The sequence below is a fragment of the Lacerta agilis genome, chromosome 3, assembly GCF_009819535.1.
Source record: "Lacerta agilis isolate rLacAgi1 chromosome 3, rLacAgi1.pri, whole genome shotgun sequence".
Lineage (NCBI taxonomy): Eukaryota > Metazoa > Chordata > Lepidosauria > Squamata > Lacertidae > Lacerta > Lacerta agilis.
The window spans coordinates 104237773-104304589 of NC_046314.1; the positions used below are offsets into that span (position 1 = coordinate 104237773).

General features: G+C 45.9%; 1 protein-coding gene across 2 annotated transcripts; it reads left to right on the forward strand.

Moving 5' to 3' along the window:
* The first annotated feature begins 14215 nt into the window (after positions 1-14215).
* Positions 14216-58516, forward strand: FOXN2 (forkhead box N2). 2 transcript variants are annotated; one of them, XM_033145063.1, is made up of 6 exons: positions 14216-14433; positions 37575-38125; positions 48349-48470; positions 52404-52468; positions 54809-54877; positions 56640-58516. In XM_033145063.1, the coding sequence occupies exons 2-6, from the start codon at positions 37589-37591 to the stop codon at positions 57188-57190; spliced, it is 1344 nt and encodes a 447-aa protein (XP_033000954.1). In that variant the 5' UTR covers positions 14216-14433; positions 37575-37588; the 3' UTR covers positions 57191-58516. The 2 variants fall into 2 exon arrangements, with proteins under 2 accessions (XP_033000954.1, XP_033000955.1); XM_033145064.1 differs by lacking the exon at positions 14216-14433 and adding an exon at positions 14840-14901.
* The last annotated feature ends 8301 nt before the right edge of the window (positions 58517-66817 follow it).

The window sequence follows — 66817 nt, forward strand, 5'->3', positions numbered from 1 at the left end:
CAATTTCAATTGGAAATGAGAAGATTGGAAGTGACTGCAATAAAAAAGCAGAATAACAGTAACAATACCAATGGGCAAACACTTGTGAAAATAGAGTTAACACGTTTCCCAGAATATAAAGATAGATACCCCACAAGCATTGCAGTAGCTCCACGGTTAGGAGATGAAATTAATAAAATCCGAGACTATGTGTATGATGGACCCATATATGGGGGGAGGAATTGGGAGAACAATAAAAATAAAACTGAACAAAATCGAGGAAAATTTACCTCAGACTCCACTAAGGGAAATTACTCCTCAGAGAAGGGGCCCAATGAAAAGACATCCCTACAATCAGGGAGTGCTGAGGGAAAAGTTAATGAACCCAACAAGACAGATCCTCCTGAAATCTTTTGTGGGAAATGTGGGGAAAAGGGACATCGGAGGGATGAATGTTGGCAAGGAAAAGAGAAAATAAAAAGTCCCACAACTACAAAGAAGACATTTTGTGTCCAGGCTGTAGAGCAGGGCCCAACTGACTCGGTTGTCGTGGCAACCAACTGGAATACAGTTGAGCAGGGGCCTAAGGAGGTAGCTGAGGCCAAGAGGCTACATTGTAATACCATCCTATATGATGGGCACCTATTACAAAGTGCTGGAGAAAACAGTTGGGTAGAGGGGAAGGATACGGGGTCACAAATCACAATCCTTCACCCTGATATAGTAAAATCGGAGGCCATCATTCCCGGGAAGACTATAAGAATAAAGGGAATTTTCAAACATCCTGAGGTACTATCGATGGCAAAAGTTAATATTGGGTATCAGAGTTGGTCAGGACAGTGGGAAGTAGCGATCTCTGAAGAGATTCCCACTGCAGTTCTTATTGGCTGGGATATAGTAGAACATGTGCAAAGTGCTTTTATAGTCACCAGGGCACAAGGGAAGTTATTGTTGCCCAGGCCTGAACAAAGTGATACAGTTGCTGTAACCACTAAGGAAGGAGAGCAGCTGGGGGGAAGGGTGTCTATGGAAACAAGAGACGCTTCTTTATTTCCCCTGACTAATAGTCAAGCCTCAAACTTTGTGGAAAAACAAAAGGAGGATTTAGAGTTAAAACCCTATTTTGAGGCGGCAGAGATAAATAAAACCTTAACTCCTGAGAATCCAGAACAATTTAAGTTGGACCAAGGTTTATTATATAGAGAAATTCTTATCAACCCAGCAAGGGGTGGTGGTGAGATACAACCACGATTGGTGGTTCCAACTGAATATAGGGGCAAGATCCTGCAAAACACACACAGCAGTGTGTTTAGCGCACCCATGGGGATTAATAGCACAAAATACCTGACATTCAGGATGGACGATGAAATCCGTAGTGTCCAACTGAATGCCTCAAAGCCAGTTAAGTCACTAAACCATGAACCCAATCTAGACTACAGTAGGCACGTTGTTGAAAAAGCCCGTGAAGTTGGTAAAGAAGGGTATACCTGGAATGTGATCAGTGACCTATCTGTGAGATCAGTTAGAACAACTAGTCATATTTATGCTAAACCATTCCACAGTTGGAAATATAGAAAGAAAAACGTCCTGGAAGTTATAGCTGGCATGGTGTCCCATCAACTTGCTATGAAAGTGAAAGAGTTTCATACACTAGAGATTGTGTGGTGGGAAGATGGGTACCCTGCTGCTTATGCAAAACAAATAAATGTCCAAGAGAAACGTGGTTACACAGCGTTAATGTGGCCACCACAGCAAAGACATAAAAAAGTAGTCTTCAAATTGCTCAAAGTGGGAACTGTTAAATCAATACAGACCAAAGGTGGACTGACAGCAAAGGAGATTGCTATGAGCAATAAGCAATCGGAGCTTTTTAGCCTACTTTCATTAAGTGATCACACTTGTATAGAAAGCTTCAGCAAGCTGACTAAAAAAGAGGCTATCCATAAACTTATGAAAACAGTTCCCAGTACATTTAAAAGCCAGACAACCAGTTCGTATGCAGCTGTTGAGGACATGGAGATGTGTGTACAAGGCCTCGAGCTTGAACCCTTAACAGAGATCCTGAAGGAGGGAGAAGTTGGTCCAAGAGAGCTTTTGATCCTGAGAAACAAGGATTTTACACAGCTTGGAATCCACAATCGTAACAGATGCATCGAGTGCAGAGATCGGAGGTGGACTGTGTCATACGGCAGAGAAAAGACTGGTGCCAGAGAAAGATTCTTCTTACAGCGTTTAAGGACACTAAGGAGTGTGAAAGTTCCCTTAACATCGTCGCCGATGCCCTATCCAGGAGACCGGAAATGGAAGAAGAAGAGTGAACTACTGAAAATAACCGTAGTAAAATTGTATATATGTTGTTTTGGGGGGGGGGGGTGGACATCCATGAATAATGAGGTATGTTTATGTGTAGCAACTGACAGTTGATCAGGAGGTCACTTGGCAAAGTGAACCCTCCTGAATCAAACTTTCTAAAGGGGGGAGGTATGTGGCGTTCACCCAAACTTCGGATTGGCATAGAAGGTGTTAAAAGGGGATAACCAGTAAGAACCTTGAGGGGGCGGAGTTATGTGGGCTATATAAACCCCTCCCGGGGAAGGAAGGGGGTTCTTAGTTCTTTAGGTCTTGGGTTCTTTGGGTCTGGGGTTCGTTAGTCTTTGGTTCTTTAGCCTTTAGGCTTGTCGTTGGTCTTTAGCTAGGGGGCTTGTTGTGGGTATTGAGAGCCTGGTAGAAGGGTGGCAAGGGAAGGAGTAGGAGCAGGGGTGGGAGAATTTGTTGGGCACTGTTGTTAACAAGAACACAACCAAGAAAGTACTGTTTATTCAGAAACCACATGCTTATGTACTAAACTTCAAATAAAACAGTTTTGTTCCAATATTCTCCTTGCCTGAACTGAGTGAAGTAAATACCAGACAAACTGGTTGGTGGCAGCGGTTAATTAATAAAGTGGTGAGTGCAGGTATCAACGGACCGTTAAACGTCTGGGGGACCTGTGCAGGTTGAGCGGACCGCCACAGGAGTCTCTTACTATTATATAGTTTAAGTCATACAGCCCACCTGACACACAAGGGTGGGAGCGAGACTCCCTCATTGATCCTGTGCTTGACTTGCCAGCAAGTACTTTTGTGCCACCAGCTGCTCTGGTTGAAGACCCTGCTGAGACTGCTAAATTATGCTATATGTCTGTCTCCAGCCCTTACTCTTTGGGGAAGAGGGAGAAAACACAAACACTGATGGAGTGGTTAACACCCCAACCCACCCCCAATTTGCTCCATGAATCCCTTGTCTCGGTTCCCTTTGCTGGGCAAAATGCAAAGAATTAGACCAGCTCAGATTAGTGCAGACATGTTCATTATAGAAAGAAAGTATTAATTCTATTCACACCAATTACTGTGTTGCAGAGAGCAGCTGTGAGCAATGAATAGTTTGTGTTTATACAACATATACAAAGGGAGATTATCCAAATGGGAGCTCTGCCCACAGTTTGCTCCCCCTTTACAGTGGTAAAAAGATTTACAGGAGGACATGCCCCCCTCTGTCTGCCTTTAGCTAAGGGCCAGTAGACCTCCTGCTTGCCCAAGATGGATCTAACTGGAGGACTAGCAGCCCCCGGAATCGCACAATTAAAAGTGTGTCTAAATGTTTTGTGTTGTTTTTTAGGAGATTCAGCGGGTGCAAGCCATGCATTCACAGCCTATGCTTGTCCCCTGGCTGTTTTCGTGGCAGACTGCTCTGTTCCCGATCTTCCAGGCAAAGCAAGGGAGTGGTCCAGCCAAGCCAGAGACCTGACAACTAGAGCACTGATGAGCAAAACTGTCCAAGGAATGTTACCACAGGCTAACCAGGAGCTGTTACACCAGCAGCTGGCATGCAAGGACTGTCTCTTTTTGTAGACAACCTGGGGCCCTTCCAGATTGCTGTTTTACGGTGCATAAATAGCACACTTGAAGCGGATTTGCAGTGGACCATCTTATACATAATCTTACTTTATCTAGGGTTGCCATCCGTCCAGAATAACAACACCTTGGCGGAAAACACTTGTCCAGGAAAATCCGGACATATGGCAACCCATGTCAGAAGTGTAGATTTGGGCGAATTTCCTTAAGAATAGCTCAAAAACTTCATTTTGGGGGGAGATTTTGCAAAAAATAAAATAAAAATGTCAACAACTAAGAAAAACTCAACAACTTTTGTTTCCAAATTTTCACTTTTTGAAATATGGCATGCCTAACTTTATCATTTTATCACATCTGCAATGAATTCCTAATATTCCCATATACTTGGCTTCATACCATTGTTCCGTCTCCGGTTCCCCCTGCCTGAGCACAAGTTAGTTGCGCCGTGTCGTCACGTCACCGTACTTTCATTTGCACACTTCTCAAGTTTTTGTTTCCTATGCCAAAGAAACGCCCCATGCTATTCTGCAGAAGAAACTGCAGGAAGGCCAGCTTATGACATCAATAGGAAGCACATGGGAGTTGTGCAACGCTGCAAGCATTCCCCCCCACCCGCCGGTAAGTTAGCTGCACTATGATGCCACGGCGCCATCATGGCACTGCTTGATGCACCAGCGGCTTCCACAGATACATAGTCTCCAGGACATAGCACAGGGATGTGGGTTAATGCATATATGACTAGGCCTCCCAGTCACTCTGACCTCCATTTTCAAATGATTCCAGAACTGGACCAGGAAGTTCTACAGAATTCCAGTTTGAGAAACCTGATTCTGGATTTTGCAAGAAAGATCCACAAACAATTAAAGGCCAATATCTGGTTTCTCGCTTTGGGTACCTTCCTAAAAAATGCACGCCTTCAGAAACACCACATTCCTTCAGCTTCAGCCACTAAAACGATAGTTCGTATCCTGCTGTGTATTTGTCGAGTTGCATAATTTATACCCCACACCTTGACTATAAATGCATGCTCCTAGAGTGGCTAACAGAATAGGAAGGAACAGAAAAGTACAATGTAATAAGAGGAATATAATATAACGCACATTAATGCAGCAAATTAAAACAACTAAAGGAGAAATCAGATGTTGTTACGACTCCAAATCCCACCAGCCACAGCCATTCTAGACAATGGTCAGGGATGATGGGACCTGTTGTCCATCGTATGGATGGCCACAAACTCCACATCCCTGGCTTAAATGAAGTCTCCAAGTGCTGGGGGGTGGCATTCCAACCCATGGGTGCCTGGAGACTCTGCCGAGGAACAAATTATACTTACTTATCAAATCTTTATTAGGCATTTACATGTAAAATCATGAGAGAAAGAATCACATACAGGAACTTTAAAATATATATACACAAAGAAACAACAATTAAACTCATAGGCTGACCGTATGTGTGTATTAGTAAAATCTAGAATTTTGTCCTGTTAAGGTACTCCTTGAAGCACTGCTGCCAAAAACTCGGCTACCCCCACAGTCACCCCTTGGTCAATGTCAGAGAGACAGAATCCAACACTTCCACCCTGCTGCGGTTCCAAACCGTCCAAAAGGGGGGACAACACGCGTTCATGCAGCGTACTGTGTAGTGGACAATAAAAGAGAATATGCTCTACAGTGTCCGGGACATTCAGGGAACATCTGCAGTATCTCTTGTTTCTGGGAATATTCTGATATTTACCCCTTACAAATGCCGAGGGAAAGATATTCAGTCGGGCCAACATAAATGCCCTACGTTGGGCTGGTATTATTAGTTTAGTGACATAGTTGACCCTGCTATCTAGGATATTTAAATCGTAGAATATGGGAGAGCAAATTATACATTTTAATCACAGTTGAAGCACATTTTTTCTCCTCAAAGAATTCTGGGCACTGTAGTTTGTTAAGGGTTGCTGTGAATGGTCACTCTGACTGTGAGTGGTAAATTACAGTGCCCAGAATTCTTCGAAAGGACGTGCTTTAAAGTTATAGTGTGTGTATAAGCAGCCTCTGGTGAGTTGAAGAAAGCTGGGGGGGGAGGGGGTTAGTGATGCTATAGCAGTGTGGAGATCATGATTGCACCTACTTGTCTGATGAATTCTTCCATGTTGCTCTGCAAGAATCTGTTAGGTTTGAGCCCCCAGTGGTTTTCACCAGGTAGCGGGATTTTTGCAATGCAGTTGGCAACTCTGATGCAATCATAAATCGAGAGGCTGCCTGTAAGATATACAAAACATGTGGCCTCTAAATGATCTGGGACCAGCCCATCTGAAGGACCACCTCCTCACACCTCTGTGTATCCGCCTGCTCATGTCTACACCTGAGGCCTCGCCCTCATTTGGCACCTGGCTCAGCTGTTGCTTAGCAATGAAATACATGTTTCTGCAGGCCTTTGTGGCAAGTTAATAGCCTACCGCTACATATAAATAATATTTCTCACATGCCAGGGTGTTTTTTCTTTTCTTTTTCACACTGCCGTTTTGTTTTGCGCATTTTTATAACTGATTTAAGTCAGTTTGTTATTTATTGAGTACCGGTATGTTTGTATGCTTCCTTCGGGGTGCTTTGGGACGACTTTGGGGTGTACAATGTTGTTGTTCAGTCGTTCAGTCGTGTCCGACTCTTCGTGACCCCATGGACCAGAGCACGCCAGGCACGCCTATCCTTCACTGCCTCCCGCAGTTTGGCCAAACTCATGTGTACAATATGATAAATTAATAACTAAGGAGATCCTGCGCCAGATAGTTTTGTGATTTTAGACCACCTTGCATTGTATCCTTTGAACCAGTCAATGTGTTACAGGAATTTCCCCAAACAGGCACTACACACACACACACACTTGAGTGAAAGCATTTCTTTCTCTGTGATGTTTCTGTTATAAATTCCTATAAATTCGGCCTTTGTTTCTCACCATGGAGGGAGGACTTGGGAGTGTGGGGAAGCCATGGTCTCCCGGATGCGGCAGCACGTCCACAGCAAACTCTGCTCAGGTGCCAGACTGTGGATCATTTCACTTACAAAGAGGCACCTTTTGGGAACACCAACTGAAACAAAGGAAGAGCGATCAAACCCTCCCTGGAAGGGCAGGAAACCGTGAACATCTCTTTGTTCTCTGGAATGTGTGTCTGGGAGGGGTGAGAAGAGGAAGCAGGACGTGTGTAAACTTACTCAGGTTTCCACCTTCAACCTTCCCTTTTTATGATGTCTTTGTGATGTAGTGGTGGTGATGTAGTTTTAGGGGTGTAACTGGGGGATTAGGAACAGGGGTGTACCCAGGATCAAAACTAGGGGGGGGCAAGCCCTGTTGGTCGTTCAGGTTGTGACATTTCAGCACGCAAAGGCAAACGAAACCAAAATTTTAGGAAAATTATATATAATTATAGCAGTGCTTTATTACGGTAGTTATTACAATTATTCGCTTGAAATTTTTTTTACATTTTTATTCTAGTTACATGTCTTATACCAGGGGTGGCCAACTCCCAAGAGACTGTGATCTACTTTCAGCAGTGATCTACCCCTGTTTTTTTGGGTTCAGCTCAAAGTTGTTGACCTTTTTTGGGGATGGAGAATGCCCCGTTTTTTAGCAAACAAAACAGCAAACAAAAACAGCTTCAAAAAACAGAAAAACTCCCCCCCCCCAAACAGAAAGCCCCAAATGGCTGAAAAACTCAGTTTCCCAGGATCCTCAGCCCTCGCAGAGGAACTACTCACCATGCAAGGGAACTCAGTTTCCAAAGCTCCCTTATAACGATCAGCCGGCGCAACACACACACACACAGTGTCGGTCAAGAGCTCAATTGTTATTGAGATTTTGGGAGGGGGAGAAAGACCAGTAGTTGAGCTTTTTTAGGAGAGCTTTTTTTTCCTTTTAGGCTGCCGATAAATTTTTTTTTTTTTTGCTTCTGGGGGGGCAGTTGCCCCCCTGGGTACGCCCATGATTAGGAACTAATAAAAGATGGGGTCTCTCTTGGCTGGGGGCCATCTTGTTCCACCTGGTGGCAGGTGGGAGTCCTGTTGCAACAGTCTTCAATAAAGTCCAAGCCTACTGGCTGCTGTTTTGCTCTGGTATTCCTGGCTGGTGTCCTTAATTTTGTCCAAGGGAGCCATCAGATTTCTCCTTTAACAAATGCAACCCTAAATAATGAGAGTTCTGCAGAGGAGAAGATGCTCATTACCTGTCCATTATGCACTATTTTCAGACACAGGAAGAACTGCAGGGAGTCTTGTGATCTTACAATAGTGGCATGACCCCCCAAAATGGGAGAGAAAACTGGCTTCTATTCTCCATCACCTGCTATAAGCTAGAACTCTCTCATATAATCTCACCACACTACTGCTGTTAAAAAAAAACACACAGTAATTTTTGTGCTTTTTTCCTCTGGCAGAAAATTACTTACACACCCATCAGCTTTGAAACGGGACACCCTTTTTTTCTAGAATACAGGTATCTTGAAAGCGCAATCAAATCATTTCTCAATACCAAGTCATCAGACTCGGAGAACGATTGTTTAAAACGCAGCGGACGCACACAGTAATACAATAGGAACATAACCAGAAAACAAATAGGACATGCTTTTAATGGAGTCCTTCATTATCTAGTGTCGCCTTTAATGGAGCAAACAGCGTGTGTCATTTCTGTTATCTTACCGTAGACAGTTTGCACACACTGTAAAAACTGCTCTCCATTCTCGGGCTGAAAAGATCAGTGTTTCTAAAAGGTGCCGGGGAGGGGAGGTCATGCTGATTTATTGGCAATTAAACCTGAAGGATCTCTATACCCTCTTCAAAACAAAGCCTATCTGGGTAATTCAGCCGGGGAGACCGCAGAGCACACTGCCTCTCCTGTCATGTGCCCACCTTTCTGTTTGGGCTCAGCAAAAACAACTGCCTTGGCCTTACTTAAAATGTCCTGGCCTGTGCAGGTTCTAGCTGCAGTTGCTATAGAAACCAGTTTCCAGGGAACCCTTTCCACAGCAACTAGAGGAAGCCCTGCGGGTTTGCAGCGGAACCAGAGCACTGAATTCTGGGAAAGTGTTTCTATCCATGAGGGCTGTTGGCAAAGTCTATTGGTCCCCAACCTTTGCTCCGCATAAGTAGAGAGCAGACCCTTGAGAGTGTGGCATAGTGGTTAGAGGGTCGGACCTGGGAGATCAGGGTTCAAATCCTCACTCAGCCACAAAGCTCACTGCACTGACGACGTCGGGCCAGTCAATGGTCTCTTAGGGTGGTGTTCAAAAGCAGACCCATGGAAATGAATGGAAATGACTACAGGCAGTCCATTAACTTCAATGGATCTGTTTTGAGTAAAGATTAGTCGAATACCACCCCTTGCCTACCACCCCTTGTGAGGGGAAGTTCGAGAGGTGGAGAATCACGTGTGGCACTTTGAGCAACTTGGGAGATACAGAATAAAAAACAATTCAAATCCTGAGGTGCTCTTTTTATTTTTTTAATTTTATTTATTAAATTTGTATACCGCTCTATACCCGCAGGTGTCAGGGCAGTTACAACATAAAAAACCACAATATAAAAACACAACATACATAATAAAAATAATTTGCTGGGGCCTTGGCTACAGGCTTACCTGGCAGGGGTGACAGCCATTTCAGCACAATTTCAGGTCCAGGGAAATCAAAATGGCTTCCGGCCACTTGGTTAGTCCACGGCTGGGGCCAAGGAAAGGTATCGGCAAGGGGAGCCTTGCCAAAGAGCTGTGACCCTTTGTAGCTGCCTATGAGGTGCTGATACCAGGCCTGTCTGCCCTTCCCAGTCTTCTAACAGATGTGACCCCCCCAATCAACATCTGTGGTGTGAGTGTGGAGGTGACCTCTCCCTACGCACCATGGTCCCAATCCAAGGCTGCTAGTTAAATTTTAAAAACTAGGCTTGTTAGTGGCAATCACACAATTCATGTCACATCTAATTGGACCTAGGACCATAAGGTTTCCAGCTCAGCCCAACTTCCTCAACCATTCCTCATAAGTCCTGGTTTCCAGACCCTTAGTCATCTTGGTCGCCCTCCTCTGCCACATTGCAGCCTGTCAATATCCTCCTTAAACTGTGGTGCCCAGAACTGGACATAATATTCCAGGTGTGGTCTGATCAAGGCAAAATAGAATGGGACTATGACCTCCCTTGATCTGGACCAGGGGTTGGCAAAGTTCTTGTGGCTGAGCCGGTTCACAGTCCTGCAGAAGCGCATTGGTGGTTCAGTGGTAGAATTCTCGCCTGCCACAGTCCTGCAGAAGCCGCGGTGGGCCAGAGTGCGTGCACGCGCAAACACACGCTATTTTCGGCGCTCCTTCTAGTGCGGAGGTGTGCGCAGCTTCTCAATGGCTGCAGGAGCTTCCAGCGTCGTGGAAGGTGGTTCCTGCTGTGCTCTGGTTTAGCGCGGTTCATAGGAGTCCCTGAGCAGGCGGCGGGGGTCCATGGGCCGGTTAAACAACTGCTATGGGCCGGTTGTGGCACATGGGCCTTAGGTTGCTGACCCCTGATCTGGACTGCATACTTCTGTTGATACAGCATTAACCTTTTTTGCTGCTGCATCACTCTGTTGACTCATGTAATCCAACAATGTCTTAAGAGCCACTGGTTCCCACTGGTTAAAAATACAGTCCAGGCACAATTTGATTGGGGAAGAGCCCCCCCCCCCATCTTTTATACTCTACACAACATATTGGGCAAGATTACTTATCGGAGCTGTTTCTAGACTAGACTGACTGTACCAAATTGCTGGAATTGCTAGATGCGAATGCTATCCCCCCAAATCCCATATCATGCAGCAGAACTCTTCAGTGTAAACACAGCACACAGAACACTGAGCTGAACAAATACCAAAGTTCCCGGCCAGAGGAGCTTATAAAGCTAAAACTATCAAGATACAAGATGTGGGACAACGCAAAACAAACATGTGAGCAGTCGGGCTTTACAAACAGAAACCTTATGGGGTTTTTGTCACTGTCCTCGACCCACAAAATCATGGTTAATTTACTTAAAATTCAGGAAATAAAATCTAAGCAACACCTACACTGCAGATAAGTCACCTGTGTTCCTGCAGATGAAGTCTACAGATCTGTTATTCCAATTTTAAAATTATGACCCAGGTTTAGACATTCTTAAGGCAGTGCAGTTCAAAAGTCCATAAAAGACACCCATTATTTCATGACTTTCCCAAGCCCATATAATCTGCGGTAGACGTTATGGTTTATAGCTTTTTAAACATAAAGGGTTATATCAAATATTAGACGTACTTAGGAGCAGATCCTTTGAAATCAAAATAAATTACATAAATCCATTGATTTCAGTGGATCTACTGTGCATATGACTAATACTGAATATTACCCAGTGTTTCTTATTTTACGATAAAGTGACATATTCTATTATAAATAACGAATCCATAAGAAAGACCTCCTGCAGCTCTCCAAAAGTAACATACACATGTGGATATTAATTTGGAGCTGGTTTCGCCACTGCACAAGAGACAATATGCTTTATAAAAAGTAAACAGTCGCTTACTTCTTGTAATTCCAGTTGAAATTGTTGTTTTCGCTCATGTGCATCCTCCTTTGTTGCTGGATTTTGTTTCTAGGTGCAAAACCGGAAACAGTGTCCTGGTTTGAGAACTTTACCTTGGTCTAAGAATGGAATCGGAATGGTGGAAGGGCACTTTCCCTCATTAGGGAAAGCACGCCTCAGTTTAAGAACAGTTTCGGTTTAAAAACGGACTTCCAGAACGGATTAAGCTTGTAAACCAAGGTACCACTGTATCTCAAATTAAACTCTGGTGGTACACCCACTATTTAGGGAAGTTTTTAATGTTTGATATTGTTGTATTTGGTTTCTGTTGGAAGCCGCCCAGAGTGGCTGGGGAAATCCAGCCAGATGGGCGGGGTACAAATAATAAATATTATTATTATTATTATTATTATTATTATTATTATTATTATTATTATTATATTTCTGGTGCTTACGATACCTTCTCTCCGTTATCTGTGTGGATTTAAATCCATCAGTTTAGGAGATTTGATTCCCCCGATAAAGATCTCTTTTCAGCCATGAAAGTTCATGCCATAACCCTATTTGACCGTCTTTATGATGCCACTGCAGATTCTTTGGCTGCCACTGTAAACACATTTATGTGGAAATAAGTCCCACTGAGATCAGAAGGCCGTACTTCTGAGCAAATATTTAGGAGTGCACCTGCAACTTTAGCATGCTTGTGGGCTTCCCAGAGGCATCTAGTTGTTCACTGGAGAAAACAGGAGGCTGGACTAAGATGGGCATTTGGTCTGCTCCAGCTTGTCTCTTCCATTCCTAGGATGGTTAACAGGAGTTGGCCCCCATCCTTTCCAGGCGTATTTACGTAAGTGGTGGAGATTCTGATCTGAGAGTTTACGAGGATGGAACTTGATGGCGTTTCTCCTTTCCCCATCTGTTTTAGCACGGTGTGCAAGAGATGTGTATGCCGTTTATTTGGGCACATGGTACCAGTGATACATCACTGCAGGTTACCTGAGGGTTCATCTGATAAAACTCTTCTTGCGAGATGTATAAGAGAAACGAAAACAACATTGTTGTTGTTTAGTCGTGTCCGACACTTTATGACCCCATGGACCAGAGCATGCCAGGCACTCCTGTCTTCCACTGCCTCCCACAGTTTGGTCAGACTCATGTTGGTAGCTTCATACCCTTGAATTAAAGAAAGAAGCAATGGCAGTTATCAAGTCTTGCAGGGGTGTAACTAATTTTAGACCCAGTAATTAATGGACTTACAGGGCTCACCCCCTTCAACGGTTTATAGCAGCTTCTACATTCCTGCTTTGTTAGATATTATTATTTTTTCTCAATAATTTTTTTTATTGATTTTCACATATTGAAACAATTAAAACTTATTTTCTATAACAAGAAAAAATACATCTCATTACTATATATATATATATATATATATATAAACTTTCTTATTCTTTCTCACTTTGTTTCATGACTTCAATTCCTCTTTGCTGATTTTGTTAGATATTATTATTATTAAACAAGGTTGGCAACCCTGATTTTCTACATACATATACAAAGGAAATAATGTGACCACTTCTGATTTCACATTTTAAATTCACTTAAATCATAGCACCACCACAACTCATATGCTGTACCAACTGAGCCCTGATACTAGCTCAGTCGGTACAGCATATGAGACTCTTAATCTCAGGTTCGCTGGTTTTGAACCCCACGCTGGGCAAAATATCCCTGCATTGCAGAGGGTGGGACTAGATGACCCTTATGGCCCCTTCCAACTTTAAAATTCTATTATCAAAATAAGCACCATTTCATAGTAAAAAAAATATATATATTGGCTGGCATCCGTCTGTCTCGGGAGATGATGGGAGTGAACCTTTGGAGGGTGAGGTCAAGCTGCTGGATGGTTGTTGCACCTGCTGTGGCAACCACGTAGTTTTAAAAGTAAAAATAACAACACGAGCACCATAACCATGTATATGCTTATGCTGGCTTCGTCAGCTAGCCATTGACCATAATTTGTTTTTAGAAGTAGAAATAAATGATGCTCGGTCACCCTGGGTGGGTTCCACCTGTTTCATGAACAGAACTTTGGGAAAAATTATACGGCTTGCCCTATGTCTGCAACCCCACGCACCCTCACCTAGGCCAGGGGCGGAATGCAATCTGCTTCTAAGCAAGCATGCAGGCCCTCTGGATGCGGAGCGCCAAGCGCCCGGAGACCATTCAGAAAGCGTCGTCGTAAATTTACAGCTCAGTCAGTACAGCATGAGATTCTTCATCTCAAGGGTCGTGGGTTCGAGCCCCACGTTGGGCAAAAGATCCTTGCATTGCAGGGGGTTGGACTAGGTGACCCTTCCAACTCTACGGTTCTACAACCATCTCCGCATTTGAACCCGGCACCGTATTCCTCCTTTTGTGCCACCCAGCCCGCCAGCCACGTGCTCCCCCTCCACCGGTGCCCGGGCAGACTCCACGGGCGACCGCCGTCCCTTAAACTTATTTGGCCGCCGACTCCCGACCTGCGGGGAAGAGTCAAAGCCAGCGCGCGTGGGAACTTCAAAATCTAAAAACCAAATCCTTCCTCCCCACCCACCCCCCTTTTTCCCAGCGAGCTCCGGCGTGCCATGTGCCCGCGCGCACTAGCCGCCACCACCCCTGCTTCGCGCCGGCCCACCCCTTCCGCTTGCAATGGACTCGGCCGCCTCGTTAAGGGGGCGGAGGCAGTAGGGGGCGGCGCCATCGCCGCGAGGGGAGGGGAAAAGGGGGCCGGTTGCGCGCCCGGAGGCTGTGCAGGCGGGCGGAGCGAGAGGAGGAGCCGTCGGCGGCCGGGGCGCCTTGTTGCTATGGGGAGACGGCGAGGGAGGGGGCGGCGTCGCCGCTGCTGCTGCTGCGCAGGGCAAGGGAAGCCAGAGGCAGCGGCGGCGGCGGCGGCAGCAGCTGCTGATTCCTGACACATCGCCCCCCCCTCGCTGCCATATTGCTGCCCCCTCCCCCTTTGCGCGAGCTTCATGCGTACAGTGAGTCGGAATCTCTCCTTTATTAACTATCTCGGGTCGAGGGATGCGGGTGGGGTGGGGTGGGGTGGGGAGCGGGGGGTGGTTAAGAGATACACCTCTCTTCTTAAATTTATTCTTTCCAACCCCTGGGTTTCTCTCCCCCCCCCACTTATTTCGATTTCTTCTTTTTTTCCCTACTTCTAGCTTTTTAATTCTCACTTGTCTTCCCCTCCTGATTTCAGCAGCGTCTACTTCCAGTTGTGTTTTGCTGGTGTCTTTCTGTTTTCATTCTCTCCCCCCCCCCCTGACGTCTGGTGTGTGTCTGTGCAGCGCGGAGGCTTAAATTGTGCTGTGTCTGTGTATTGTGTACACACACACACACACATACATTGTGGGTATATGCGCGCGCGCGCGCCTCCAGCTGAGTTCCCTTGGCTTCAAGATATATGGCGAGGTTGGGATCTAGGGCGGCTGCAGATCAGAGGAAAGGTGAGGAGGTTTGAGTTGGTGTCAGAACTGGGGGTACGCGTGTCTTTTTTTAGGGTTGTGCCTGCAAGTTGGTGTGTGTGTGTGTGAACAGACATTCGTGTTCCCGAGTCAGGGGTGTGTGACTTGGAGAAGGGAAGATAAATGCTCGAAACTGGAGAGGAAGACATTGGAGAGGAGAACGAGGGGTTTTCTTGTGGGTGGTGAAAAAGGGTTTCTGCCCAAGCCAGTCGTGTGTGTAAATGTATAAACAGCTTGACTACCAGATCTGTGTCTGACCTGTTTATGTTGGGCGTTGGGAGGAGTGAATGGAACGAGAAGGTTGGACGCAGCCAAAGCTTGCGCGCTCGCTCTCTGTCGGACCTGAGTCTCTATATACGCCCCTCGAGAGATAGGTGGACTTAATGGGACCCAAATCTGATTTTTAGAGCTGTGTGTTCTGATATGATGTGCTCCTCCTTCAATGAAGTGGTCCGGGCTCCCTTGGGCGGTGGGGACGATGGTGGCATCTGGGGCAGGCAGGCGAGGGTGGCGTTTCACTGGAGGGGCTCTGATCTCCTCCCCCATCAGTCCCTCCTTTCCTCTGACCCTTGTCCCTCTTCCTGCCCTAGACTCTTGCCACAAACACCCCCCCCCCCACACACCCTTTAACCAGGTAGCTTTGCCGTTGTGCACGCGCCCTTTCGCCTCCTTTTGGACTTTGCTTCATCCTTAAGCGCCGCTTATGCGGTTGCACCAGGCCCCCCTAAATACGATGCGTGCGCGCTTTGGCTATTGCTAAGACGTTGTGTACCCTTTTGCTGCCCGTATTCTTTTAATAAACCTTCCCCGCTTCCGGGTGAGAGTGACTGGCTCGATCTTTCTTTCCGTCGTCACAAAGTTGGAAGGGAACAAGACATCCCGCGCGCGCACACAAAAAAGTTCACCTGCTTTGGAAGTTGTTTTTTTTTTTAATGCAACTAAGTGAATTCTTGCCTTCTCCCCATAACCCTTAGAAAAGAAAGAGAAAGAGACTTTTCCCCCGGCGTCGCTTCTGCCTCTCCGCCGGCTTGCTCCGTCCCTCCCTTCTCGAGCCTCCCCCATTTTGGTTCAGGATTGTGACAGCCACGTGGCTGGCAAAGCCTCTCGCCGGGGAAAGGCGGCCACGGGGTCACCCGGGCTGCTCCGCGAGCGTGTGGGTGGCTGCGCGTTAGCAGCCCGGCACAAAGCCCGGCGCAAAGTCTGCAACGCCGCCCCCTCCTCTTCTTGCATGCAAGCGTAAGAAAAGGTGCCCCCCCTCTGCGCTTTAGTCCTGCCTCCCCTCTCCCCCCCCCCGCCTGCTTAGAAAATGCAAACTCTCCGAACGCTGAATGCAAGCGCAAGAGATTCAAGCCAACGGAGAAAAGGGGGGGGGGGGAAACCCACCATCCTCTGAAAAAACTTGGACCCTTTTGTATGGGATCGATCAAGCCGCACTAAATAACATTAACCTCCCCCCTCCTCCCAAGCCTCCCGTTCTGTAACTGGCACAATTGGGAGTACACTCCCCGCCGCCCCCCAACGCCTAAATATATGCAGGCATAGAGAGAATAGGGGGACAGCACGCAGAGAATTTTAAACACACTTCAGTGTGTGTCAAAACCCCCCCCCCCCCATATGCATGCGCTGTGAAAGGGTTAGGGAGGCAACAATCGGACACTCTTCTCTTTTTTTCTTTCCCTTAGTTAACAGACCTAAATGTGCACTTGGGAACTCCTGGTTTGCAGAAATCCTGTGCAATGCTTCCTGCAAATAAGAATAAGGGGGAGGGTGCTGGTTCTACTCCCACTGGATTTTTAACTTTGGTGGATGTGTGTGTGTTTTTTTAAAGGTATTTGTTAATGTTACAAATTATATCTTGGTGGTGTTTGTTGTTTTTTTGGCTGTGGTTAATTGCACCTTTTGGTTGGATGGTTGTAAGCTGCTTTGAGGGTCATATGCCCACGGGAAAGGGCTGAGATATTTTAATAAATGGGAGGGTTGTGAGCAAACCCTGTAGAAAAAACGAAATGCATTTATGGTGGTCTTTGTTTTGTTCTAATGTATCACAAGGGCAATGAGTGGCTTTTAAAAATATTTCCTTTCTCTGTTTATTTTCTGCGGAGTCATGCTCAGGTAAAAAATTACTTTTTCGCCCTTTGCAAATAAGGAAATTTGTGCTTAGGGGTAGTGTTTCTGTAGGTCAGCCTTTCTCCACCTGGTTTCCTGCAGGTGTTTTGGACAACCAGGAGGGCAACCCAGATGATTGAGGGATTGAAAACCAAGCCTGGCCTTGGGGTCTCTTCCAACTCTACAGTTCCGTTATTCTAAGTTCTGTGGGACCTGACTCCCAGGTAAATGTGTGTTTAGGCTTGCAGCTGAAATTAAACTCCTTCAGTTACCACTGATTTCAGTAGGGGAGATTTCAAGATGCTAAACTCTCCCAGTGAAATTGGTGGGGTGCAAAATCAGTTCTGACTGGCTCCTGCCCATGGTGCATGATGCTGATTTTTTTAAAAAAAGTTAAATTACTCAACAACATAAGAGGTACCTGCAGGATCAGGCCAACTGCTCATCTAGTCCAGCATCCTGTTCTCACAGTGGCCAACCAGATGCTTGTAGGAAACCCACAAGCAGGACCCAAGCACAAGAGCACAGAAGCACAGCATGGACACTGTGGCTGGTAGACATTGATAGCCCTCTCCTCCAAAATCCTCTTTTAAAGCCATCCAAGCTGGTGGCCCCCACTGCCTCCTGGGGGAGCAGGTTCCATATTTTAATTATAATCTGCATGAGAAATACTTTCCAATACTGTCATACCTCTGGATACGAACGCTGTGTGTTGCGTTCGTCACGGGATATGAACGCGCCGAACCTGGAAGTACTGGAACGGGTTACTTCCGGGTTCGGCGGTTCGCGCATGTGCAGAAGCGCCGATCTGCGGCATGCACATGCGCAGACGTGGCGCTTCAGGTTGCCTGCTGCTTATGTTGCGAATGGGGCTCAGGAACGGATCCCGTTCGCAACCAGAGGTATGACTGTACCTGCCCTGAATCTTCCAGCGTCTTTGGATGTCCACGACTTCCTAGTGTTATGAGAGTGGGAGAAGTTATTTTCTTTATCCACTTTCTTAGTGCCACACAATTTTCTGAGCTTCCATCCTGGCTCCTCTTACTCATCTTTTCTTTGAACTCAAGAGGCTGTTGTCCCTTGACCCTTTTGCTTGCCCTTTTCTCAGCCTTTTCCAACTTCTTTTTGAGATGAGGTGACCAGAACTGTACACTGTACTCCAAATGCGGTTCCGCCATAGAATTGTGTAATAATAGCATTATGGTAGGGTAAGAGTGGTTTTATTATCCTTTCCTAATGATCCCTAGTACACTGGGCCAATATTTTCATCAAGCTGTCCTCTATGACCCCAAGGTCCCGTTTTTTGGTCAGCCACTGCCAATTCATAACCCCACAAGCTTATATGTGAAATTAAGACATTCCCCCCCCCCCGGATACGCATCACTTTACACTTGTTTACATTGAATTGCATTCACCTTTTTGCTGCTCGTTCACTCAGTTTGGAGAGATGCCTTTTGAGCTCTTCCCAATCTCTTTGTTTTCTATCAACTCATATCATCAATGAACTTGGCCACCTCATTGCTCGTGCCTAACTCTAGATGGTCTATGAACAAATTATCAAACATGGGTCCCAAAACTGATTCTTGGGGGACTCTACTTTCTTAGGGCTGCCATATGTCTGGGAACCGGGCAGAATAATGGCGTCTGGGTGGATTTTCAGCAAATTGCCAAAATGTCTGGGGAAACACAGACGTATGGCAAGGGGGGTTAATTTTTTTTTTTAATCATTCAAAAAAAAAAAGGCCAACAACTTTCAGCAAAACCAAAATAATAATAATAATAATCAACTCAACTTTGTCCGGATTTTCGCTTTGGGGAATATGGCCACCCTAACTTTCTACATCCTTCCATCAGGAGAGCTGTCCATTTATTCCTGTTGTTGTTCAGTCGTTCGGTTGTGTCCAATTCTTTGTGACCCCATGGACCAGAGCACGCCAGGCACCCCTATCCTCCACTGCCTCCCGCAGTTTGGCCAAACTCATGCCAGTCGCTTCGAGAACACTGTCTAACCATCTCATCCTCTGTCGTCCCCTTCTCCTTGTGCCCTCCATCTTTCCCAACATCAGGGTCTTTTCCAGGGAGTCTTGTCTTTTCATGAGGTGGCCATAGTACTGGAGCCTCAACTTCAGGATCTGTCCTTCCAGTGAGCACTCAATTTATTCCTACTCTCTTGCTATATAACCAGTTCTTGATCCATTAGAGGAGAGGACCTCTCTTCTTATCCCATGACTCCTACTCGGGTGTTTCTGGTAAGGTACTCCATTGAAAGCTTTTCCAGCATCCAGGTTCACTGTGTCAACCAGATCACGTCTGTCTATATGTTATGGGTTAGCTTATTTAAATAGCTGGGTGGAAACTGGGGGGGGGGGGTTTAAGAGCCAATATCTCTCGCCCACACCTCTTCCCAGTGGAGAAGCCGGTATTCGCAAAAGTTTAAAGGCAGCTTGTTAAGCTTCTGACACCTTCTTGACTTCTAGTCCTGCCCACCACAAGAGAGCTCTCGATTTCATTCCACAAATAGAAGATGCGAATCTCCACCAGGTGATCTTCAAGTGAGGTTTCTCCCTTTGTAAAAGTGGCCACGATCCCTGCTAGCAAGTGCAAGAGGAGATATTTCCCTTTTCCTTCCTGGTCAAGAAAGTGTCCATCTTGGTTGTGATCTTGCTGTGTGGGTTGGGGAACCAATAGGAAGCAAAGTTAATGTCAACGCATGCAGGTTGAGATACGAACGCAAAACTCAGCTTCTCCATTGTAGCCGTCAATTAGTCTATGGTACGGAATAGGCAGCAAGCAACACAAACGGCACAAGCAGAAATGATTTCGTGGCTCAGATAGGCGTGTAGACCTGGATCTAGCAAAGCGTTGTGCCTCCTGTCCTCTATGCCACGGGGTTCCAGACTGTGGTCTGTGAGCTTCAGTCAGGTTCCGTGTACAGTGGTACCTCGGGTTCTGTAGTTCCGTTCTTAACCTGAAACTGCTCTTCACCTTAGGTACCACTTTAGCTAATGGGGCCTCCCTCTGCCGCCGCAAAATTTCTGTTCTCATCCTGAAGCAAAGTTCTTAACCCGAGGTACTATTTCTGGGTTAGCGGAGTCTGTAACCTGAAGCGTCTGTAACCTGAAGCATCTGTAACCCGAGGTACCACTGTAGTTGATGCAAAAGCCAGGAGGGTCAAGCAAGGGTCACAGTGCTGGGTTTTCGCCCATTTACCCTGCAGTTCTAGATATGTCTTCTCAGAAGTAGACTGCTTTGAATTAAATGAGACATGCTCCCAGATATACGGGAGCAGGATTGCTTTTCTGCATTGCCCTTTGCCCCACATCATCTCTCTCTTCCCCAAAGGCAAATCAATATTTGGGCCTTCAGGACTTTGGGCAAGTGTGGGTTGCAAGTCGTGACTGATAGCTTTGTCCGCGAAATATGTGTTGCCCGGCAAAAGCCGTTATGGCGGACCATCTTCAGGCATCCTTGTTCCATAACTTTACAAACTCTTTTGCTTGTTATATCGTAAGTATGTAAAATGTCTGAAATGAGGAGCAGGAATAGCTGTATTGTCGCAATGCTAAACTAGCTGTGTGTATCTTGTGGCGAAAATGACTTGTACAGGATATCCTTTTTTTTTAAAGCGACTAGAATTCAGAGCATGGGAAGTGCTATACCAGAAGTCTTGTCATGTGACCTTGCATCAGAATTCCTTCTCTCGCAGCTTCATGTTGTCTGATCTTGCAGCTCAGTCTAGACAGAAAAGGTAAACTACCGGTAGCAGGCAGCTTCCTCAGTGCATTGGATGCATGTGAAATATATTATTCTGGTCTACTTATATTGTTGTGCTGAGCACCTTGATAGGATCTTCTGCCTTTCCACAGCCAACTTTATCTTTTCCTGCAGGGGTAATAGTATTTTACTGGCAAAATGATGGTGTTTTCGTTCCAGGCCGCAGGCAGAACTGTTACATGAGGTTATAAAGGGTCAATATATTGGTTGGACTGGGATAAAAAAGTGCTTCTGAGTCTCTAGTTGATAGCATCTGTTTTTTGTTTTTGTTTTAATATTTGGGGGAGGCTGTCAGTACAGCACTTCTACCAATTTTGTGTTAGAAACTCAGATATACAACAGGCTAAGCGACAAATGGCTCATTAAACCAGGACTGCAGTCGCCCAAACGGAATGCCTAGTTGCCATTTGGGGGGCCAGACAGCTCGAAAGTCGTCCTTTTCAATACGACTTTGTGGTTCCTGAAATTCTGATTGTGCAGATGAAATATAATTGATATAATTCTACAGGATGTGGTATCATTGTGTGAAAACAGTCAAGATCCAAGGATCCCCAGGCATGCACCTGCAGATGGTGGGGATGTCAGGCATCATCCTGGTGCCTGAGCATCTTCACTTGGTCGCAAGTGGCCAATAGCCAGGTGCAAAATGTGCCTGGTACCTGGCTAATTTTGAAGGCTGCTCATTTGCATCATGGGGCTGGGGAAACTTGTGTCCCTTTAGCGGGTTTTGGAGTCCAATTTCCAGCTGCCACAACCAGCTTGGCTAACAGAGTGGATGTGGGTTGAAGTTCAGCAGCATCGGAAGGCCCCACAGATTCCTCATCCCTGTAATAGTAGCTTTTGTCTCATTAAGGGATTATTCAATAATACTTCAGTTTCATGCTCTTCGTACACCCAGGAATGCCCTTGTCACGTGGATATAAAAAGTAGGAAGAATTAGGGGGGAAATGCAGGCTCTTAAAACCAGGCATAGGCAAACTTGGCCCTCCAGATGTTTTGGGACTACAACTCCCATCATCCCTAGCTAACAGGACCAGTGGTCAGGGATGATGGGAATTGTAGTCCCAAAACATCTGGAGGGCTGAGTTTGCCTATGCACTTTGTGGGGGCGACAATATATTTTGATAGGGGGCTAGAGCAACAAAATTTGCAGTGTACGGGACTTCCTAGTTTAGGGGGGAAAGCAAGGAAGAAGGGACATGCTAAAGGTATATTAAATTATGCAAGAAAGCCAATAGAACCGTTGTCCCCCCCTCTTATTATTATACTAGAATTGTCATGAGCCCCATGGAGACGACTTGGTGAGAGTGGTCAGATGTGGAAAGAGAGAGAACTGGAGGAGTTTGACCCAGGAGAGAGGTCCAAGGGAGTGGGAAGTGGCCATTGTCTGAAGACGCAAAACCTACAGTGGGGCCTTGTGGATTGGGAAGCAATCAGGACTCATGGAAAGGGCCAAGTGCTGGTCAATGTCTCAGCTGGTCAATGTGGTACTGGCCCCTGCTGGTGTAGGGTCACCCGCCTCAGGAGGCACAGTGCAATAAATCTGACAATGAGCTGGTTCAAAGTACAGGTGAAACTCGAAAAATTAGAATATCATGGAAAGGTTCATTTCTTTCAGTAATTCAACTTAAAAGGTGAAACTAATATATGAGATAGACTCATGACATGCAAAGCGAGATATGTCAAGCCTTTATTAGTTATAATTGTGATGATTATGGCGTACAGCTGATGAGAACCCCAAATTAACAATTTCAACTTTAGGGTTTTCATCAGCTGTATGCCATAATCATCACAATTATAACAAGCAAAGGCTTGACATATCTTGCCTTGCGTGTCATGAGTCTATCTCATATATTAAACTCCGGTAGCTAATGAAAACAATTGTTTACATAAATGGACTTTTCCACGATATTCTAATTTTTCGAGTTTCACCTGTATCTTCACAGGCTCAACCCACTTGGGAGAGGGCTTGCTCTCTCAGTCTTGGGCCTTGGGATGCTGATGTCAAGTGATGGTGCCCACCCTGCTCTTCAAAAGGAGAGTCCAGGGGGCGTGCCGAATGTTGGGCCAGCATCTTAGCTTCTTCTGAGCCATGTACTCTACAGCTCTGCCGTGTTTCCTGACTTGGTAACCTGTAACCCATTTGGGCTCTGGAGCAAATTTTGGAATTTTGGATGGGGTTTGTTCAGACCCATGGGAGATACAGCTGTCAGCGGCTGCTAGCAACAATGGCTGTGTTCTAACTCTATATTGTTGGAGTTGGTATGCTGAATGGATTAAAATAGTTTTGAGATATTTTTTTTTAAAAAACACGATACAGTAAATATTCCCCTTTAGGAATTACGAATTTGATAAAATTGATGCAGGAGTTAAGGAGGAGTAAAAGTTGTTACACATGTTGTGTCTGCCAAAAGACCCTGGTGTGCTGTGAATTTGCCTTTTCTTTAGATGGTATTCAAATTTATTTAACAAATTAATGCATGTTTTTTTTTAAACAACAACAATATAATAAAAAGCGTGTGGGGGAGATTGGAACGTAGACTTCCTACTGATGCGTAACATTTATTCACACCACTTATTTTATTTTTTAAAACCTTTCCAAGCATCTTACAAAAGGCGTGAACAACAAAATTATCCGTAAAAACAGTTAAAAGCAGCTATTTAAAACGGTTTAAAATCTGCTGTTGCCTTATTGCTGTTTTAATTGTTTTTTAAAATAGGATAAAAAACACAGATTAAAGCAGATGTTTTCAAATTCCAGATTCCTCTGGGGTCTCCTCAGTCCCAGCTCAATGGGATACAACCACACCAGGCCTCTCTGGGGCTAGATAGATACGAGTTGTAGGAAGCTACTGCTGTAGCTGTTTAAATAGTGCTTAAAGCCCTAAAATGACTTAGGTCCCAAATATGAAAAGCCATCTCCTTTCCTCAGGCCTTACTGGATGTTAAACTTATTGGATGGTAGATCTGTTGCCTTCAGAAATTTGGGAGGTGGCAGGCAGAGAGCAGGCCAGGGTGAGCTCCCGTTGCTCGGTCCCAGCTCCTGCCAACCTAGCAGTTCGAAAGCACGTCAAAGTGCAAGTAGATAAATAGGTACTGCTCCGGCGGGAAGGTAAATGCCATTTCCGTGCGTTGCTCTGGTTTGCCAGAGGCGGCTTAGTCATGCTGGCCACATGACCCGGAAGCTGTACGCCGGCTCCCTCGGCCAGTAAAGCGAGATGAGCGCCGCAACCCCAGAGTCGTCCGTGACTGGACCTAATGGTCAGGGGTCCCTTTACCTTTACCCTTTGTATTCATCATACCGCGGAAAGTACCCCTCTTCTTCCTCTGACCTTGGGCACCTGAGATAGATATATCTTAATACCCAACCTATTCTCTTGATCGCAACCTGTTTTAACATTTTAAAACATGTGCTCCGAATGGTTGTAACCTGTCTGAGGAATCCATGGTGCGAGGGAAGGCAGGTAAGAAATCTCAATTATTGTTATAAATATATATATATATATCTCCAGAAATAATGTCGGAATGCTCTGCGCCACGATTTGCTCTCTCCTCACCCCTCATTCCAGCGTGTTAAATATAGTGGACTTCGGCTCTTCAAGTAGCCATTTCGCGCAGCAGTAAATTAAGAAAACAAACACACCCACACAAAACCATTTCAGCTATGGTGACAGTTCATTGTAATCTTAACCTGGTTTCTCGAGGAAGGCGTGAGGCCTCATTGTGCTCCGCTTCTTTACTTACACAAATCCACCTGAATAAAATGTTACAAGGAGCCCATGTAAACGGGAATAGCCTGGCTAAAATAAGCCTGGCTTGTGCTGCTTATTTTTATTTGCATTTGGAGGTCGCCCAGTTATGGATGGCCCGGAGGCCGCGGTAGTAATAGATTAACAAGCACAAATATATATTTACATTTCTTATTAACATCTAGATTAAAAACATAAATATGAAAAACCCCAGCCTTCTGTCAGCTGAACCTTTCTCCATATAGAAAAGCTTTGCGGTCTTCCAAAAGGTGTAGATATATATATGCTTTGAAAATCTCGGAGGTCTGAGAGAAATGGCAAAGTAGGGAATTTTGGGGCTGCACTTCCATATAGAATTTTTCCTGCCCCTGGAAAGGCAGAGAGGGGTCTTGTTTCTGGGACTAGGCTTCTCTATGCCAAGCTTGGTTTTGTTTTTTTTAATGGAGCATTTAAGAAAATGATACCCAAATTATCCCCAGTGTTCGAAATTCCCTGAGCGCCGGGCACGTTTTGCTACTGGCGCGGGTCCAATTGCGACTAAGTGGAGATTTCTGGGCGCCAGATTGGTGACTGACACCTCCATCGAGGCCAGCGGACTTGTGCATAGCAAAAGACACACATCTTGTGCTTCTGCACTGCTGAGCAAATCATGGACCCCTTGCTGGGCGGCATCTCAGTCCTCCAGACATCATATCAAGGAAAATAAGTGTAGGGCTGAGTACAGATATTTCTGACTGTGCTGCAGCCTTTCTATAGGCTACCCAAGCAGAACTCGCAGGCCACAGTTTGAAAACCTCTGCCTTTGGTCCATTTCCATTTCCGCGGTGTGGGTTTCTCCTTCTTGCATACAGGCACAAGCGAATTGTTTTACGAGCAAGCTACAGTCAAGCAATGTAGTTGAGATTATAGAATCACAGAATTGTAGTATTGTAGCGCTGGAAAGGGACGTCTAGCTCAAGCCCGTGGCGAATAGACATTCTGTTGTGGTGACCATAACCTAGGCTTGAGGTGCTATTTGGTGCTTGGCTTACATAACTGCGTTTCCAACACGGCTTCTCCCCCAGCCATGCACCTGCCGCACCATTAAATTGTACGATCCCAGGCACTCACTCAGCACCAAATGAGTTCCCTGCAGGTATAGATTGGCTCTTAAGCAGTGCTAGAAACTCAGATATATAATATAATTGCCAAATGGCACCTTAAACCCAAGGTGATGGTCGTCACAATGGAACGTCTAGGCCAGGGGTCAGCAAACTTTTTCAGCAGGGGGCCGGTCTACTGTCCCTCAGACCTTGTGGGGGGCCGGACTATATTTTGAATGGGGGGGGGATGAACAAATTCCTATGCCCCACAAATAACCCAGAGGTGCGTTTTAAATAAAAGCACACATTCTACTCATGTAAAAACACCAAGCAGGCCCCACAAACAACCCAGAGATGCATTTTAAATAAAAGGACACATTCTACCCATGTAAAAACATGCAGATTCCCGGACCGTCCACGGGCCAGATTTAGAAGGCGATTGGGACAGATCTGCCCCCCGTGCCTTAGTTTGCCTACCCATGGTCTAGGCCCTTTTTAGTACTGGGATTTATTATTACTATTATTCATTTCACTTCTATACCACATTGTATTAAAGAGCAAATCTCAAAGCATTGAAACATCAAATAACACCATCCAGAATAAAACAAATTCAAGCTCCGTGGAAAATATTACAGATCCTTCTCCAAGGGGGATTTTGCTTCCCCCAGTTGCCAACCTGGTGTTCAAAGATCTCCATGTGGTCGTAATTGGGCTTGCACCAGCCGTAAAACACGCCTGGCTAATTTCTGTCACTGTTCTTGATAGGGATGTATGTTGCACAGTGTGTGGGAAGCAGCTGTGACTATCTGAGTGCCCATCTACATGCGCCCTTGCAGTTTGAACATGAAAGTGTGGTTGGAATTAGAGATAAGGCGCAGGCATAGAAAGGATCTCTTTGTACAGCTCTTGAGCTTGAAGCCTGCACAGGCGGTGAATGGCAATTCTATATGGAGTTTGCCCAGGTAGCTAAATTAAAAAGTTGATCCCTACTACAGGCATTGCCAATTCCCAAGCCATCCACTCCCTTTGCGGCTTTACAACCGGTGAGCAGGTTTGCAAATGTATGGATTGCAACGCAGATGATTTCCCATATTGAGCTGCATAAACAAGACTCACCGACCCCCCCCAAAGCCCCCCTCTCCCAAAAACCATGGCAATCCAGGGTGGCTTCACTCGTTCAGCCACCCTGCCGGAGGTAGTAGCAGACAGATGGTTCTCAACAATGGGAAAATCCAGTTGGTTTCCCTTAGGAAAATGCTTGAGAACAATAATGCTTAAGGGGATAAAGGCAGATTAATTAATAGAGGCATTGTTGGTGCCTGTGTTCGGTTGCTCCTATTTGCGCTCTAATTATGCGATAGATGTGCTCTTTTATGGAGAGGTCTAGCACACAGCGTGGATCAAGCACCCTTTCCATCGTAACAATATCTATCAAAAGAAAGGCTTAAGTCTTGCTTCCATTTTAGACCAACAGTAAGATGAACGTGTAATCTGCAGAGCAACCCTATGCATATCTGATTGCCATAGTAGTGTTTGTTTTACTTTGGCATAATCTGCCCTTTAATTTGGTGTGAGTACTGCCTTCGATATCCAGTGTGTATTGTAGGACGGTGTCCCCAATAGCCTGATTTATACTGGCACTAAACCATGGTTTAGCGTTGCAAGAGCAAGCCAGAGTGAACCCCACACTTGAACTCTCCCTCCTCTCCTTCTGGGCACAGACATGAGGACAGGATAGAAAATTTCTGCTTCTGTTTTGGATGAACCACAGTTTTTTGTCCAATCCTAAACCGATTAAGTTTAAGTATGGTTAGTTGAAACAAAGCCAACTTCCTAAACTATAGTTTGGCTTGTTTCAACAGACCATACTTAAGATTAATCACAGGCTGTCAGGTTCAGGTGGCATGGCAAGCTGTGGTTAATCTAAAAAGGAACCAAAAGTTTTCAACCTGCTCTTCATGGCTACGTTGGAGGGGGAAGACAGGTTTGCATGTTTCCATTGTGGCTGATTTGAACGAGAGAAAAACCAGATGTGAAGGATGTCAGTTTGCTAATGCTCATAACAGCATCCTCACACTTCCACTCTGGAATCCCCAGAGCAGTTTTGCAATTGTGTTTTAATTCTTGGGGAAGTGCTGGTGGAATACAATGAAGCATGGACGTATATAACCATACACGCGATTGATATATATATATATATATATCCACTACCTGATGCATAATAAGAAAAAGGGCAAGACTGGTGCTTGATAGAGCATTCAACCACCTGCAATGCAAGTTGCAAAGCTGGACATACACAGTCGATTGATTTATAAAAGGATTTCTATATGTTGCTATTCTGGTGGAGTACCCAAGCGCACCACATGATTAAAACAATATTACATTAAAAACCAAATTAAAATATACAGGGGGAAAGCCACAAAATTCACTCAGTAAACAGAGAGTAAATGCGATCCACAATCTGAGCAGAAACTTTTTTTATTACCAGAGGAGCTGTCTGCCAGATTTCTGCGGGAGGACTGTTCCACAATGCAGGCACCACTGCACACAAAAGCCCCATTTGCTGGTTGATCCCTGATGGACTGGAGGAAGGCATGCCATCACCAAGAGGGGCACCTCCGAACCTCATACTACATAGGCAGTTTCGTATGGGAGAAGGCGTTCTTGCAAGTAATCCAGGTCCCAAGGTTTTATGGGGCTTTATAAGTCAACAGCAGAACCTTAAACCTGGCTCAGTAGCAAATTGGCAACTAGGGAAGCTCCATCAGGAGAGGCGATAGGGTGGACCAGTAAGCAGCACGCTGCACCAGTTGCGGCTCCCAAACAGCCTAGGTGAAGCCCAACACAAAGTGCATCACAGTTGTTGTTGTTGTTCAGTCGTTCAGTCGTGTCCGACTCTTCGTGACCCCATGGACCAGAGCATGCCAGGCACGCCTATCCTTCACTGCCTCCCGCAGTTCGGCCAAACTCATGTTAGTAGCTGTGAGAACACTGTCCAACCATCTCATCCTCTGTCGTCCCCTTCTCCTTGTGCCCTCCATCTTTCCCAACATCAGGGTCTTTTCTAGGGAGTCTTCTCTTCTCATGAGGTGGCCAAAGTACTGGAGCCTCAACTTCAGGATCTGCCCTTCTAGTGAGCACTCAGGGCTGACTTCTTTGAGAATGGATAGGTTTGATCTTCTTGCAGTCCATGGGACTCTCAAGAGTCTCCTCCAGCACCATAATTCAAAAGCATCAATTCTTCGGCGATCAGCCTTCTTGATGGTCCAGCTCTCACTTCCGTACATTACTACTGGGAAAACCATAGCTTTAACTATACGGACCTTTGTCGGCAAGGTGATGTCTTTGCTTTTTAAGATGCTGTCTAGGTTTGTCATTGCTTTTCTCCCTGGTATAGTTTTCTCCCTGGTATAGTTTTCTCGCTGGTATAGTCTGGTATAGTTCCTCTGTGTGTGCATCACAGTACAGTAGTCTTATCTTGACACTGTGGACATACAACATCGATCCAGGAACGGTCATCATTGATGTACCAGCCACAGTTGGTAAAAGGTGCTTCTAGGTGCTGCAGCTACCTGGACCTCCAGTGACCACAATGGCTTCAAGAGCATCTCTAAGCAACTCGCCTATTATTTGGGCGATGGATTGGCTCTTAAAATCTTACGTCTGTCATCAGCGCAGCCAAAGAGAAGGCAGGTGGTTTGTGCTATGAACACTACAGCTGCATGCGCTTTCTCATCTAGTGGGGATGAGACTGCTAAGGGATGTGCCAGCTTGCCTTAACTATGACCAAGAGGCAGGTTTCTTCTCTCCCCCCCCCCTCCTTTTTTATCCCCGAGGAGAACATAATGCTCCAGTTGTCTTGGATACACGGCGGTGTATGTAGCATTGTAATCAAATATAGGCCGTCTGTAGTTGCATTTTGGGATTTAAATCTGACCTCTGATCTCAACAGCAGCTCTGGTGAGATGGGCAGCATAATGTAGCACATGTGTGGAAGTTGCTGAGAACAAAGGGAAAGGGAGAGAAGGAACAAAGGTAACTCTTTTTTGCTCCTCGCCTCTTGGATTTTCCTTGAACATATGCTTTAAATGGATGAGTGTTTCGGGGGCCTGATGGTGGAGCTAAACGAATCTCTCCTATTTGTTGGTCTGCCTCGATTGTAGCGTTTAGATGTCGGAATGAAATTTGGTGTGTTGCGTTCATGTGGGGAGCCTGCGTTTGAGTTCGGGAGCCATCCCGACAGGCTACACCCATTGTTAAATCAGAAGTGGAATTGATGTGTTTGGTTGGGATGGGCAAATCCTGCCATTTTGGTTTCTTCCAGTTTCCTCCCCACCCTAATCTTAAGTTCAGTTCTTCACATTTCCCCATCAGTTTGCATTAAAAAAATATTTTCATCAGCATTATAATACAGATTTATCCTAATACACGTGTGTGTATGCAACTTTGCCTAATATACACATTTTGTGGAGCAATTTCCCCTAAATTTCAGGTGTTGCTTTCAGTAATATGTGTCTTTTATTGGACACCTTACTCCAGCGCATGCATTTTTGTACACATTACTTCTCCAGAGAACTGCCTTGCAAAATTTGAAGAATTGTGAATTTTGACGGATGTGCTTCAGTTTTTCTTGTGTTGTTTCAGAAGCATGAATTAGGCACGTTTGTCTTTAAATGAGAACTGAAACATATTTCTCTCCTCACCCCTAGCGCACAGGTGTTGTAATGAGATCTGTGTCAAATGTCAGGCTGAGATTTGGTCTTCATCTGTGTGCCCCCTGTTCTGTGTTCCAGGTTCAGACACCGGCTGAATCCCCACACCTGGTTTAGAGGTTGTAACGTTTGGGGAAGAAAATAAAGATTCAGAATGCCTTGTTGTGAAATACCAGAAGGCCTTTGCATGATGATTGTGATTTAGTAGTGTAAAAACTGCTTTAAAGGAAATTTAGAGAAGTTCATGGAAGAAAAGTCTGTTTCGAAAGTGTTGTATTCCACTGAGTTATACTTTTGAGTCAACCCATTGAAAAGAATGGAGCAAACTCAATCATGTTCATGAATTGAATGGGTCTACTCTTGAGTAAGTCTGTTGGTTATATCACTCAGGAAAGATTGTCTCACCCCTTACATGCCCAACAGTGTTAGAAATTAGACAGTTGCCAGGCGTGTTTTGCATGGGTCCAGTTGCAACGATGTGGAGATCTCTGGGTGCAAAATGCCCCTTAGAGAAGGATCTGAAATATTTCCCCTTGAAGCTTGAATTTGTTTTATTCTGGATTGTTCTGTTTGATGTTTTAATGTGTTGAGATTTGTTTTATAAAATATAAAGCGGCATAGAAATGAAATGAATAATAACACTAACAACAAACTTCATTGTGGAGGAAAAAGGCGCCTAGACATTCCATTGTGGCGACCGTAAGGTAAAATTAAAGGGACCCCTGACCCTTAGGTCCAGTCATGTCCAACTCTGGGGTTGTGGCGCTCATCTCGCGTTACTGACCGAGGGAGCCGGCGTACAGCTTCCGGGTCATGTGGCCAGCATGACAAAGCCACTTCTGGTGAACCAGAGCAGTGCACGGAAACAGCGTTTACCTTCCCCCCGGAACGGTACCTATTTATCTACTTACACTTTGACGTGCTTTCGAGCTGCTAGGTGGGCAGGAGCTGGGACCAAGCAATGGGAGCTCACCCCGTTGCGGGGATTCTAACTGCCGACCTTCTGATCAGCAAGCCCTAGGCTCTGTGGTTTAATGTGCCATTTGGCGATTAGATTAGATTTCTTGTGTTTCTGACACTGATACCCAATCCATCACTGTGCTCTGCAGGTGAGGGTTTCCTGCAGATACCACCTAATATGAACATAAAGACGAGCCTGCTGGATCCAGCCAATGGCCCATCTAGTCCAGCATCCCGTTCTCACAGTGGCCAGCAAGATACCCATCGAAAACCCATAAGCAGGATTCGAGCACAAGAGCTGTCTCTGCTCCTGTGATTTTGAGCCACTGGTACTCAGAAGCAGGGGACAAGGGGATGGGCATGTGCAACCATGACAGGGAGGTTGAATGCTGTTCAGCAGCGTAAAATAGTCGTGTCTGTTTTCACGCAGACTTCCTCTCTCGTTTGCCCAGGAGGCAAAACAGGTTTTATGGGATGTCAGATCATAATGACAAGTCTAGGAATAATCCTCCTCCACCTCCTGATTCCCTGCCCCCACCTACACTCTCATGCAGGTACACACCCTAAAGAGCGTTGCAACATAATGCACTCTGGTATTAAATGCCAAAGGCTTAAGTTCTGGCGTAATGAGGCCACAGTCCAGCCGTTCAGAGGCCGATTGGAACGTGCAGTGCTGAACAAGCAGGAAGCCCGGACACAACTCTGTTTAGGAATGCTGCGAGTTCTCTTGCTTCGGTTATCCCCCCTTTATCCAACACGCTTGCTGGCTGATTTGACTCCTATACAGACAAGGATGTGTGAGGGTCCCAGTGCTCAGAGCCGTCTTGTGCAGTGGGAATCCCCCCCCCCTAAATTGGAGAGAAATTCCACATTGAGATTTTATTCATAAAATAAATTTGCAGCTCAGTAAACGGGTTCGATATTCGTCTGCCTGGGCAGTTCCAAGCACCTGACTTCAGGTGACTTCCCCTAGCAAGCATGCACATATATATGATAAATCTCTTTGAGTGTGCTAAAAATTAGTACATGAGCAGTTTTTGTTTTCATAATAATAGCAACAACTATTAACAACAACAACAACAACTGTATCTCTATATAGTGGTACCTCGGGTTAAGAACTTAATTCGTTCTGGAGGTCCGTTCTTAACCTGAAACTGTTCTTCTTAAAAAAATAAATAAATTTATATTTATCGAAAAATTTTAACACGTAACACATCCACATTTAAAATTAACAAAAACAAACATAATAAAAACATACATATAAATCTTATACCTAATATTAGTTCCTCACATTGTATTGGACTTCCTCCTATCTCCTCCTCCTGCGTTCCTTGTCTATAATCTTTAGTAATTTCTAAACATCTTACCAAATCATATTTACTATAAAACTTACTTAAATATTCACCCTTATCTATTTTTCTTAACTTATATTCATCTATCTTAAACACTTAACCTTACTCTACGTCTACAGTCTAGCTTTTCCTTCCTAGTTATATCTAATTCTCAATCATACAATACTTTTAAAAATACAATTTAAATTTCTTCCAATCTTCTTCCACCGCGTCGTCCCTCTGGTCATGAAGTTTCCCGGTCATCTCGGCGAGTTCCATATAGTCCATCATTTTCATCTGCCATTCTTCAATCGTTGGTAATTCATCTGTCTTTCAGTTTAACCTGAAACTGTTCTTAACCTGAAGCACCACTTTAGCTAATGGGGCCTCCCGCTGCCACTGCACCGCCAGAGCACGATTTCTGTTCTTATCCTGAAGCAAAGTTCTTAACCTGAAGCGTTATTTCTGGGTTAGCGGAGTCTGTAACCTGAAGCGTCTGTATCCTGAGGTTCCACTGTATAAGGGAAAGACTTGATCGACTTGTCTCAACCTGATATCTCAGAGGGGTCGGGCTGGTAGGGGCTGGCGCAAGTTGTAGTCCGACAACATCTGGAGGGTACCGGCTTCGGGAAGGCAGGGCTAGGTAGGCTCGCCATCTTGCCCATTCTAAATTAGCTTCATATGATCCTATGGTTTAGCTTGGGAATGTGACACAGACTTTCATGCTCACTCTTCCCCTCTTGTTCTCAGAAGCTCACATCCTTTTCCAAGTGCTCTAGCCACAGTCTTGTGGGGCAGAATGAACAAAGGCTGTTGGGAAAATTGGAATAAGGTGTTTTAACCGGGCCACTATTCCTTAATCTCAGTGTATCTGCCTCCCCCCACCGCCGCCCAAATCTGCAGTATGTGTTTCTGAAGTGTGTGTGAAATACACATACAGTGGTACCTCGCAAGACGAATGCCTTGCACAACGAAAAACTCGCTAGACGAAAGGCATTCGCTAACGAAAGGGTGACTCACAAGACAAATTTTTCTATGGTCATGCTTCACAAGACGAAAATTTCAATGCATTCCTATGGGAATTAAATTCCTATGCATTCCTATGCATTCCTATGGTCGTGCTTCGCAAGACGAATTTTTCGCAATACGAAATGACTCGCAGAACGAATTAATTTCGTCTTGCGAGGCACCACTGTAATATTTAACAATTTTCTATGCAAGTCCTTAACAATATATGGGGGTGATGATGTTGTGGCATGTGATATTTCTGGATGTTTGGGACAATGGGTTTTGCCCAAAGTGTTCCTTTTAAAAATGGAAGGACTCCTTCTGCTCGTGGAGGAACTGAGATCTAATGCAAGATCCTGCTCGAGAAAGTAGGGGGGGTGCTATTTCCACCCATTCATCCTGCAGGCGCCCCCCCCCCCACATAACTACCTATGCTTTTCCGGCAGTTCTCTCAATCCTATGGAGAAGCGATTGCAAGTTGCACAGCCTCCATTCTGCATGGCAAAGAGTCGAATGCACTGGGTGCCCAGGTTAAAATTCTGTCACTGTTGTGGGTTATGGGCGATTTTGGGAAAGTTGCCTGTACCCTCAGCTCGGTTCCCCATCTTTTACAAAAATGAAATAAAAGTAACCATCAGTGTACCTCTCAGGTTTTCAGTTTTATTTTGTGGATGTCCAAGATATAAGGCAGGCTTCCTCAACCTCGGCCCTCCAGATGTTTTGGACTACAATTCCCATCATCCCTGACCACTGGTCCTGCTAGCTAGGGATGATGGGAGTTGTAGGCCAAAAGCATCTGGAGGGCCGAGGTTGAGGAAGCCTGATGTAAGGCACGTAAAGGCATTGTATGCTCTGTTTGCGTATCAGCTGCCTGTTAGCCAGGTCTGAAGAAATCGCTTTGCCATTGCTATAGAAACCTTCCCTTGATTAGATGTCATAACTCTGTTTGATTCACACTGATATGGCTGTGGGTTCCCACTGTGAAATGAAGACAGGTTTCTTTTTATATATGCACAGAGAATATAAATTCTGCTGCTTTATAGCTTACCAAATGCTTAAGTGGTTTTTGATGCAGAATTTAATTAAAGTAGTTGCAGGAAATAGTAAAAAAAAGAAGTATATTTTTTTCTATGTGTCTATGTGTTTGGACCGTAATCTGCAAGTTTAACACATTAGCGGTAAACCTTTTTATGAAATATTTTAATTTAGAGAGAGCTTGTATATCGGGGAGCTTATATCCCTCCAGGGAGAAGCAATCTGTCCTCGTGCCTACAGAATAATTCAGTGTAGGCAAGCCAAGTCATCCTTGATGGGTCTGAACAATATTGAAGGCTCAACTTTATTTGGGCCTTGCTAGTTGATGTTTTTAATGCAGTAATTGCATGGTGGTTGCTAGTGATCCAACCATCGTTCTTGGAGGCGTCTTCCAACTTCAGGACATGAAGAATACTGGAAGTGGAGAGAATTTCTCTTGCAACAGAGAAACTTCATTTTCATGTCAGCGTGTGTCTAAATGTTACCCATTCCCAAATCTTTAGCATTGGTGGATGCTGCACATAATTGTGGTTCCACAAGCACCGTTGGTGACTGATGACGACCCCCCCCCCCACCTCAAACTACAAAGCTTCTTGGCCTGTTGAGTTTTAAATTTGTGTGTGTGTGTGTGTTGATGTTTTCAATTGTTAATCATATTTTTATCTGTTTTAATACTTGAGTGGTTAATTTTAAGCAGAAGCCGTTATAGTGGATTATTCACCAGCAAGTGCAAAACTGCTCTGGATATTTGTGTGTCTGTGGCGTCATGGATGCTATCCAGTCGGTGCCTTCCGCAGCTAGGTGAACGCTTCTTCCTCCTCCGTTTCATTTCCAACCCTACTGCAGATTTGCAGGAGTTTTTCTTTTCCAGAGCTTGAATACGTAGCAAACAAAGCAAGTGCTCTTGGAATTTTGCCCCCCTCTTTTTTTTTATTAAAAAAAAAGCACAACCCATGAAGTCCAGCTTCACCTGCCAATGCCCTAGTAGTGAATGTGTTGCCACTGAGCACCCCAAAATTGCATTTCCTTCAGAAATGGTAGGCCAGCCAATACCACACTTTCTGTATACGAACAGTTCCAAGTTAAGAACGGACCTCCAGAACGAATTAAGTTCTTAACCTGAGGTACCACTGTATTCCTGCCTTCCAGTGAGCTCAAAAGAGCTCACGTTGAGCTTTTGCCCTGAAGATGCCCCCCAGCAGGAAATGGCTTCTCTGATTCAGCCACCGCCAAAGGGGGGTGGTTAAGAGCAACCCACGGTTTTAATACTGTTTATGACAGCAACAGTTTATGACACAACATATCAAATACTAATATGAGGGGTGGGTGGGTGGAAAGGAGCCGAGCAAAGATGGCCCAAACAGTATCGCCTTTTATGCACCCACCACGATAATAAAAAATTATTAAATTTCAGGTTGGCAGTTTATTATGCATTTGAATTCTCCTAAAAAACATGGAGCCATCCTCTCAGGAAAAGGGCTGTAGCCCAGTGCTCTCTGCACACAGGAGGTTCTGGGTTCAAGACTCCTCCCTGAAACCTTGGTGTCAGGGCCAGAATCAGGCATAGGTCAGCAACAAAGCAATGCCTCACTCCAGGCCAGTGGCGTTAACTCTTTGTTCAAGGGAACAGCCCACAGCTTTGGCCTAGTGGTCTCAGCAACTCTTCCCAGGAAGTCTTGTCCCGATGAAGCAGTTGCGAGGACTGAAGGTCCCCGCCTTCCCGGTAGCCACTAGGTCTCTACCTCTCCCGGGCCTTTCCCGCGTAGTCTCAGGATGTGTCTGCACACAGCCATCCTCTGCTCTGCCTGCTTAATTTCTCTGCATGTTATGGGAAACCAGGGGGAGGGGAGCTGCTCGAAGAAGGAGACTCCTTGGGTTCTTCAGCAGCCTGTCTCCACTCTGCCTCTTGGCTAGCCTCCTCTCCAGCCTCCAAGTCGGAGTCTGAACTGCTCTCTGCCACAGCCTCTTCCTGCTCACTAAACCCTGTTGCCTCTTCAGCTTCCGACACCACCTCCTCCCAGCCGCCTCTCTCCTCCCTCTGACTACTCATGGTCACCCAGTCCCCTGGCTCTGAGCCTTCTTCCCAGGAGGTTCCCTGGCTGGTGCCTTCATCCAACTAGTCCATGGCACTTGCAGACCCGTTGCCAGTTACTTTCGACTAGGGTTGAGGAACCCGACTCAGCCTGAGGACCGCATTCCCTTCTGGGCAGCCTTCTGGGGACCGCATAGCAGTGGTCGGGGGAATTAGACGCAAAAATGGGCAGAGGATGGGATGTGATTTTCTGCCATGTACAGTCGGCTAGTTTCTGCCCACCCTATCAGATCCTTCTCTGTCCTCCAAGCAAGAGGCCTCATAAGAGATCAAGGAAATGTTCCAGCCCAGGTAGAAAGGAGGCTACAAAACAGGGTTAGTGTGACCATGGGAGAGTCCTGAGGGCCAGATGGAGAGGCCAAGAGGGCTGCAATCCACCCCTGGGCCTGAGGTTCTCTCCCAGACCCCTGGTGCTGCTGTAAATAATACTCAGCTGGGCGGACCAATAGTTTTGTTAATCTACAAGGCAGATTTCTACTTCAAACCTTGATGGCAATACTCAGTCTCCACTGTATGTTTCTGAATGCCAGTTGCTGGAAACCACAGGAGAGCAGAGATAACGCCAAGGTTGCAGGTTCGATCCCTGTATGGGAACAGCTGCATTGTAGGTGGTTGGACTATATGATCCTCAGGGTCGCCTCCAACTCTCTGATTCTATTAATTCCTGTGCTTGGATCCTGCGTTCAGGCTTCCCGCGGGCACCTGGTTGGCCACTGTGAGAATGGAATGCTGGACCAGGTGGGCTCCTGGCCTGATCCAGCAGACTCTCCTTATGCTTCAATAAAAGCTTTCCCCCCTGTTTCTAGGCCAACAAGATTAAATGGGTCCAGTAACTGGAATGACTCCGGACAAGAAAGCTGAAACGCCGGGGGCAGAGAAATCCGCGGGGCTGCGGCACATCCAAAGAACGGGGAGCTTGCCGGAAGCGGTGGATGCGGCTCGGCCGAAGGCCACGGCCGTGGATAGCGAACTGGCCGACGACGAGCTCACAAACTTGAACTGGCTTCACGAAAGCACAAACCTCCTAACAAACTTCAGCCTCGGAAGTGAGGGTCTTCCGGTGGTTAGCCCCCTGTATGACATCGAGGGCGACAGTGTGCCATCCTACCCTTCTTCCTGCTACTCCAACCCCGAGAAGAAATCTGCCACATCAAAGCCCCCTTATTCCTTTAGTCTCCTCATCTACATGGCGATAGAACATTCGCCCAATAAGAGCTTGCCGGTGAAAGAAATCTACAGCTGGATCCTGGAGCGCTTCCCGTATTTTGCCACGGCCCCCACTGGCTGGAAGAACTCGGTCCGGCATAATCTTTCCTTGAACAAGTGTTTCCGGAAGGTGGAGAGAAGCCACGGCAAGGTGAGAACTGGGCGCTTATTGCTCTTCCTTTTGTTCTTTTTAAAAAAACAAAAACCGTAACCAGTTTGCTTTGCTTGTTGGTTTAAGGGGAAATATGGTGGAACTTCCTTTGATTCAGATGTTTTGTTGGAACACACAAACCCAAACCATGTCTTTGCTGCCCTACAATTTTGAGAGGGGGTAGCCCTGTTCAGTTCCCTGCAGTCAAACCAACAAAGAGTATTTTGACACTGTCCAAAAAGACTGACACTTTCCTTCCAGGGGAGTGCGGCCCCATCCTGACGAGGCCTTTTCCCACCTCCTGGGCTGGAGAACTTGGAACGTGTAACACCTCTGTCTTTTCAGAATCTGGTTTCAGTTTGTTGGTCCACATCCGGCCCACCCATCACTTCCTCCGGGCACCCATCTAGCACCCTAGCCACCTAGGACTAGGCTGATATCAGCAGGTTCCAAGAATCCTCTTTGTTGTGTGACTTTGTTGGGTCATCTTGGTTTGCTTGGGAGCCTGGATGAGAGCTAGGAGGCTGAGAGGCATTGGGTACGAAGACCCTTCAGAATCTCAGTATTTATTAGCAGTGTGCAACAATAGTTTTACTTGGTCTGTTTTTGCAACTGTTGTTTTAGTTTGCCTTGGTAAAATTGAAAACAAATTGGTAGAATTGATAACAAATTGGGCTTCCACCTAACTTTGCCCGCCTCTCCAGAGCTTGTAGCTGCAGTATTGGGAGCAAAACTCAGGCTCGTCTTACTCCCCAGAAACAGATGGAGTCTTTATAGCACAGCCTTCCTCAGTATGGGGCCCTCTCAATGTCTCTGGGCTACAACTCCCATCATTCCTGGTCATTGACCATGCTGGCTGGGGGCTGGTCGGAGCTGGAGTGCAATAGCATCAAGTTGGAGAAGAGTGTTGTTGTAGATAGGGTGTGAGGAGGTCTTCTGCTACGTGTCCTTGTTTAAAAGGAATGATCTTGCAGTTCAGGGGAAGAAAAAGAAACTCCACTTTGGAATAGTTTGTTGGCCTACGGAGACCCTCGTAGGTCTGTCCATGAATGGGCAAGAGCATCGTGCAAGGAAGATAACTTTCCCGCAGCCAGTGTTCAAAGCTCCTTGTTCTAGGCGCATTTTGCGACACGGAATTTCATTAGCCAGTGTGGTGAGAGAGCCAGTGTGGTGTAGTGGTTAAGAGTGGTAGACTCGTAATCTGGGGAACCGGGTTCGTGTCTCCGCTCCTCCACATGCAGCTGCTGGGTGACCTTGGGCTAGTCACACTTCTTTGAAGTCTCTCAGCCCCACTCACCTCACAGAGTGTTTGTTGTGGGGGAGGAAGGGAAAGGAGAATGTGAGCCGCTTTGAGACTCCTTCGGGTAGTGAAAAGCGGGATATCAAATCCAAACTCTTAGCGCAAGCCGTTTCTGAGCTCTGCACCTAAGATTTCAGATTAAAACTGCAGAGTGGAAGGAAAGGAGGACCTTGTTCTGCTTCCCCACTTCCAGCTACTCTCCGAAGACTGGAGAAGAGACCCTCTTAAGAATATTAGAGGGGTGGGCAGGGGAAGGACTGGACCCTGTGAAAAATGAACATAATGTTTTAGATGCAGTTCATTCATTTCTAGCTTTGTATTCTTGTTATTAAAGAAAGTGTGCCTAGACATTCCATTGTGGCGCCCATAACCTAGGATGAAGGTGCCATTTATCTCCTAGCTTTCATATCTTAGTGTCTTAACACTGCCTGCGGCAGGTAGCAGGATACAAAGGACTGTCTCTAGTAAATTGAGATCATTGGAACGGGTGCCGTCAATGTCTGCGTCTATGTATTGGTAACCAAGGGAGTGGACAGGCACCCTTTCTGAACACTGATGACTCAGTAATAATTACACACGAGCGTAAGACATGCCGCAGAAATTAATATTGGTGCCCTGCTTGCCCACTCTTGTTGCTTTCCTTGCTCTGGTACCTGCCCAGGTGACTCAGGCTTTGCCAGCTCTTTTGGGTGTACCTTTCAGAGCCTGTTGTGCCCTGGGGAAGGATGTGGTTGTTTCAGAACAGCTGGAAATTACATGTTGCGTCAGCCCTGCTTCCTAAAGTGGAAGAGATTAGTTATTTGAAAGTTGTGCTGTTTGCGGAAGGGTGGGGGGGGGGTAGAGACAGCTTAGCGTGTGAAGTATGGGCTCAAATAGCAGCCTGGTTTGTGTTGCCATGGCAGCATTTCCTCTTGCTTGGCTGGCTTGTGAGAGGCTGCCGCCGCCACGATGCAGAGGTTGTGTTCCTGCTGATCCGGTGGTGTGCCATTTGCTGGGGGTGGGGGTGGGCAGGAGGGGGAGGGAGGAACCTCTCTTCCCTCCGTCTTTTTTTTTTTAAGCTCAAGCACGAAGGCACGTAGAAGGCACACGTGTGTGCGCGTGTTGATGCAACCCGAACTCAGGAGTATCAAAGGGAAGAACACTGCTGCTTTCTAAGTTGCTCTGCAGAACCGGTTTTGGAGTTCCTCACAGAGGATCTGCTTATGCAATGGAAACAGGATACGTGCGCAGATCAAATCTGCTGAAATAACACAACTCGGCTTTGTTGTATAGCCAGGGTAGCTGTCTGGAGCAGGGCGTGTTTCTCACCTGAGGGCCATGCTTCTGCTAAATTGTACCCAGTTTTCAGGACAAACGTAACTGCAGATAGAAAGATGCCTTCTACAAGCCAGGCCATTGGTCTGTCTAGCTCACTATTTTCTTTAGTACCGTATATACCCGAGTATAAGTTGACCCGAATATAAACCGAGGCACCTAATTTTCCTACAAAAACCTGGGAAAGCTTATTGACTCAAGTATAAGCCGGTTCACCTTTGCCGCTGTGGAGGAGGAGGAGGAATGAGCAGCCCGAAAGCAGCCCTTTGGGCTGCTCCTTCCTCTTCCTCCTTTGCCAAGTTTGCATTTATGCGAGCAGTTCAGGAATGGAACAAGCTGCCTGGGGAGAGTAAAGAACCATCGTTCTTGTACACTTCTTAAGGAATGGTTGACTGGGGAGAGCGGGTGGTGGCACGAGCGGAGAGAAAGGGCTTCTTTCTTGCCGCCCCCACTGCCCGCCTCACTCGAGTATAAGCCGAGGGCAGCTTTTTCAGCACAAAAAATGTGCTGAAAAACTAGGCTTATACTCAAGTATATAAGTATTTAAGGCAGGAGTTCCTTCTCTAGGCTATAGATTGAGCACATGCTGTACCAGTGTGGGTGGGGCAACCCAGTCAGATAGAAGGGTATTATTATGATTATGATTATTATGATTATGATTACTACTACTACTACTACCACTACTGACCCATTGCTGTCTCATGCAGAAAGAAGTGTGGACATAGGGGTGCAAAAGTGGCCAAGATCTGAACTTAAAAGCAAGCCTCTTTATTGCTCCCTCTCCTTCCCCTGCTACTCTTGGAGCTGGTGAGAACTGCTATCGGCTTCCAGGTTAAAAATTGCCAGGCCTGTCATTTCGTCTTCGGAACTATGATTTGTAAAAGACCAGTAGTAAATAGTGCAAGTGATGCAAAACCTACTTATTTTGCTTTCCCACAGAGTGGAGGCAGGGTACGACAGATGTTCAAGAAATGCTCACTTAAAGAAGACAAAATCTGGTTTTATTTTCTTTTTTTGGCAATATGAAGATGCTAGGGGCGACTCAGGAACTCCCTAATGCAGTGTGTTTCTGCAGTTCAACTTATTTAGCCAGCTGCCTGCCTGCCTGCCTTGTTCAAAATCATAGAAGTTTAGAAGCTGAAGGGTCCTTGGAGTTCATCTTGTCAAAATGAAGGTTTTCTCTCCCTGTTTATATTCCCATCACCGCTACAAAAATCTAGGAGTCTTGGTAGACCATAAACTTGACATGAGTCAACAGTGTGACGCAGCAGCTAAAAAAGCCAATGCAATTCTGGGCTGCATCAATAGGAGTATAGCATCTAGATCAAGGGAAGTAATAGTACCACTGTATTCCGCTCTGGTCAGACCTCACCTGGAATACTGTGTCCAGTTCTGGGCACCACAGTTCAAGAAAGATACTGGCAAGCTGGAACGTGTCCAGATGAGGGTAACCAAAATGGTCAAAGGCCTGGAAACGATGCCTTATGAAGAACGGCTTAGGGGAGCTGGGTATGTTTAGCCTGGAGAAGAGAAGGTTAAGGGGTGATATGATAGCCATGTTCAAATATATAAAAGGATGTCATATAGAAGAGGGAGAAAGGTTGTTTTCTGCTGCTCCAGAGAAGCGGACACGGAGCAATGGATTCAAACTACAAGAAAGAAGATCATTTCCACCTAAACATTAGGAAGAACTTCCTGACAGTGAGAGCTGTTCGACAGTGGAATTTGCTGCCAAGGAGTGTAGTGGAGTCTCCTTTGGAGGTCTTTAAGCGGAGGCTTGACAGCCATCTGTCAGGAATGCTTTGATGGTGTTTCCTGCTTGGCAGGGGGTTGGACTGGATGGCCCTTGTGGTCTCTTCCAACTCTATGATTCTATGAAAGCATCACATTTTGGGATTGGGATCGCAGCTGCTGCAAAGTCAGCTTCCCTTGCATTTAGAAATAATGGCCCCTGAAAGTAGACTGACTTATTTCTGATAACCTAGGCAAGGAGCTGACCTGCAAGATCCTTTATAGCAGGGGTAGGGAGCCCATGGCCCTCCAGAGGTTGTTGGACTCCCACTCCCATCAGCCCCCATCAGCATGGCCAATAGCAATTGTGGGAGCAGCAGTCCAGCAACAAATAGTTGAGTTCTAAGTAGTACATTCAGGGGAGTGATTTCAGCTTCACCTCTGGTGATGATGAACTCAAGTGACTGGCCAGCATGATCGGATAAAGCTATAATACTTTCAGGAGATGAAGTTGCCTTCCATACCAAATAGGATGGGGTTTTAGGTGATAGCATTTCGTAGCCAGCCACCTAAAAACCTGGATACCCCAGGGTCTGAACCTGGGATCTTCTGCAAACAAGCTGTATTATCTGCCACTGATCCCAAGGTGGCCAACCTGGTGCTGAAACTTCCATTGCACAGCGTGGATGCTGGCCAGTGTTGGGTAGTGGTTACAGGGTCAGACTAGGACCTTGTAGACCAGGGTTCATATCCATGGAGCTCACTAGATGGCCCTAGGCCCCAGTCACTGCCTCCCAGCCTAACTGAGCACATGGGGTTGTTGCAGGATTTATTTTTAAAAAACATTTTTTAAAATTAGCTTTTCAAACTATAAATTCTTTTAAACAGCTATCAGAACATGTATCTCATATTAGTTGACTTCCCACCAACCCTTCTGTTGTGTTTTTTCCATACCTTAGAAAGCTGCTATATTACTTACATTTTAGCCATTATATATGTTAATAATAAATGATTAAACTACCACTACCAGCTGCTATACAGTCGTACCTCGTGTTACGAATGCTGTGTGTTGCGTTCGTCACAGGTTACGAACATGCCGAACCCAGAAGTACCGGAACGGGGTACTTCCGGGTTTGGCGGTTCGCGCATGCGCAGATGCGCAAAATGACGTCATGCGCAGAAGTGCCGAATCGCGTCGTGCACATGTGCAGAGGCGGCGCTTCAGGATGCGGACCTTTCAGGTTACGAACGGGGCTCCAGAATGGATCCTGTTCGTAACCAGAGGTACCACTGTACTTTAAATCCTGCATAACCATGATATTATTTCAAAATATTTCCATTCTTCAAGAATTTTTTCTTCATTCTGTTCTTTAATTCAATCATCTTTGTTCACCATTCTTCTTTCATTGGGATTTCGTCTTTTTCCATTTTTAAGGGTTGTTTCAGGGTTTAAAGGAGGTGTGGAAGAACCATGGACACCACTTTGATCTCCTTGGAGAAGAAATTTGGGATGCAGATGCAGTTAATTAAATAAATAAGAGCTGCTTCGAGCACCCAGAAGGAAGACCGAGATGCAAATAGAACGAATGGTTGTTATTTTGAAACAGGCTCCGTTAATTCGTTCCCTGAAGAGAAAGAAGCCCATAGCACCCTTTTCCACACGGCCTTTCCAAATGAGATACCATTAGAAATGCAAGCAAACCTGCTATTAAGAAATTACGCTATTAATTGTATCCATTACTGCTTTCAACACTTTAGTTTTTCAGCGATGGTTTGCTTCCAGCAGGTGCTTTGAAGCAGAATGGTTGAGTTACGCACGTAAACCCCTCTTCTTCTTCTTCTTCTTCTTCTTCTTCTTCTTCTTCTTCTTCTTCTTCTCCTTCTCCTCCGATCACTCATAACTGAGTAAGACTGTCTTCCATTAACAGTGAGTCCGTAAATGACTGTGGAGGCCAATTCTGGATCCCTGCATCCTTCCACAGTGGGGACATAGGTTTCTGGGCAGGAGTTGACCATGGTGAGGGTTTGCCAAGTGTGCTTTCCTCTTAGCACCTTCCTCTTAGCACTTTTCTCCCTTTTGTCCCGAGTCTGAACATCTTCAAAGCCCACAACACCTTTGGTAAAGGCTGTTCTCCAACTGGAGCGCTCGCAGGCCAGTGATTCCCAGTTGTTGGTATTTATACTACATTTTTTTTAGATTTGCCTTGAGAGAGTCTTTAAACCTCTTTTGTTGACCACCAGCATTGCGCTTTCCATTTTTAAGTTCGGAATAGAGTAGTTGCTCTACCCCTGTGTAAAAAGGAGGAGGAGGCCGCCTCAGGCAAGCCAAAAATGTCTATCTTGCGGCCTTGAACATCATCACGGGGATTAAAGCTTGGTTCAGATATTTATTCGGTTCCTGAATCGTCATACGAAACGCCCCGCTCAATCAGGCCAAAGGCCCATCTCATCCAACATCCTGCTCTCACAGTGGCCAACCAGATGCCTATGGGAAACCTGCAAGCAAGACCTGGGGCAACAGCCATCTCCCCGCTTCTGATACCCAGCAATTGTGTTCAGGGGCACAATCTCCCAGCAGTGGTAGGAGGAGCGCAGCCATCGTGGCTAGAGGCCATTGATAGCCTTAGCTTCCATGAGTTTTCTAATCCTCTTTAAAGTCACCCATAACTACCATTGTTTTAGGTAGGGGGGGAAATATCCCCTGGTATTTTTCTGGTGCACACAGAATGCGGCATGTCTCTTGGGGAAAGGGGTGGATTCGAAAGTGGAGGGCGGGGAATGGAATTGAGTATCCCTGCTGGAGAGCCAGTGTGTTGTAGTGGTTAAGAGTGGTAGACTTGTAATCTGGGGAACCGGGTTCGTGTCTCCACTCCCCCACATGCAGCTGCTGGGTGACCTTGGGCTAGTCACACTTCTTTGAAGTCTCTCAGCCCCACTCACCTCACAGAGTGTTTGTTGTGGGGGAGGAAGGGAAAGGAGAATGTTAGCCGCTTTGAGACTCCTTCGGGTAGTGAAAAGCAGGATATCAAATCCAAACTCCTCCTCCTCCTCCTCCTCCTCTTCTTCTTCTTCTTCTTCTTCTGGAACCCTGAACAGGAGCACTGCACGGTGCAACACACCGTTGCAGACCCCACCTATAAGCAGCAAACCAGCCAGAACAACTTCCTGCAAAACCAGCATTTGGGCCACTGTCTCGCAGCGGACTTGCCATATTTTTGCCTGATTTTAGGTTGTCTGGGAACAAGGGCAGGGCAAGGCTTTCTCTGTGTACTGAAGCACGTGTTTAGGATGTCTGTTAAGAACATGATGTTCTAACAAGGGTTTGCAGGAGTGTGTGTGTGAGAGAAGGCAAATTCTATACCAAACCTACCAGATAATTTCTTTTAGAGCCTGCCGTTAGAGAAGAATTGTCGTTTATCCTGGCTTCGGGGCAGCAGAGCACGTGTCCATGGTGGGCAGGACCAGGTGCAAAAGTGGGTGCAGCAATGGATGTCCATTTTCTCATCGCGACGCAGGCTAGTTTCTACCATCCTGGAGAGCAAGAGGCTTTCATAGAATTGTAGAATTGGAAGGGACACCAGGGGTCATCTAGTCCAACCCCTTGCAATGCAAGGATCTCAGCAAAAGCATCCGTGACAGATGGCCATCCAGCCTCTGTTCAAGGCCACATTCCATCCTGGCAAAAGCTTTTGAAGAGGGTGCAAAGCAGCTCTGGTGAGGGCGGTGGTTGGAGGAGGTATGTGATTTGGGGAGGGTCCTGAGGGCCTGGTGGAGAGATCTGGAGAGCTTGAGGTTCTCCACACCAGGTGTAGACAACACAGATATAGAGGGACCAGCTGTCTAGCTAGGCATGAGGCAGCGTTGTTGTTCCTCCATAGCTGTAAAATCGAACTCTATTCAAAACAGCCATGTTTCTCAGGGTTTGAATAAGGACTGCTGGTGGTTTCATGCCTTGATACCGTGGCAGGTGTTGAGTCGGATGTTCGGATGAAACGTAGGAGGTTTTCCGTCGATCAGTCGAGAGAGATGTTCTCTTTGTTTATCGGCGTTGGCAGCTTGACCCTTCTCCTCCCGCTTTTTCAACTTGCTTCCTGGATCTGATGGAAATGTGTTTGGGGTAGGGGGCTGGGGGTAGGGTTTGCAAACAAGCACTTATTTCCCAACATCTGGTGCTGTGCAGATGTTGTTGGGACTGCAGCTTTCCTCAGACCCCACCAGCATAGCCAGAAAAACACCTGGAGGGCAACACCTGTCCCTATGCCTTTCTGAAGGGCGTCCCTGTCCCAAGGAACCGCGTAAGGCTGATATTTTTTCCCCTCCGGTGTGGTGGGTGCCAGGCAGAAGCTGTTGAAAACCCCCCTCGTAAGTGCTTGGAAGTGAGTGGCCGCCATGTTTTAAAAGAAAATAAAATAAAAAATTCCTTCCAGTAGCACCTTAGAGACCAACTAAGTTTGTTCTTGGTATGAGCTTTTGTGTGCATGCACACTTCTTCAGATAAGGTTTTGAAAGGTTAACCTGTGCATTGGCCCCATTAAGGACATAGGGTGGCTGTGATGTTGCAGGAGATTTGTAGAATCTTGATGTGTGAATGAATGGCAGCCTTGCTCAACCTGGCACCCTCCAGACATTGCTGGACCCCCTAGCAATGTTAGAAATTAGACAGGTGACCAGGCGCATTTTGCTACTGGCACAGGTCCAGTTTCTACCATGTGGAGATTTCTGGATGCCAGGTTGGTGACTGGTATCTCCATCTGGCTGGCCCCTGAAGCTTTCTTAAGCAGGTAAGCAGAAGGGCTTATTTATTGCATTTATAACCAAGGAGTACGTGATTCACACACACCCCTCCTCAGTTAATCCCTACAACAACCCTGTGAGGCAGGTTAAGAGGCTGCGACTGGCCCAAGGTCACCTAATGAGCTTCATGACTGAGTGGGGATTTGAACCCTGATCTCCCAGGTCCTAGTCCAGGCATAGGCAAACTCCAGCCCTCCAGATGTTTGGGACTGCAGTTCCCATCATCCCTGACCACTGGTCCTGTTAGCTAGGGATGGTGGGGATTGTAGTCCCAAACATCTGGAGGGCCGGAGTTTGCCTATGCCTGTCCTAGTCCGACATTCTAACTGCTACAGCACACTGGCTTCCTAGAGTCCTCCTGCTGTGGGGCAGCTCTATAAATTAAGCAGGTAAGTAAATATGGGGAAAGCAAAATGTCACATAGAGAAGCATCTGAAATATTTCCCTTGAAGCTTGTATTTGTTTTATTCTGGATTGTGTTGTTTCATGTTTTAATGTTTCATGTTTTAATGTGTTGTAAACTGCTTTGAGATTTTTTCTTTAAAATATAAAGCGGCATAGAAATGATATAAATATATATAAAATTGCAAATTCCACAGGGGAAAAAGATGCCTAGACATTCCATTGTGGCAACCATAACCCACGTTCACGGTGCCATTTGTTGATTAGCTGATATACCTGAGATACCTGAGTTTCTAACACTGCCTCCTAGCTGGGGCTGATGGCAGTTGTAGTCCTGAACATTGGGAGGCCCCCTTAGTTGAGGAAACTTGATGCACGGAATGGTGCACAGACTTTGAAGTGCAATTTGTCAGGCTTGGGGTGCAAGTCTGCCTCAGCACCCTCCAGCCTGCCGTGAGCATATTTCACCTACGACCCAGAGTCTCCCAAGTGCCAAAATTGGCAGCTCATCATCACACGTTTGCAAACTGGATATGCTACTGCCTTAGGACTGTTCCCTGCAGGAGGTATCCTGGAATGAGTCGGTTGTGGAAGTGGTGGTCCTCTGAAACGGATTACACGGACATGCACAAAATGGGAGAAGTCCTTCGTAATAAGCACGGGTGCTTTTGTTGTTTCCTAGGTGAATGGAAAAGGTTCTTTGTGGTGTGTGGACCCAGAATATAAACCGAACCTAATACAAGCCCTGAAGAAGCAGCCTTTCCCCTCTGCCTTTTTTTATACCCCACCAGCATCGCCTCTGAGGTAGGACTCTTGTTGCTCTAAACACAGTGCAATCTGGGGCAGGTGGTTGGTGGAATGCAGATTTCCGTCTAGATCAGTGTTGTCCACAGGTGGTGATACATTTTTTTTAAAAATAGAACATTAGTTTTGGTAAATCTAGGAGAGAGAGACAGCCATAGCTCTGGCGGTAGGGCTTAATAATATTTAATAATAATAATATTTATTATTTGTACCCCGCCCATCTGGCTGGATTTCCCCAGCCACTCTGGGCGGCTTCCAACAGAAATCAAATACAAAAATATCAACATTAAAAACTTCCCTAAAAAGGGCTGCCTTCAGGTTTTTTCTGAATGTCAGGTAGTTGTTTATTTCCTTGACCTGTGATGGGAGGGCGTTCCACAGGGCGGGCGCCACTACCGAGAAGGCCCTCTGCCTGGTTCCCTGTAGTTTGCTTCTCGCAGTGAGGGAACCGACAGAAGGCCCTCGGCGCTGGATCTCAGTGTCCGGGCTGAATGATGGGGGTGGAGACGCTCCTTCAGGTATACAGGACCGAGGGCCGTTTAGGGCTTTAAAGGTCAGCACCAACACTGGTTGGTTTCAGAAGGCCCTAGGTTCATCTCCAGATTCCCACACCCTTCTCCAAACATTGCAAGCCCTGCAAAGCCATTGCCAGCCAAGATCAGGCAACGCTGGGATGGCTCTGAGTTAGGAGCAGAGGAGAAATGCGATTCAGTTCTCATTGAACGGCGAACTTGCACAGTCTGCCCGAAACACAGCCACCCGTCAAAATTTGCACTTCTGTGAATTTTGTGGTGCATTTCTCCAACCAAGTAGAGCCATGGAATTGTAGAGTGGGAAGGGACCCTGAGGGTCATTTAGTCCAACCCCCTGCGAGGCAGGAATCTCAAATAAGACAGATGGCCATCCAGCCTCTGTAACGTGTACAAAAATGCTTATACTGGGGTAAAGTGTGTCGACAGGAATATGAATGTCTTGATGGGAAGAGCGTCCAAGCACACATATAAGAGGAAATAGTAAAAAAGGAAAGGGAAAAAAATGTATATCAGGCAAAAATTAGATACAAAAAATGGGCGAAACATTGCACTGAAACACTGATGAAATTTCATGAGGACTCTTCTTTTTTTAAAAAAAAGTGCAAACTGATTTGAACATGTGAAGAACTGAGCTTAGGACTGGAAAAAATGAGAAACACACACTGAAAGAAAATAAGACTTACCCATCCCTTGGTCTAAGACAGCTTCAAATGTTGACCACTTTCTTTAGATTATCCTTGCTATTCTGCTTGAATATAGGAAGTATCTTTTAGAAAACAACAACGGCAACAGCTGAATGTTTGTGTTAGCTGAGAGAAACTTACTGGAATCTGTATATCCCAGTGGAACGTCTTGATTAAATGTTATGGGCAGTTTGCATTTGATATCCCTTCTCTGATAGAAATCATACAGGAGCAGAATGGGTGGGAGGCCATTTTTGGCAATTTCTTCTCCTCCCCCCACCCCCTGCAGATCATCCCCTCCCGGTCAGCTCTGGAGGCTCACCACAAAACCTAAAACTAAGGAACTGAGAACAAATTATAAAGATCAAGGGTAGCCAACATGGTGGTCTTCAGATGTTGGTGAATTGCACCTTCCATCATCCCTGACCAATAGGCCACATTGGCCGGAGTTGATGGGAGCTGGAGACTATCAACACCTGAAGACCACCATGTTGGCTGCCTCTGATAAAGAGATCATATAGATTTCAACTAGGCTTGCTTCCAAGTAAGTGTTCTGAAGATTGTAGTTGCAAGCTAAATTAATTTTCTGATCGCATTTGGGTTATGCAGAACTTGTTTTTTGGGGTGGGGGAGATTTGGGGTATTTATGCTCCCAGTTCAAAAGATGAGCCAACTGTGCCTGATAGAAAGCAAATGGCTTGTGGTGGGAGAAAATGGAGCTCGTAGCTGGCTCTTAGCCCAGGTCACCACCGCCAGCCTACAGTAGAAACAGTTTGCCCATTGCAAACACAGGGATGCCTTTCAGCCAAGGCTGCCCCTCGATGACGTGCAACGAGGAGAAATCCATTCCAGCAATGAATCCGACGGAGAAAATATCAATTGGTGTTTTACGCAAAACTGACGCTCTGCCCAATTAACGAAAGAGTTAGATGCGCTCTAAAAATCGACACAACTAATCAACTTTAGGAGAAATCTTTAAGCTAACCAAGATGGAAAGGCCTTCCTGGCAAAGCGTCAAGGCTGAAATGAAATTTTGGGAGTCCCTTAACAACAAAAAGTCGAGCCTGTATCCATGACTGGCATGAACTGAAAAACAGCTGACGTGCTTTGCTTTTGTTTTTCTTTCTGCCAGAAGCATTGCATATGTAGGAGCACAGAGCTTGGTAGCTCCCAAGGGTGGCTGGACCCTTTGGGATTGATAGGATGGAAGGCAGAGAGGACAACAGTCGCTTGAGCAGAGCCTCCCGCTGACTGGTTGCAAGTAGACTGAAGTTGGTGGGGCACAGGTGTGAAAGGCTGACAAGGTCTCACTTCCTGTTTGCAGTTGTGCTGCAGCTTCTGCACTAACTGCAGATTCCGGCTCAGGCACAATGGGAGGGCCCGCATAGAGCGCATTGCAGTAATCCAGCCTTGAAGTACCCTATGCATGAGCGACTGTGGCCAGGCTTTCCACTCAAACATGGCTGCAGGACTGCAGCCTGTGTTTTGAACGTGAACGGTAGTGTCATAACTAGAAGATGCCTTGTCAGTTTTCATTTGGATATTCCAGGGCCCAAGACAGACTTCCTGTTACAGACAGAATGTCAGATAGGGTTGGAGGAGAAACTCGATTCAGTTCGCACGTGAAAGCAAACCTATGTACTTGTAGCATTTTAAACAAGACACAATCCGAAACACAGCCATCCTTCAGATTTGGCGCATCTCTGAATTTTGCAGGGCCAAACACCGTTTACAAAAATGCATAGGCTGGGCTAAAAATGAAAACATACAAAATACCTGAAGGAAAATTGCTTTGCAAAAATGTGTATGTTGGTGGTAAAATTGCATATGAAAATGTTTGTGTTAGGAGAAATTTGCCCTTAAAATATGGATGAGTTTCCACAAGGACTTTAAAAAAGAAAATTCTACACTGCTGTGGAAACATGGGGAACCGAAATTGGCAGATTTGCTGTTCTGTCGTGTTCAAACTGGCTGCCCTTCATTAGGTTAACAATACTGCTGCTGAGGAGACGAGGTCCTTTTAAATCATCAGTGCAGCTAAAAGTTCTGCAGTGTTGTCCCTGAGGTAGATTATGTGCGCCACTGCAGGAAGGACGCATGACTTCCAGTCCCCCTTTCCCAAAATAGACCAGAGCGCAGTAGAAATTCTCGCCAGGAGGGCTCCTGTTAACAAATGCTTGTTTCAGACTTTATTCTCCAACTCACTTAGGGAAAATCATCTTTAAAGGAGCACACACACACAGCATTCTTTACAAAGATGGCTTAAAAAATATGTGGTGGTGTTTGGCATGAGAGGACTTCCCACACACTTTAGAACAGGATTTGCAAGGCCTGTGCTGGAGCTCAGTGATTGGGGCCCTGGAGTAAAGGCAAATCTAGAGCCTGGGGTTTAAAACAAGACAGGAAGAAATGCCAAGGGAAACTGTTTCTGAGAAAGAAATGGCAGGGCACAAGGATGCAAGATCAGGATAGAAAGCACAAAACAGTTGCTCATTAACAGAGGTTCTAGTCCTCAGGATTATGGAAACCTGAAGGTGGAATCCAGAAATGTAGGAAATGTAATACACTAGGTTTAAGATTCAACCCCAGGCCAGCAGTCCTTGTTGACATCACTTCTGGTACATTTTGAAATCATTGAAGGTGCAAATATGGCTAGACTAAGTGAATTCTGTCTTGGTTCAGCACAGTCTCTAAACCTTCCTTCTCCTCTCTTCCAGTGGTTCACCTTCTCCTCACTACTTAACCTCAGTTTTGAAACAGAATCAGGGTCGATCTATCAAAGGTAAGTTGTGCTATCTATTGTCCATCTTTTAGCTCTTCTTTGGGTGGCTTTATAGACTCAGTCTGTGGCCTGGTATAGATGTTGTGGCCAAATTATGGTTTGGTCATCATGAACAACAGATTCCTTCCTGCACTTCCTGGCTTGGGGATTTGAGCACATAAGGGTAGGCAGGAACGCACAAACCCAAAGGCTGTTCACAATGGCCAAACTATAATTTGGACACAACATTTGTGCTGGGTCACAAATCACGCAACCTGTGGCCACCACAAACGTATCAATTTGCATCCCAAACCATGGTTTAAACCTGTAGATGTGGTTTAGTTGCAGCATCTGAACTCGGCTTGGTTGTTTCCAGAAGATCTGTTAAAGGTCTTCTGTCTTGAGATTTTCCATTCTAGTTTCTTGGACCAGTCTAAGGCCTCATCTGCATTATCCATTTTTAAAGCAGCTCTTTACAACTTTCAACAGTCATCTCTTCCTCCAAAGCATCCTGGGAAGTGTAGTTTGTGGAGGATATCTATTCCTGTGAGAGACCTATTCCTATCTCAGAGCTACAATTCTCAGAGCGGTTTAACAATCAATCCCTCTTCCCTGGGAACTCTGGGAAATATAGTTCTGTGAGGAGAATAGGGATCTCCTAACAACTCCCAATCCCCACAACAAATTACAGTACCTGGAATTCTGGGGGGGGGGGGGAGGAAGCCATGACTGTTTAGAGTGGCTTCAATACTGTTTTGAATACATAGTGCAGATGGGGCCTTAAAGCACCAATTTCATCTGAACTTTAGTCTCGATTCCATCTTCAATCAGGACTCCTCTAAATCTTAAATTGTCTTTTCCATTTATCATTTAGATGTTTTTCAGCATCTCAACTTGTCTTCCCTTTTCTCCTTCTCAATTCTCACCCCTCCCTGCCAGCCCCGGCACCTGGTTTGGCTTCAATGATTGGCTGGCTATTCCTTCCAACTTCGTAATTGATTAAGCACTTGGAGGAGACCGGGGCGCTGAACAAGATCTGTGTTCTTCCCTTTTTAAATTGGTTGTTGCAATGATATGATGTAGAGAACCAGGGTGGTTGGCACCTATCAGCATGATTGTGGGGGAATCCAGCGGGTGTCAGCTGTGGAAAAGGAAAAATCCACACTAGGGATCTTTAGGAATGGGACTGAAAGTGCTGGTACCACAATAACATCAAAGAAATCTGTGGTGCAACCACATTTGGAATAATTTGTGCAGTTGTGGTCGCCTCACCTCAAAAAGGACACTGTAGAGCTTGAGAAGTTTCAGGGAAAGGCACCAAAAATGATCCAAGGGGATTGAGCAACTGCCCTATCAAGGAAGGCCACAACTTTAAGAGCCTTAGCTTAGAGGTGTGTTAAGAAGGGACATGGTGCAGGTATATAAAATGATTCATGCTGTGGAGAGAAAAGTTTTTCTCCCTCTCTCATAACACTAGAACACATGGGCATCCAATGACGTTGAATGCTGGAAGGTTCAGGACAGACAAAAGAAAGTAGTTTTTCTTGCAGTGCGTAGTTAAAGGAGAGAATTTGCTGCTACAGGACGCAGTGATAGCTTTAAATGAGGATTACACAAATGCATGGATAATAATAATAATAATAATAATAATAATAATAATAATAATAATAATTTATTTGTACCCTGCCCATCTGACTGGGTTGGCCCAGGCACTCTAGGTGGCTTCCCATATATTAAAAAAACAGAAAAATTAAAAAGCTTCCCTATATAGGGGAAGAATAGAATCATAGAATTGTAGAGTTGGAAGGGACCCCAAGGGTCATCTAGTCCAACCCCCTGCAATGCAGGAATCTCAGCTAAGGCATCCGTGACAGGTGGCCACCCAACCTCTGCTTATTAACCTCCAAGGGAGGAGAGTCCACCACCTCCCAAGAGAGTCCGTTCCACTGTCAAACAGCTCTTACTGTCAGAAAGCTCTTCCTGATGTTTAGTCGGAATCTCCTTGAAGCCACTGGTTCGAGTCCTGCCCTCCAGAGCAGGAGAAGACACAGCCGGTATGGCTGTGTTTCACTGCCTCCCCAGCCAGAGGCAGTATACTTCTGAATGCCAGTTGCTGGGAATCACAAGCAGGAATTGCAGGCTTCCCATGGGCATGTGGTTGGCCAATACGAGGACAGGCTGCTGCATTGGGTGGGCAGGCAGGGCTTGGGAATTGCTAGGCTCTGAAGCTCACTAGCTATCCTTGGTCAAGACACTTAACCTTACTCCTTATCCTAAACTAAGCGTGTTTTTAAAAGCATGGTCATGTTTCACTCCTCTAGATGAAACCTAATGGGAGGCAATTTCCTTTCCCTTTTCCAGACTCTGATATTGATGCTGCTACTGCCATGATGCTCTTGAATACTTCCATTGAAGAAGGCATTTTAGATTGTAAGTAAAAATAAGGTTGTTTTTTTCTGCCTTTCTGTTTTTCAGTGCTGTATTAAATCCCTTTTCAAAGGTAAAATTTTAGTTAGAGCAGCTGATGGTTTCACAGAAAATACTCGAGGCCATTTATTTCTGGTTTGTTTGTTTGTTTGTTTGTTTTTTAAAAAGCCCTCCTTTAGAATATTGATTTGCGACATGAAATGAAATGACGCACACCCTGTTTGCTTGGTAGAAAGCCCCGTTGTGTCCAGTTGGACTTCCTCGCACGTAAATGTCCTTAGGATTACAGCACAAGCTAAATCCTCGTTACTTTAAAACAGTTCCGCATCTCGGAATGCTTATACGGCTTATTTATTTGTAACTGTAATTTTAAATACTGGCAGCTCATATTAAACTATTAATGTTAAACTAAGGCAGTTTTAACGAAGCAGTTGGTTACTCTGTTCAAATCCTTTACCCAAATTACGCTTTTATTCCCTCCAAACCCTGCCCCCCCCCAATTCAGCCTCATCTACACTATAACTGGGGATTCTGCCAAAAGCCTCTTTTCCAACCCTTTGCCGAGCTTTTGTCCTGCAGCAATGCCCTGGAAATATTCCCTGTAATATTCCTCCTACCTGTCACCATTCAAAGATGTTCCTCACTTCTCCTCTTGGCGCTGCAGACAGGCCTTTTCTCCCTGCCTTTTCAGCCTAGGTTGGCTAGTTCAAGTACGCCCAGCAAGTCTTTGGTCAATGTGTCTCTCCTCCTTCCTCTCAGGTCTTCCTCCTCCTTCCTCCTCCCCAATCCTCTCCTTCACCTTCTTTCTTCTTCTGACTCTCTGCTGACCAGTGCCTGGCTATATATACACTCTCTGGCGCAGCCCCGGCCAATCATGCGGTGTAACTGAAAATTCTAAACCTGCACCCACCAATCAAAAGACGCATGCCTTCTATCCTTCATTTGCATTCCGAGAATTCGAACGCCAACCCTTCCTCACAGCTGTCAGTTAAGGCCCTGTTCAGCCACAGTTAAACCAACTGTCACCGGACCAGACAGAAAACTTCCCACATAAATGTACGTTCCAAATCAAATGTTGGGAATGCCTTACACAATGCATGGGATTTCTCAACAACAGGGTCCAATAAATTCTGAAGGGCAAAGTGGTGGCTATTATTAATCTATTTATTAAATTTGTAATATCGGAGCGGTTCACGACATAAAAATACAAAAAAACACAAATCAGTAAGCCCTCCCCACTCTTGCCTTACACTGCTCCAAGTGCACCAGTTTTTGGCGTCTTTAATTTTATTCATTATTTTTAATGATTTTATAGATACACCAGGACAACAACAACAAAACAGGAGAAGAAAACAAATATATATACATACACACACAGCAATAAAAGATATTAGAAATTAGATAATGACAATAAAAGTTGCAAAAGTAACTAAATTTATTTATTATTATATCTGTTTGTTATGGGACAGGGGTGGCGCTGTGATCTAAACCACTGAGCATCTGGGCTCCTGCCAACCTAGCAGTTTGAAAGCACGTCAGAGTGCAAGTAGATAAAACAAGGAGAAAACAAGCTTGCTCCCTCTTCCATGGGAAAACCCTTAAGATATTTGAAGGTGGCTTTCGTTATCTCCCCATAGTCTCTTCTTTTCCAGGCTAAACATAGCCAGCTGCAGAAAAGGCTGCCAAAAACATCCGGAGGGCATCAGGGTGGTGTGGGGAGGCACTGGTCTGTCCCGCTTATGACAAGACTTTTAATTTTCCTCAGGTAAGAAGCCGCAGCCTCTCAAGCTGTCCAAGAAAAGGAATTACGTCAGCACGTTCCAAAGCCACGGCAAGGCAAGTCCAGGGGGAAGCAATTTCCCTGTCCCCAACATTGACCCCAACAAGGACCACAACTACAGTGCCAGCAGCGTGGCTTCGCAGCGCTGCGCGTCGCCCTCGAGTGTGTCTTCCCTGTCGTCCGTCGACGAGGTCTACGAGTTTGTCTCCGAGGCCAGCCGGGTGGGGAGCGAGGGCAGCGAAGGATTCCACAGTGAGGTGGACACGGACGGAGACGACCGCGAAGAGGAGGACGACGACGACGACCCCCTGGCCGATAGCGGCTACACCTCGCAGCCGTGCCTCGCCGCCTCGGACAAGGCCCAGCCTCGCAAGAAAGCCCTGGAGGAGCTCTGCCTAGAAATCGACGAGGAACTGAAAGAGGCGGCCGGGTCTCTGCTTCATCTAGCCGGGATTAGCCCCTGTCTAGGCTCCCTCATAAGTACTGCAAAGACCCATAGCCAGAAACGAAGGAGAAAGAACGACGTCACGGCCTGAGAAGTGTGTTTGGGGGCGGGGTGGGTGGGAAGATAACGTCTATCAATAGAGATAAATGCATATTTTATTTTTTAGCGTGGCAATACTCCTCTACTTTTTACCCTTCACAAGGGAGATCAAAGCCATAAAAGGACTTTTTGTTCATGTATTTTTATTTTCACAGATTATAGTTTTGCAATTTGTTTCTTTTTCTAATTGCAAAAGCGGTGGTTTTGAAGCATTGAAGAGCGGATTACAATTGTGCAAAACAGGTGGGGTGGGGGCAAACCAACCAACCAACCAACCAACACAGCAGTTCCTTCCCCCTGATAATTTTAGCAAAGTTGAATATTTGAGTTTATTGGAGGAGTGGGTGCCATTATCTCTATCATCTCATACCTTGTACATCTCTATGCGTTTGGAACCTGGGGGCTTCATTTGACCTGTCTGAGTTCATAGGGCTCTGCGCAGAGAACAGGGCAGCCAACCAAATGTTGGGAGCTAGACTGCAGCTCCCTTCTGCCCTCACCATTGGCTGTGCTGGCAGGGGTTGATGGGAGTTGTAGTCCAACAGCATCTGGAGGGCCACACACGCCCCATTTCCTCCAGTGGGAGTGAAGAATTGTGCCTTGCTTCCTGGCGCGCCTGTTCCGCAGCGAGGCCTGGTGTTTGTATGTTACGGCGCAATGTAAGTCCAATGTGTAGCCTGTCTTTCTCTAATTTTTTTAGGGGAGAGGGTGGAGTGGATGCTGTGCATGCATTGAACTCTACACATGTAGTTCTCAGCCTGCATAATTTTTGGCCCTCAAAAATCAGTCGGTGGAGATCAAGCAGGATAAGGCTACGTGGACTGTCTCCTGTTCCGGATTGACATGCAATTCACAAATCCCAGGTGGGACTGAAAGTGGAGGGAGGTGAATTGGGAGCAGGAGAATAAGCAGGCGCAATCCTGCCACCCCCCTCTCTGTGCCCACAGGCTCCTACCTCTGTCGGTTCTAGACCAGGTGTAGCCAACATGCTGCTCTTCCAGTTTTGGACTACATCTGCCACCCTCCTTGATCAAAGTCCATGCTGGTTGGGGCTGATGGAACTTGGGAGTCCAGAAAGAACGGAAGGGCATGGAGTTGATTATCCCTGAGCTAAGCTGCGTGGCTGGTTCTGACACCTTCACGTGTTCTGATTTAAGTATCGAGAAACGCAGGATAACGTCTACCAGCTTTCAGCTTGGCTTCCGTTGTTGCGTAATTGTCTCATGTGCGAGTCGAGGGTCTGGAATAACCTGAATATTTGACAACTGCCATCGTGGGCCAGTTATCGATTGACTGGTGTCTGCAATGATAGCACAGGGGAGGGTGTTGGGAATGCAACATGTGAACCTGGATGTTTTTGAGAGTCTAATCTTGAAAGGTTAATCTCCACTCTTGTCCTTGCCTTCCTTGGAACAGCACAAAGTAAGGAGCTGGTTCCTTTTCTTGTCCTTCTTTCTTTCTTTCTTTCTTTCTTTCTTTCTTTCTTTCTTTCTTTCCTTCTTTCTTTCTTTCTTTTTGTTACTATATTTTAGATCTTCAGCGCACACTTTATTTGCAAACCCAATGTTATTTTGGTCTCGATATCCAGATTGAGTGAAAAGTGTTGACTACTAAAATTGTAAATGACTGTTGCACAGAGAACTTGTACTTACATGTTCAGGTGAAGCATAATGAAATGGGTTTCTTTCTTTTCTTTTTTAAGGTTACGGTGGTTGATACTGGCCTACTTCTCACTGAGGAGGAAAGCTTGTTCTGGACTGTACCATTTCAGGCTACAGGTGAGGGCACACACAATTGATTACTGTTCTGCGTGAAGCAGAAAACCTCAAATAGAAAACTAGATGTCCAGGGGAAAGGACTCTAGCCTGGCTTTCTTCCTGACATCGAGTTCTTTTAAATGTAAAAATCCATTCAAATCGCGGTGCAGCTTTACACTGTGTGAGCCCCCGCCTGCAGTCAGAAGCAGAACCGTACAAACAGCTGGCAGCCTCAATGAGGACTAGGTTCTTGAATGCATTCTTACTCCACTTGGAAGACCGGCCTTTTTTCCTTCTCTTCTACTGTGTGCTTCAGTTTTGCACTGTATTAACCTAGCATCCCTCAAGAAGAACAGTATATAGTACGCAGCCTTAAAGGGCACCGTTTTCTAAGCGTGTGCGCACGCAGAGTCATGCTCCCTCCTTAAGACTCGTGAGAGGAGCTTAGGAAATGCCTGCGGTTGATGGTTAGCCGTCTGTCCCATCTTCCTTGGGGAGCAGTGACCGTCGGAGCGAAATCCTGACTCCTGTTAAAATCGGCGGGAATTTTGCCACGGTTCGTGCAGCCAGAATGGCACCTTTCTTTTTATCCGTTATCGCAGCAATAATATCCCCTCCCTTGTCAAGTGTCAAGGAAGCCCAAGAGCTCTGTGCTTGCTCTTCCGCCAACACAGTATTCTAGCGCGTGCTTAAAATGTAACGTGGGAATGGTATAGATGCGCCTGTGAAGCCCTGAGTGCGGGCCAACTGCAGGTGATGATCCAGAGACCTTCCATCTTCCGACACAGCCCTTTCTGTGCGATGACATATGCCTCGTGCATGCATTTCCATGGGAAACCTTGGTGTATTTTACCATTCCCACGAACCATAACACAGGATGTTTGTGTCCTCCTGGGTCTTCTGTGGTGGCTGCTGTGTTGTTTGGCTGCTGTTAGGCAGCTCAGAGGCATCGTTGCCTGAATGGTGTGGCCAGTCTGCCATCCAGGGGCAGGTGTGTAGTCCAGTCTAGACCTTTTGCTGTTCCTGGCACTTGTAATGATGAGTTTTGGAGATGGAGGGAAGGACCCACATGTATCACCAAGGGGGGGATGGATCCTGCACCCATGTCCCGTTGGGAAATGGCCCTGACTGGAGTGAAGTGGTACCCTGAAAGTGGGTTGTCCTGGTGCCACTGGAAAGATCTCCCATGTCAGTCCCATCTGAGTCTCTCCAGGGAGGCACGGCCAAGCTCTTACCAGACTCCTGTTCCTTTCGGCGGATGCTTGTGCAGGAAACATTTCCACGAAGTGCAGCCTGTGGTTCCGATAACCCCTTGAGCGTTCTTTTGCAACGATCAAAGCGTTAGCGTCGCTCATTTTGCCTGGCATGGAGGGTCAGCTTGAAGTGCCATTTTTTTCATTTGTTTCCCGTGTTTCCAAGTGTTGAGCAGTCACGAGCGGGTGGTTAAGCAAACCTTGCTCCCCGTTAGCAAAACGCTTCCAGGTTGGTAGAGAATGAAGGCGGGAAGCTAAACTTCTGTTAATGCCGCAGGGCTTCTCTGGCTCCTTGGTGACTAAGCCAGAGGTAGTCAAGAGTTCCGATTTCGCTGCCCCTTCATGAATGCAAGCCGTCTTATACATCCGGTATAAACTCTGCCAGCTTAATAATTCTTGAAACCATTCTGCAGACACACACACCCCCATCCCTCACGCCTTCCGTATGTCTTGGGCTACCAGTTCCATTGCTCCTGACCATTGGCCATATTGGCTGTGGCTGATGGGAACTGGAGCTCAACAAGATCCAGAAAGCATCCCATTGGCTACCCTTGCTGTGGACTTTCAATGCCTTGGGCCAGGATCCAGTGAACCCAAACCAGGCTTTCTCCCAGCTCCGGGCCTTGACATGGTTTGCTGGATCCCAACTACTCTCAACTGCATAATCTGGTCAAGAGATTCTCCCAGTGTAGGCCTTACGTTTGCAAGGATTTATGTAGCATTCCACCCCCTCCTGGAATTTCGGGGGAAATCTTTCGTTCAAATGGTAGTATACTGTAAATGGCTCTGCTCTGTAATCATGTTGCTAGTTTCTAGACAAAAAAAAAAAAAGTCTCTAATGCATGGGTGTTTGCACGCTCTCACCTGTTTGTACACCACTTTCTCTGATGTAAAAGTCTATAAACACCAATGGTGCCCATCGTGTATGTTGCCTGCTGCTTCTCTTCTCCCCAGAGGTTCTGATGGATTGGCCAAAACAATCTTCTTGCTGAAAGCCCCTTTAGAGCCGTTTCCTGTGCCGCTGTTTTGATTCCCAGAGCTTCACGGCAACAAGTCAAACATGGGAAGGGTTTACAAGTGGGTCTGCCTGCAAGTCAGACATGATGCTTTGTGATTTATTTCTAAAAAAAGTTTATAGGTTTTAAAAAGAAATTGAATACTCTCAAAGGATATATTTAAGAGGTCCACTAGAACAAAAGAAAACAGAAGCCTGGCTTGACAAGCCTCTGGTGGGGTAGTCAACAGGGTGATCTCTAGGTGCTTTAAACCACAGCTCACATCATCCCTGGCTATTGGCCAGACATTTAGAGGGTTCCACATTGACTGCACACAGCCTATGGGTTACAATCCTTTAAATTTAAAAGTTCTTATTTGCTGTACAAAGAGAGTGTTCAGTGGACCTCTTTGTGCAGGCTGTTCTTAAGGTTGTGGTGCCACAGCCGAAAAGGCTCTGCTCTAAGTTCCACTAGATCTCACCTCCATAAAACACCCAGAGTAGAATCCTGCCTGCTGGCCTTGGGGTGGTTTATATGGGGGGAGGTCTTCCAGCAGATACGCTGAGCCAAGGCTGCTTGAAGACTCTGACTGCCATGCTTTCAAGGGCGCCCACAGGTCGTTTTGAATAATGTCTGTTGAAGATTTTAGCAGAATGGAAACTAAAACAATTGGGAGCAGTTGAACGAAACCCGCAAAACTACTATTGTAGCAGCTAGGTGATCAGTTCGTGTGTCATTGGGTGGGATCAATTTGCAAAATATTTTACACTCAATAGAAACTACTGGAACTGTAGATTTGGCAGAAATGCAGAGAAAGAAAGGGGCCAATAAATGCTCATGTCTGAACTTGCGAATGGCTCTAGACGGACACCCTTCCCATGTCATGGCTTTGGCCACAGGTGTGACTTGTGAGCCCACCTCCTTAAGTGAAAAACGAAGTGGTCTTGAGCACCTGCCGCATGGGGGTTGAATGTGAACTCATTGCAAATGGACAAGCTTGTAAATTAAGTGCAAATGCACATCTTTAAATTCCTGTATGTCGTATGTGCTGAAAAGAGGTGTCCCTCCCATTAACATTCGTCCAAAATAAGTGTTCAATAACTTAACGTGATGTGGAATTTGTTTTTGTACTAATACAGATAACGATAGGGCTGGATTTTATTTATTTTTTAAATAATAAAAAGGGCGTGTTTTCTTTCATTCTTGTGTATCTTTTGAAAGCCGGCAAGAACTAAACTCAGTTCCGGCTAAAACCGACCAGATTTCCAAAATGAGGCTCCTTTCCCCCTAGAACTTGTTGGATCAGTCTTGTTGTCTTACACCTGACCTGTCCTGTCTGCCGTCTTGCTCTTCTTCCCTTAACCCCTGCCTCCCTGCCTGCCAGAAATTGGTGTGCGCAGAATTGTCCCCCTGCGTCCTCCCTCTTTCTTAGTGAAGTTATCAAGTGTCACTTTTGTGCCGGGAAATGTGCTGTACTCGTTAGCCGTTTCATTCATTAGGTTTTCTTGATTTTCCACGGACAAAGGCGGGGCAATAACACGGGAACATGTCCCCGTGGCATGGGAACAAAAATAGAAGGAACAAAACTTCCGCTGTGAGTCCGAATTAAAGGGCTGGAACTAGTGGCAGTGTAATGACATCATCATCTGGCGCTTGGGATCTGCAGGGATGCATTTGGATGACCCTGTATGCCAGGGGTGGACAACTCCTAAGAGACTGTGATCTACTTACAGAGTTAAAAACTGGAAGTGATCTACCCCTTTTTGGGGGGTTCAGGTCAAAGTTGTTGAGGAAATCCCTGTTTTTGGGTGGTGCAGGGCAAAAAAAAATTGAGCTTTTCTTAGGGGAGCCAAAGTTGTTGAGCTTCTTCGGGGGATCCAGCGATCTACCAGCGATCTACCACAGACGTCCAGTGATCTACCGGTAGATCACGATCTACCTGTTGGATGTGCCTGCTGTATGCCATAAACCATGTTTTACCGCGGTCAAGCAGTGGACTAGTGCAGGCTCCCCATTTTTGTTCCGCCGTGTTGCTTACTGTGTGGTGTCTGAACTGGTGCTTAGGGTTTGTTTCTCTCCAAACAAACCATTGCCTGAAGCCAAGGTCTGCTCTCGTCTTCCTGATAGCGTCCTGTTTGGGAGTATGAAACTGTGGGTGCTGGTGCAGGCACTCTGGGATGCCAAAACCCAGGGTTGCCTGAGCTAGTGGAAGAGCGTAGCAGCAAGGAACTGGGAGTCTGTCCCAGCACTCTGCTCGATCACAATAAGCCATGGTCCATGGTGCACCTGAACGCTGCCGCCCCTGGAAGGATGGGATCCTGCATTACATCACTTCAACCAGTGTCGTCCAACCTGCAGATGGGAAGTAGTGGTTTTTGTCGTTCTGTTCATGTTAAAACAATCGCCGCTCCCTGCATGTAGAAAGTCAGCACCTTAGAGAGAGGTTTCGTACAACCCTCTTCCTGATAGTGCTATGCGCACGAATCTTTTTTCATTTGGTGGGTGGGTTGGAAAGAAAATATGACACACACAACTCGTGAATTTTGAATGGCTCTGCCTGGAGTTTTACATACTTATTAGAACAATCTGGAGACTGAATGGTAAGAGGTGAAAGGTTGATCCCTTTCCCTAATGCACTGGGGGGAAAGTTCAGGGAAGGGAACTGCCACACTCGCATTCCCAGGGTGGCTGGAATGCACCCCTCCCAATTCCCACAGCAGCTTGTACACAACAGCTCTGCCATCCTGGGGCAAACATGTGGTGTGAACAAGTATTTGCTCCACAAGTTTTCAGCATTGGAGGGTCCATGAACCCTGTCGGTCTGCTACTGTAGTTGTAGTTATAGGTAGGTAGCCGTGTTGGTCTGCCATAGTCGAAACAAAATAAATTTTCCTTCCAGTAGCACCTTAAGAGACCAGCCAAGTTTGTTACTGGTAGGAGCTTTCGTGTATCTGAAGAAGTGTGCATGCACACAAAAGCTCATACCAAGAACAAACTTAGTTGGTCTCTAAGGTGCTTCTGGAAGGAATTTTTATTTTATTTTGTTGCTACTGTAGTTGGGATTGTGTGCATTTCCTTCCCCCTCGGTGGGCTGTCAACCTGTGTGTCTTCCTATGGCAAGACTCCACGCAGACTTCTGTTCCAGAAAACAGAGAAACGTTTCCAGCATTTCTCTATCTCAGCCCTTCCCCTTCTCACTTTTCTGTGGCGAAGTCCTTGATTTCTTTGCACCCGGTTAGCTCTGGCGTAGCGGGAAAATACCCGATGGTGTCCAGTGTTTCTACACATATATCCCTTCCTTGGAAATTTGCCCCTTCCCTGCAGGTCTGGGGCTTTGACCCTCTGCTGTTCCCAACAACAGAGGTTAGAATGGCCAGAAGGCAGAAGCAAACCTTGGTAGAGAGCTCATAATAGTGGCAGGTTGCATACCTGTGCATTTGCAGGTGCTGCTGACTTCTTCCCTAGCCAGGGCATGAAACTAAGGGCAGTTCTCTAAATGCACCTTGAAAGGATGTTAATGCCTTTTTAATTGTTCAGTGGTGCTTCTCCTTCCTCTTTGTTTTTTTGGTCTTTCCTGCCTATTAGAAGGCACTGGTTTGCATACTGCCAACGGCGGAGTGCCTCTGCACCTACCTTTTCTCTTCCAAGAATAGTTGAGTCCCAGGTTCCACATGGATTTACAAGCCTTCATTTTGCCAACACAACATGCCCTTTTAATATATATGTTTTGAATCTGGCACAAAGAAAACCAGCTTGTCCCTGAGAAGGCTAGGCTAGAACCTTTATCCTTGACACGTGTGCTTTCTGCCTGCAGGGAGTTTGTGCAGAGGTCATTAATAAATCCTGCCGCCCCTGCCCCTTATGTTCTGCAGTGCAATCCCTGGATGACTGTGCCATATACTATTTTCTGTCCATGTAGCTCAGCTTTTAAATACCCTTGTGTTTTTATTGTTGCTGCTGTTTTTGTTGTTGGTATTATTATTGCTCAGTTCATAAGATAGGCTAATCTAGCCTTATCAAGTCAAAAGGATGAACGGAACCTTGTTTTGTTTTGTTTTGTTTTGTTGCCACTATAAGGGTAGGAGCAGGTAGATCTCATGGTTCAGCACTGGCGGGATCTCTTTGGAGAAAAGAGCTGCTACCCGTTGGGGGCGCGAAAGCGTTGGCAGGGACGATGGCAGCATACCTGAAGATGTACGTTGACGGTGTGTTAGGCGTGGCACCCGGCGGTTTGTGTGAAAGGAGCCTCCCAATTTCAGCTGCTCCCCGTGCAATGTGTGGGACCACCCACCCTTCTGTTGGGCTCCACTGCCTCGTTTGCCACCGGTGGGGAAATTTGTGTGGCATAATGATTTGGGGGGGTGAGAAGGGATTGCCCTATGCATTGTAGGGAGAGAAACGGAGGACACAGGCAATGCCATTGGCCGTAGCAATTCTGTGCCAAGTGTACAAGTACAGTGGTACCTCGGGTTACATACGCTTCAGGTTAAGAACTTTGCTTCAGGATAAGAACAGAAATCATGCTCTGGCGGCGCAGCGGCAGCGGGAGGCCCCATTAGCTAAAGTGGTGCTTCAGGTTAAGAACAGTTTCAGGTTAAGAACGGACCTCTGGAACGAATGAAGTACTTAACCAGAGGTACCACTGTATAGTTCTGGTGTTCATGAGGTTTTGAGGGTTTTGGGTTGCTTCCCTCCCCCCCTTCCCTTCATGCTTTTTAAACTTTGTAAATGAGTTCAAATCAGCAGCAGCAGGGGGGAGATGTTAAATGTAGCTTCCCCAAGCACTAAAGATTGCCCTGGAGAGGTTTCTGGAAGAGGGTTGCCCCTACTTGAGATAACAACTGCCGGGTGTGCTGTGCAAATCTTTAGCTCTTTCATATTCCAGTGCTTAAATTATAGCTTCCAGGAGAATTGCAGGCAATCCTTTCTAGAGAGAGAGAGAGAGGGGAAAAAAACCAACCCAACTTTTTGAATTTGTATGGTTTTTGCAGCTTCTTTGTTTGGCTAAATCAAGCGCTTTGGTTAAAGCGAAGGATGCCCTGCCATGCTAATAATGGTTTAGTCAAAATATTTATTGAAAAAGAAGAGTAGAGTATTTTTTAAAATATTGTACCTGCCATTTATTGGGGGGGGGGGGGAATTGCATTCTCCACAGCTTAACTGCCAGTGCCAATAAAAGGTCTGTTTTTAGAAATGTACATTCCCCCCCCCCCCAGACTTAAAGTGCATAATTTAAAAAGTATTATGTTGCCATCTTACAGTGATATATGAAACCATTTACAATTGCCAATTCATTGTAACTATTATTTATTGAAGAGGTGGAAATTGTAGAAATGCTTTCGGATCAAAGTAACTGGAGTTCTTTCTAAATGATCCCCGTTCGCCTGTTTTCTTAGAATTTACTTAGAATAAAACTCTGCCAGTAGATAAAAAACACCGTTCTAACCCCTTTATACCTTGAGGCCAGTTGAGTAGCTTGCCTGGTTTAAAGACAATTTTACAGATATTTTAGTTTTTGTATGCTAACCTCTATTAATTGAAATGTTTATGGAGTTTATTTTTACCAAAGAGATGCAATTCATTATGATAAAAGTATTTCAAAATAAACTTTGTT

What these genes read in the sequence shown, in the direction of transcription:
- FOXN2 (XM_033145063.1), top strand. Translation starts at nt 37,589, where the DNA reads ATGGGTCCAGTAACTGGAATGACTCCGGACAAGAAAGCTGAAACGCCG. An exon ending in TGGAGAGAAGCCACGGCAAG is followed by an intron (nt 38,126 to 48,348) that starts GTGAGAACTGGG and finishes GTTGTTTCCTAG; the next exon opens with GTGAATGGAAAAGGTTCTTT. An exon ending in TGAAGAAGGCATTTTAGATT is followed by an intron (nt 54,878 to 56,639) that starts GTAAGTAAAAAT and finishes AATTTTCCTCAG; the next exon opens with GTAAGAAGCCGCAGCCTCTC.